The sequence below is a fragment of the Equus caballus genome, chromosome 1, assembly GCF_041296265.1.
Source record: "Equus caballus isolate H_3958 breed thoroughbred chromosome 1, TB-T2T, whole genome shotgun sequence".
NCBI lineage: Eukaryota > Metazoa > Chordata > Mammalia > Perissodactyla > Equidae > Equus > Equus caballus.
Genome location: NC_091684.1, coordinates 192531922 through 192604010, shown reverse-complemented (window position 1 = coordinate 192604010; position 72089 = coordinate 192531922). Strand labels below are relative to the sequence as shown.

The 72089-nt window shown below is 37.1% G+C and overlaps 1 pseudogene; it reads right to left on the bottom strand.

Annotated features, from left to right (window-relative positions):
• Window positions 1–36638: 36638 nt before the first annotated feature.
• Window positions 36639–71710, bottom strand: LOC111768912 (mitochondrial transcription rescue factor 1-like; annotated as a pseudogene).
• Window positions 71711–72089: the final 379 nt, after the last annotated feature.

The window sequence follows — 72089 nt, the reverse complement described above, 5'->3', positions numbered from 1 at the left end:
AGATGATCTTATGTAGATAATTGCTCTACTCTTATACTTCCTTGAAGATTGAAAAATTAAAAACGGCACAGCAGTTTATGCCATTGAAAAGCAGATGATGTCTAAGAGCCACTTAACTGCAGAAGTGCTACCTGTCATTACGTCTCCCACACCACGGAGAGGCATTAGGTGCTGGAAGAGGTGTAATGTGCCTTTTACGTGGAATGCTCAGGCACTAATTTCCTCTCTGTGGAGTAACTCTGATGTGATGGTGCCTGTCTCTGTTTCATCTGAAAGTGATACTCTTTCTTTATAAAAAGTAAAATATAAAACCCTAAGAAATATTTTTTACAATTTGCATTTATATTGTCCATTAAAAATATAGCACTTCCAACCATTTCCATTACATACAAAAATATGCTAGTTTCTTTATAACAGGACATTAGAAAGGACTCATTCTTCCTCATTTTCTATTGAAATGTCAGTGAGACAGAATTAGATATTGAAATGATTGTGAGACCAATAGGCACATGGAGTTTTTCACAGAAAATGATCCACTGCTTTTGAGTTCTAGCAGCTCCCTCAAGAATACAAAGAAGAGAGCAGAATTTGAGAAAGGGGGATTTTGTAAAATAGTTCTATGGGGCTATTACCCTACCGATAAGGGCTTGGAAAACTTAGGATATGTAAATATGTCCACTGCAGTCTACACCAAGTTCTCATACCTGGGCCACATCCTGGAAAGCCATAGTGGAATTGTGGATGGAAGTCTCAGTTGCAAACTCCCACCTGTCTCCTTAGAAATTCTAGGCTGGAAAAGAAACATTACAGGGCTCACCACTTTAGCAACAGTGCACAGATAACTTCCAGGGTCATTGGATTGCTGAAGGTTTCCACTGGATCTTTGGCCATCATGAGTTTGCTACGGACCATTTTCAACAGGGTGCCCTGATGGGGTAAGTGAGTCTAAGTAAAAAGAGGCTGGATTTATTCCACCAAATACCCAGTGGCTGGAAAAGGGGGACAAGTTAGATCTTAGAATAAAGATGTAGGCATTCTCATAAGAACACTGCTAGAGAGCGGATCCAGAAAAGCAACTGCTGAAGAGCCAGCAGATAGTCACCTGGTCTCAAGTATCTCATTAAAATTGTTTCTTCATTACAAACAGGAAAATAGTAACTTTAAAATGGATAAACCTGGTGGACGGAATCATAACTCAATGATCAAAATTGACATCACTAACCCTGGGGCAAACCAACATTCTGGCTCCTGATGTGATGCACCAAGGACATAACATCACTTTTGTAGTATTTCTACCGCAAATTTGTAAGCTGAATCTAATTATGAGGGATAATCTTACAAACTCAAACTGAAAGAAAGTCTACAGAATAACTGGTCTGTATACTCTTCAAAAAATTGCTAAAGTATGAAAAAGACAAAGAAAGTCTTAGTAATTGCTCCAGATTAAATTAAACAAAAGAAACATGAAAATTATAGGCAATTTGTGATCCTGCATTGGAACCTGGACTGGAGAAAAGTTAGTAGAACATTATTAAGACAAATGACAGCATTTGAATATAAATTGTGAACTATATAACAATATTTTGTTAAACAGCGTAATTTTGATGTTTGCACTATATTTATGTAAGAAAATGTCCTTGTTCTTAAGAAAATCACTTTTTTTTTTTTTTTGAGGAAGATTAGCCCTGAGCTAATTGCTGCCAATCCTCCTCTTTTTGCTGAGGAAGACTGGCCCTGAGCTAACATCCGTGCACATCTTCCTCCGCTTTATATGTGAGACGCCTACCACAGCATGGCTTGCCAAGCGGTGCCATGTCCTCACCGGGGATTGGAACCAGTGAACCCCGGGCCACTGAATCGAAATGTGCGCATTTAACCGCTGTGCCACCGGGCAGTTCCAGAAAATCACTTTTGAAGTAGTTAGGAATAAGGAGGCACTTGTCTCCAATTCTTCTCAAATAGATCATAAAAAAATTTACATACATATGTGTAAAGTATCTATAGAGTTATATATATTGTAAATGAAGTATACTATATATACTTTATCAATTACATAGGTACATATTTATACATAATCTGAGAGAGAGAAGAGGAGAGAGAGAGAGAAATTGAGGGGAAATTCTTACAGGAATTTAATCTACAGCTTCCAAGTGAGTAGAGGGATGAAAAGGAGACAAAAAAATTGAGGGGAAGATGAAAATAAAGGGGCAAAGAATGGTAAAAACAAAACATAAAATATGATGATATTAATAAAGAAAATAGAGCAGGAAATTTCATTACATAGATGCTACTCAAACTCTGGATGGTAATCATCTGGCTTGGCCTTAATCACTAATTCAAGTTCCAGGAACTCATACATAGTCTAAGCCATTGGTGTCTTAGTGCAATGTTTCCTTAAGTCTTTAATGAATACTGTCAAAACAAGAACTCCAAAGAAGGCGTGATTTCCAAAAACTTCTGGAATCTGCTGGAGGTAACAGTGCCTCATTTTAGTTATACCTTATTACTTTTTGAGAGCTTAAACTATGGAATATATGCATATAGAAATGATTGAATTATCAAAGCAGGCTCACACAAATTATAGATTTTAACAAACGCTACAAATAATTCAAAGTCAGCAAGCAAGACAGAGACACAAACAGAGCACGTCTTTCTGGAAGGGGCCTCAGTATGTCAGATGCAGCTTCCCCACTGTCACTCTCTCTGCTCTGGGATGTGTTTTGGTCTCCGAGTAACAGAAGAGTGCTGACCAGCATGCGCTGAACACCTCTGAGGAAGTTGCTTTGTGGCTTCTTAGTTTTATCTGTGAGTCACACGTATAAAAAAGGAATGTTTAAATAGTATTCATCCTTCAGCCAGCCATACCCCAAATCATGAACTTCAGCTTAAATTAATTTGGACAGCCTAAAAATATCTTGCTAAAAAGAAAATTTTAAGTTAAGGATCCCCTAATATCTTTATACTAATAAATGTCATTAAAGTGTATATGATGAGGTTGGATGGAGATTACTCATTCCCTTGGGCATTGCAATGTCAATCGTCTCTTTGAACATCTCCAAGTAGGGAGGGAAGATGTCACAGGCCAACTGTTTATGCTTTCCTTCCCACACTGCCAAATATGTATCATTTTATCCATAAAACATTATAAAAAATCTATTATTTAGACTAAGGAAAAGATACCATGTGGAGAATGCATCAAAATTATACTATTTGATGAATGATATTATTTAACTTCACATTTTAGTTTAGATAAATAAAAAATCTAAAGTTTTTTTTAGGAATTCTGTATATATTTTTCTTTCAGTTCTAGATAGGGTCACAATAATACTCTACAGTTCAGGGTATTTTGTTATAAGTCAGAAGGCTATTCTTAGAATTATTATGGTGTACAGAAAGATGAGAAACTGAATAAGAACACACTATAGAATATTATATCCTAAAGCATGTTTCCTCAAGATAAATCTATTATAGACTGATCTCAATTTTTTTAAGTCTGTAATTTGTTAACCTATTTTCTTGTCCTCTACTCAAGAAAATTTTCACCAACATTTAATTTCCTGGTAAGTTAGAATCTACATTTAATATTTTTTTTTGAAAGTAAAGAGTATAGAATTTATGGTTTAGTCACTATCAATAATTCTATTTTTTATTACCTTAAAATAAATCCTACCATTTTCCCTGTATCATCCACCTAAAAATAAAGTACCAAGATGGAACATTCATTAACCTGTTTCTTTAGTGCATTCTATTGTGACAACTATTTGATTTTATAGTCATTGAAACTTATATAGCAATACAAATATTAGTTGTAGAAAATTGCTAGCTGTTTATCTGTTGGGGTTCATTCAGGAAAGCAAACTAACTGTATCATGGGACAAGCAGGTTATTATGGGGATTAGAATTTATACACTTGTGGAAGGAGTGGGGAACTGAAGATCCACAAGAGTTGGAGAATCAGAGTGTCTGTCAGTGGTCATTTTGAGATGTCAAGCAAGTCCAGATTCCTAAGTGTGATGCTGATGAGGAAGTCTATAGGAAGCCCTTGCCACTGTGTAGATTCTGCCTCTGTCTGTCCATAGCCAACACTCTTCTTGTGGGCCTGTGGTACGTGTTCAATGCACACAGTAGGCAGGAAGAAGAGTACACAGAGCAGAGAAGAGTAAAGTCCAAGATGAAATCTACCTGTCTCTGCATCTGTCTGCCACTGCATCATTATACCTAACTGCAATGATCTTTAGAGAGCAATGGCCACTGCTCAATTTCTGCCTTCCAGATCCCATATAAATTCCTCTTTAGGTCAATTTTAACAGAAAGCAGAGAGAAAAGGATTCTGGAAAATGTAATTCCTAGCTTAAGCAAGTAAATTGGTCACATAATCCATTGGCCACAGTCATTTAGTCTCAACCAATAAATAAGCAAGGTTCAACAAGTTAGAATAAAAAATATTTTAACATTAAGAAACAAGAAAGATACCCAATAAACCACCTAAGTTCACACCTCAAGGAACTAGAAAAAGAAGAACAAAGACCAAAGTTAGTAGAAGGAAGGAAATAACAAAGATTATAGTGAAAATAAATGAAATAGAGACTAAAAACACAATAGAAAAGATCAATGAAACTAAAAGCTTTTTTTAAAACATAAACAAAATAGACAAACCACTAGCTAGACTCAGCAAGAAAAAAGAGACAACACAAATAAAATCAGAAATGAAAAGGACATGTTACAACTGATACACAGAAATACAAAGGATCATAGGAGACTACTGTGAACAATTACTTGATCACAAATTGGACTCCTAGAAGAAATGGATAAATTCCTAGAAACTTATAACCTACCAACATTACCAAACAGACCCATCAGTAGCAAAGAGATGGAATTAGTAATCAAAAACTTCCCAATGAATGAAAATCCAGGGCCTGATGGCTTCACTGGTGAATTCTACCAAATGTTTAAAGACTTAATATCAATCCTTCTCTAATTCTTCCAACAAATAGAAGAGGAGGGGAAATTTCCAAACGCATGTTATAAGGTCAGAAGTACCTAGATACCAAAACCAGACAGGGATACTACAAGAAAAGAAAATTACAGACCAATATCCCTGTTGAACATAGATGCAAAAATCCTCGGCAAATATTAGGAAACCAAATTCAACAATACATCAAAATGATCATACATAATGATCAAATCAGATTTATTCCAGGAATGCAAGGATGGTTCAACATCCACAAATCAATCCATGTGATATGCCACATTAACAAAGTGAAGGAGAAAAATCATATGATCATCTCAATGGATGTAGAAAAAGCATTTGACAAAATTCAACATCCATTTATGATAAAAACTCTCAACAAAGTCGGTATGGAGGGAATGCACCTCAACATAATAAAGTCCACATATGACAAGGCCACAGCTAACATCATACTCAACAGTGAAAAGCTGAAAACTTTTTCTCTAACATCAGTAACAAGACAAGACTCCCCACTCTTGCCACTTTTATTCAACATAGTATTGGAAGTTCTAGCCAGAGCAATTAGGCAGGAAAAAGAATTAATAGTCATCTAAATTGGAAAGGAAGAAAGCAAAACTGTCTCTATTTGCCGATGATATGATATTATATATAGAAACCCCTAAAGACTCAACCAAAAATAACTGTTAAGAATTAAAAGAATTCAGAAAAGTTGCAGGATACAAAATTGATACACAAAAATCTGTTGAATTTCTATACACTAATAATGAAGTATCAGAGAAATTAAGAAAACAATCCCATTTACAACTGCGTTAAAAAGAATAAAATATCTAGGAATAAATTTAATCAAGGAGGTGAAAGACCTGTACACTGAAAACTATAAGACACTGATGAAAGAAATTGAAGAATTAATGTTGTTAAAATGTCCACACTACCCAAAGCCATCCACAGATTCAGTGCAATCTCTATCAAAATTCCAATGGCATTTTTCACACAAGCACAACAAACAATCTGAAAATTTGCGTAGAACCACAAAAGCCCTAATAAACCAAAGCAATCTTGATGAAGAACAACAAAGCTGGAGGCATCAGGCTCACTGAATTAAAACTGTATTGCAAAGCTATAGTAAGCAAAATAGTATGATATTGGCATAAAAATAGACACATAGATCAATGGAGCAGAATATATATCCCAGAAATACACCCATGCTTATATGGTCAATTAATTTATGACAAAAGAGCCAAGAATATACAATGGGGAAAGAACAGTCTCCTTACTAAATGATGTTGGGACAACTGGACAGCCACATGCAAAAGAGTGAAACTGGACCCCTATCTTACACCATACTCAAAAACTAACTCAAAATGGATTTAAGACTTGAACATAAGTCCTGAAACCTCAAAACTCCTAGAAGAGAACATAGGCAATAAGCTCCTTGACATAGGTCTTGGGAATGATTTTTTGGATTTGACACCAAAAGCAAAGGAAACAAAAGTAAAAATAAACAAGTGGGACTATACGAAACTAAAAAACTTCTGCACAGCAAAGGAAACCATTAACAAAATGAAAAGGTATCCTACCAAATGGGAGAAAATATTTGCAAATCATATACATTGGGTTAACATCCAAAGAATATAGAGGACTTATACAACTCAATAGCAAGAAATAAAAAAGAACGAACGAAAGAAAGAAAGAAAGAAAGATCAATCAATTGAAAAATGGGTGGAGTATCTGAATAAGCATTTTTCCAAAGAAGACAAATAGATGGTGAACAGGTACCTGAAAAGGTGCTCAATATCACTAACCAGGGAAATTCAAATCAAAACCACAATAAGCTCACACCTGTCAGAATGGCTATTATCAAAAAGACAAGAAATAAGAAGTGTTGGTGAGGAGAGGAGAAAAGGGGACCCTTGCACACTATTGGTGGGAATGTAAGTTAATATATTTGGTATGGTATGAGAAACAGCATGGAGATTCTTCAAAAAGTTATAAATAGGACTACCACATGGTCCAGCAATTCCATTTCTGTGCATTTATCCAAAGGAAATGAAAACACTAACTTGAAAAAATATATGCATCTCTATGTTTATTGTAGTATTGTTTATAAGAGCCAAGACATGAAAGCAACCTAAATGTCCATTAATGGATGAATGGATGAAGAAAACATGATGTATAAGTAAAATGGAATATAACTCACCCATAAAAAATGAAATCTTGCCATTTGCAAGAACATGGATGGACCTTGAGGGCACTATGATAAGTGAAATAAGTCAGACAGAGAAAGACAAATACCATATGCTCTCACTTATACATGAATAAATAGAATAACAAAACAAAACCTAATTCATAGATACAGAGAACAGATTGGTTGATGCCAGAGGTAGGGGGGCAGGAGGTTGGTAAAATGGGTGAAGGAGGTCAAAAGGTACAAATTTCCAGTTATTAAATAAAGTCCTGGGAATGCAACATACAGCATGATACATATAGCTAATAATACCGTATTGTGTATTTGAAAGTCGCCAAGAGAGTACATCTTAAAGTTCTCATCACAAGAAAACAAAATTTGTAACTATGTATGATAATGGATGTTAACTAGGCTTATTGTGGTGATCATTTCACAATATGTAAAAATATCAAATCATTATGTTGTACAGTTGAAAGTAATATAATTTTCTATGTCAATCATATCTCAATTTTAAAAAGATTAATGGGTAAAAAAGTTACAAAGTAAATTACATAATACTATAAAATTTGATATTAAATTAACATTAAAAAATAAAAACATGACCAAAGTATTTGATTCCATATTTTCCTATACAACAGGCAGAATTGCCCTAAGACATATCATGGTCTTTATTCAAAGAAACTACCTTGAGAAACCAGCCTCTAAATAGTGAATTATGTAAACTATATCTACCAGATTATCTCATATTGAAATAGTTATCACCTACTAGTAACTTTATTATTATCGTTACTTTTAAGTTAGCCATTCAACTTGAACAAATGTTTATTGAATCTTTTAGGACTACAACACAGAATAAATGCATGAAGCACACTACACCACCAAGATTTATGAAACACAAGTTTTGATTATGATGGTGTTTTAGATTTTCTATATGATTCTTGGTCCTGCAAAAACAATGCCATAACTCATAGTTTTAAGAGGAAATAATTATTTCCTTCACTAAAGTCCAAAAGCCTTTGTCTCGGACTCCTGATTGGCTCTTTCTTCCTTGCATTCTAATTTACATCGTGTTATTATCTTCCCCAAAAGATGGTAAATTTCTTGATAGCAGGCAGGTTCCTTGTCTTATCCATTAGTTCCTTCTCTCAGTTCCTACCAGAGGGCAGGAGATGTGCTTGGTATTGGTAAAACAATTATTAAAAGATGAGGCTATAAAATGGAGTCACAACCAACAAAACGTTAATAATCATTATTTCAAGGTAATTAATACTATTTGATATGTATACAATAGGACAGACATCTAAACTAGTAGATTTGGAAACAGGAGCCATCATTTAGGCTATTATTCTTCAATGATAGTGATATCATTGAATTTCATAAATTTATTTAAAAAATGTCCTGGTTGAATTGATTTGGATTGTTAATTAGTTTCTCTCTTTTTTTCCTCCAATGATATCTTTTCTGGTGTCTCTTTTTTGGTGTCGTACCTGTAATCAATATTTATTTGTTAGATGTGATAAGCAGAATTGTTTTAGATGTGCATATATTTCTGAACTGTCTTACACAGGAGGACTACTTTAAGGAAGAGAGAACATGTCGTGTAACTCCTATATGGTCTTATGCTTCAAGGTTTACCTCTTTCATACCTGTTTATGTATAGCATTTACAATTATAATTTTCATGGTTTAGTTTATGTGAAAGGACGCAATAGCTGAGTTTAAATAGGCCAAGTTTATTAAAAAAACTGAAGGAAAATAAAATTCTCCAGATCATAAAACAAGACATTACAGAGTGTTCACCTCTTCCTCCAACTTTGTTTATGGAGACGCAGACTTGATTGTGGTTGATCACATTTTTCAGTCTCAACATTCCAAAGAGATTTTAGAGTGGTTTGTGTAATAAAATTAGAAGAAATTGGATTTTAGACCTTTATGTTGACCCACTCTTCAACTGCTAATGAAATCATTTTCCTTCATATTTGAATTCCTCTCTAACCTTATCATTTACTACACAGAGGTGAGACTACTCAATCGCATTCTTCATGACTTCCTGCAGGTTTCCTGGCCTGTCACCTTTAGATCATCGTCTTGGCTAATGGGAATTAGATGAGATCATAGGCTCCCAGGGTGTAATGAAAGTTAATGTGGAGGAGGATGTCTCTAAACTAACTTGAACTCCTTTGGAGAAAGTTTTTTCTCTACCTTACCTCTTCCTTTGTAGACACCGAAAGCTTTTTGCTATTCCTGGTGGAAAAAAATTTGTCTTTGAAGTATTGTTGTACAATGGTGAAACATTTATCTGTGGTTAAAATGTAAAAAGCAAAACACGTCAACAAAAACACCTCAGAGGTATAAAAAAATGATAAGAGAAGATCTGAAAATGAGTTAGAAATAAAATAGCATAGAATATTTTAAATATATATGAGAAGGAATTAGTAAGGCAAAATTAAGTGACACTGTTAAAGGGCAAAAGGACATGTTAATGCAGAAAATCTTGATATCACCCAGGGCAGGAACGATTCTTTAACCTCAGTGCTTATGAGAGAAACTAAAAGGTCACACGGTACTCGCAGACTGTATGATGTATTTGTCCAAAGACAGGCATGTGAAATAATGAAATATATTTTAGCAGAAACAGATATTTAAGAGCTCTTTTAAAAAACATTTGAATGAAATGCATTTTTGCATATTTCAAAGTCAACTTTGTGGATTTTGTTTTTGCACTAGCTTTATTGTGTTTCTAACTGGCCTCAATTACTTTTCCTCATCACGTATATGATTAAAAATTGAGAGGATAGGGGCTGGCCCCGTGGCCGAGTGGTTAAGTTCGCGCGCTCCGCTGCAGGCGGCCCAGTGTTTCGTTGGTTCGAATCCTGGGCGCGGACATAGCACTGCTCGTCAGACCATGCTGAGGCAGCGTCCCACATGCCACAACTAGAAGGACCCACAACGAAGAATACACAACTATGTACCGGGGGGCTTTGGGGAGAAAAAGGAAAAAATAAAATCTTTAAAAAAAAAAAAATTGAGAGGATATTTTTAGTGTGATGCTAGTAAACTAACGTGGTCTGTGACCCAATGTGCCAGTGGAGAAATTTAATATTTCCCACAAAACCTCCCTTTGTATAACAGAAAGAAAAGCTCTGTGACACACTTGACAAGCAGTAAAGCAAAGACTGTAACGGCTTCGGGTAGGTGCTAAGGTCTGACACGGATTCAAATTAGCTGCAAACAGTTTATTCCAACCAGGTGAACACTGCTAAATGAAATAATTTACACTTGAAGTCAATGTGTAGCCGGGTCTGCCAAATTTATTTATGTGCTAAACATGTGAAGAAACAACTCACATAATATTTTCCAGTGTGTGTGTGTATATATATGTGCGTGCATGTGTGTAAAGAGCAATGCAAATCCATAAAGACAAATTGTAAGATATCCAGAAGTTATCAATAGTCATCTATCTAGTTATATAATCTATAGTTACTTTTAAACACTTGCTATGAATAATTGAGGGACTTTTCCCTCTCTCCCTCCCTCTTTATATATATAAATATACTGAAATAAAGAGAAACATATATGTGTGTACATGTATGTTCATGTTTATGATGAAGTACAATTAAGGAATTAACATATCATATTTACAAATAGTGAGAGCATAAGGAAAGTAGTTGAATTAAACACACACACACACACATACACACATGAGAGAAATTGAAGAACTTTCCATGTTCTCTTGCTATTTATAAATGTAATATGATGTTAATGCTTTTATCGTACTTCATCATAAACAGGGACAATCACTTAAATGCTTAAAAATTAAGTTGTTTCAAATGTTTAAATAAATATTATAAATTATGCCCTGATGAACGTAGTTGTATTAACTACTTCAAGTACCTCTTTGTTTATTTCGCGGCACACAATTATAGATGCATTTGACAGTATTCAATGCAGTTTAAATATTCATCACTTTAGAACTAATGCACTATAACAAATAATTTTATTCATTTTTAAATGCATCAATATTTTCCAAGTATTGGTCTAGAAGCAAAGATATAGCAATGAGAAAAGAAAAGCACTCTCCTGCTTTCTTGGACCTTATATTCCAGAGAGGGAGATAAACAAGAAAATAAGCAATAAAAGTACCTGGTGCTTTAGATGTTCAGTTTTCTATGAAGAAAAATAAATCAGAAAAGAATAGGTGGTACTGGAGGAGGACAATTTACAACTGAGAAGTTAATATTTGAATAAAGGCAGAAGGAATACAAGAAAATGTGCCCCGTGGTTAACTAGTAAAAGAGAATTTCAGCAACAGGGAGCAACATGTGCCGAGGCTCTGAAGCAGCAATGAAACCCAGCAAGGAAGCCAATGTGATGGGCACTGGAAGGGATGGGAGAGTGTTAGAAGATAACTTTAGGGAGGTAGGTGGATTGCAGATCACGCAGGGCCTTGTCAGCTTTTAAAACTTGTATTTTCTTTTGAGTGATACTAGAAACTCAGGAGGCTTTTGAGCAGAGTGGTAAAATCTGATTTACTTTTTAACAGGATACCTCTGGCAGCTGAGCTGAAAATCAACAGAAGAGGACCAAGAGTGACACCAGTCTTTAAGAGGTGTTGGCAATATCCCATGTGAGAGATGACTGTGATTTGAGATGGTGGCAGTGGAGACAACAAGAAGAGGTAAGAGTCTAGTTCTGTTTTAAATGTTTAGTCAATAAAATATTGTTGAATGACTGGAGGTCAGATAGGAGAGAAGAAAAAGGTTCTGGATGCCTCCAAAATCAGGACTGAGCAACCAGAAAGATGGAGCAATCATGAGTTAATGGAGAGACGTTGGAAGATGCAGGCAGGGGCCAAGATTAGAGCTCAGTCTTCAAAATGGCGAATTTGAGATGGATGGGAGATATTGAGTGGTCACTTAATATGAGTCTCACATTCATGAGTAGGATCAAGGGAGGGGACAAATATTTGGGATTCACAAGCGGATAAATGATTTCTAATGTCACAAGACTGGATGAGATAAGCAAGAGATTAAATGACATAGACAAGTGAAGAGGGTCAAGATTGGAAATGTGGTGATAGCAGCAATAAATTTTGAGAAGATAGGGAGAAATAAGCAAAGATAATTAAATAAAGGGAGTCAGCAAGGACAGAAGGAAACTTGGGGAAATGAAATGTAGTATTCTAGAAAGCCTTACCAAGTGTCCTCAGGGTGAGAGTGATCAGAGTCTTCAAATTCTACGCGTAGATCAAGAAGAGATTTGCAATATACTTGGATGCAAATGATTCAACAATCATTTGGCTAAATTTTCCATCAAGTATTCACAAAGTTATGCCTAAAGGAAGAATAAATTTTCCAGAGTAGAATTTTTTTTTTTTCCCTGAGGAAGATTAGCCCTGAGCTACATCTGTTGCCACTCTTCCTCTATTTTACATGTGGGTCGCCGCGGCAGCATGGCTGATGAGTGGTGTACGTCTATACCCAGGATCTGAACCTGTGAACCCAGCCACAAAAAGCAGAGTGTGCCAAACTTAACCACTATGCCACAGGGTTGGCCCCAGAGTAGACTTAAATAAAGATTTACAATTTATAAATAATGTGTTAACACATAAAAAAGAAAGACAATGTAGGTTATTTTTTTAAATTATAGGTAAAAAATCATTATCTTGGTCACTATGATAAAAATATAAAAACATATTTCCTCTTGGTTCTTAGCAATAACATCCAATAAGATAAAACCTTATTATCTTTCAATAACAAATGTTAACACAATCGTTTTAAAACAAGATATGAGTACAATTGCATTATGTGCACGTACAAATTATTTGCTGGGATTCATTCTGTGAACTACAGAATTTGAATTAACCCAAATATTAACACATGAATGAAATTCCCAGTCTAGTAAAACAAAACTCATATTCTAAGAGATCACCATGTTTAATCAGTTTAAGTTTCCAATTTGAAACAAGTTTTCTCATCGTTCTGATTATGAAAAGACTGCAGCCATTTTATGGTTACCTTGCAATCTGACTGGACACATCTCCAAGTACAGCTCCCTGTGTCTCTTTGCCTGGTCCCTCTACATTTTACATTAAACTTATTCTCTGTCTTCTGAGTATAAACCCTTTCATAAGTCCATTAAAAACATTGCTTTTGTAACATGGCTAGCTTTAAAAAGCAAGCATCAATTTCCTCAAAAAATTCTAGAACACACAATTACTGATCTGACTCAGACTCCTGTTCCTGTGTCAAGTCTTTTCATTGTCAACACTGTGGACTCCCTTCTGGGTTCACATAGCCCAGGTCCTTTTTGTTTGTCCTCACTGGTCTTAGGTTTTATTGTTTTTTGTTTTTTGTCCGTATTTTATTGATTGAGGACCTGTCCCCTGCCCTCTGCCATGCAGAATCATGTGTGCTGTGAGGGCATGGTGGCATTGGGTGCTAGGTTTGAAGTTTACGGTTTTTGTACAACATGCATGAGATCTTGGTGTATTATCTTAGTTTTGCTGAGCGCCTCATTAACGATCCTCTTGTAACCTCTTCCTGAATTAATGCCTATTTTATGGATTTCCATCACTGTGATGTGTGGTTGGATTACCCCTTGAGGACTTATGAATGAAAGCAAGCATTGAGCAAAATTATCAAATAAAATATTAAAGTAAAACATGTTTAACAAAAATGCTCCACTCAGTTCTCTGTTAGTGGGTCAGTGCACCCATCCGCCAGTTGCCATGAGTGTGGTCACAGCTAATGGTTGCCCTTCTTCCATGATGGACTGCTAGCTGGACTTAACTAACTGGAGTTGCCTCCTCAGGAAGGCTCCTCTCCCCATGGTTGATTGACATTGAGCTAACATCTGTGCCAACTTCCTCTATTTTGTCTGTGGGACACTGCCACAGCATGGCTTGATGAGCAGTGTCTGGGATCCAAACCTGCAAATCCTAGGCCGCTGAAGTGGAGCACATGAACCCAACCACTACACCACTGGGCCGGTCCAAAATTGTGATCTCTTTTGGTCTGGGACAAATAAAAGAAATTGGGAAGGAATAAGCGCTGCTACAATAGGTCTCCTGATGGGGTGGAAGGCATCACCAGTTCAGATGGGGTTTTGGGGAGGTCGAGTGGGGGTCTGGGTGTCCAGTTGCGTACTAAACCCCCAGACTGTAATTGTCTATGAATCTGGGACATTGGAGCCTATCTCCCAAGTGGAACAAGCTTCAGCATCAGGCAAGTAATCAGGGCAGAGCTGTTAGTTTAGCAATGGCTGACTGATGCATTACATATATTTTATGAGCTATGGTATTTTTATTGGACGGTTCACACTTATGCCTATATCATGTCAGAAACAACTAGCAAGTAAGGAAATATATAGGGAAGTTTTTGGGAGGGGAGGAAAGATACATCAGATGAACAGAAAAATATTAAAATATTTTTTGAAAAAATCATGTATTGAAATATAGGCAAAATTAGATTTACTCAACCAAAATATAACGAAAATAAAGATTGTGTAAGTGATTCAATCAGTATCTGCTATGATTTCCAAGATATTTACTGAAACCCAAATGTAGCTATTTTGGAAAGCCAACAAAGTTTAATCATATATATATATATATATATATATATATATATATATATGCTTATTTATCATTTTGCTTTGTTTTATCTTTTGTTGTAAAAGTACTATCCAAGCCCTAATATCCACTGTGTCATTGAGTCACAAGGACTGTGATGAAGAGAGACGAGAAATGACACCTGGAAGGCAATTTGGAAAATAATTTTTAGACACATGACATTAGATTAAACACTATAAAAATATAGTGCTGAACCTTAAACATCCCTGAGAGTAACGATCGGGTTGAGACACTTTCTGTGATAAATATCATACACTATGTATCTATTCCTGTTAATTTCGTAGAATAGTGGCTCTGAATATATGAATGTCCTCCATCTCAAATATTTCGTTAAAGTAGTTTTTAGCTTTTTAACATTCATCTATGTAGCTTTAATTTATGGCTATGTTTTACATGCCAAATATGTGCCTGGCTCTCTGCTAAGACATATAAATGTGTAAACTGTTGTTTTTAACAAAAGAGTTTCATAGCCTAGAAGAGAATGAGACATGCTAATACAAAAAAGCATTATGAAGTCATTATTCTTGATAAAGCATGCAAAACATTTGCATCGTGTTACTTAGAGATTGTGAAAGATAAGACAGGGAGCCCTGGTTACTGTACTTATGAAGAATGTTAATAGTAGTATCATTTCAAGGAAGAGAATTTTAAGAAATGGTTTCTTGCCTGGTGAGCTAAAAAATTCACACAGGATAAAACATGAATGTGTTCTGAAACCACTGTTTTTGCATCATGATTTGATAGCACTTTTTGTTACATATTCCAAGTATTATAAACAGAGAGAAATGTTATTTTATACAGGAGGGAAATAAAAACTGCAAGCATCATCTTCAATGAAAATGAAGAGAACTAAAAACCACAAAACACAATTAGGTGGCGGAGCTGCCAAAACAGAGGAGATAAAGCAAGACAAACGGCGGGGGAAGCACAGAGAGGATTTCTGGACAAGGTTCTCAAAAAGAGCTGGAATGCTACCATTCTCAAAAGCACGGGAATAGCCTATGTTCACAGCAGATGTGGGCATTTTAAGAGATTTTCTTTTTTGAAGAAGAAGATTAGTCCTGAACTAACATCTGTCACCAATCCTCCTCTTTTTGCCGAGGAAAACTGGCCCTAAGCTAAAATCTGTGCTCACTTTCCTCTATTTTATGTAGGATGCCTGCCACAGCATGGATTGACATGCAGTGCGTAGGTCCACACCTGGAATCCAAATCAACAAACCTCAGGCCGCCACAGCAGAACAGTGCAAATTTAATTGCTACACCACCAGGCTGGCCCATGTAAGAGATTTTCTGAACGCTATTTTGGCCTAAGATGGAGCAGAAATGGACCTAAAGGAAAAATAGCATAGGCAGGCTCTATTTGGTTTATAGGACAAATTTGTGCCTGCAGTTGGGAGAAAAAGAGAAACTAAATTTTGAACAGCCCACAGCTACATAACTCAGGTTACTGCGGAGGGTGGGCAGTGAGGGCTAAGCGCACTCTGCAGGCTTCCACGGAAACTCCCCGGCATCGGGAAGACACGCGTTCTCCAGCTTGGAAACCAGCCCCCCAGCCTCTTCCCACCTCTCACACACACACCTTAACCATACACAGACACTTGTTTCCTACAAACAGCTAGTCCTGGAAAATGCTCATCTATTTCAAAGAAGATAAATAATCCAACAAGGAGGCAGGATAGGTACTAGACTAATATACTAGAAAGAGGAAGGAAGGAAGGGAGGGAGGTCAGGCAGGTAGGCAGGAAAGGAAAAAGTACTCTCTAGAAAAGAAGACAGAAGGAAAATATTGCCAAGAAGAGAAGTGTAAACAAAGAAAAACAAAGAGCAATAGCATAGTGGCCCCTATGGGACAAGAATACAAAGTAGAAATAAGTGACAAGGAAGAAATATTGAGGTAACAAAAGGAGATGTATGTGCTCGCAAGCCATAAAACAGTGGAGAGAAAACATTAAAAAATCATAGAAAACTTTAGAAAATGCACCCAGCGGTTGTGACGCCTCTGTAATCACTGGCAATGAAGTCTAGAGAGGACAAAAATGAAAAAGTAGAGTAAAATGATATGGCGAGAAGTAAGCATTAAAATGATTAATGAGATAATTATAGAGGCCATCAATTAAGATTTAGTATAAACACGATGGGCCTCTCCAAAAAAAGCTAAATAAAAAAATATCAATTATTGAAAAATGAAATTTAGGAAAACTTTCCAGATATTAGGTGACATACCTTTGGATGGAATAGACGTACCTTGTCCCAGGGAAAACTAACAGTACATTCAACATCAAAACATATGTTAATAAATTACTGGACTTCTCTTAATTTACTTAATTGAATATATGATTAATGAAACCTTATATAAAACAAAAAGCATCCCCTGTTATTTTCTACTCAAATACCTCCCGTCTCGCTTTCCGTATATACCCACCAGCATCTCTGCTCTCTCACCTGGTTTCTCTGCCTCCAGTCTTGATCCTGTCACATTCACCCTCCAGAATTCAGTTATAAAAATCTCTCTAAACTAAAATATTTGATCTGATCTTTCAAAAACTTCAGTGGCCTTCCTTTGCTCCCACAAAGAAGTACTACTTTTAAATGGTAGGTTACCGGGCTCATTATAATCTCAAACGTCAGCTCCCTCCGCCACCTCCTTCCACAGCCCTGCCCTCAGCATCTAAGCTCTGACTCTGCTGATCGTTTCTCAGTACTTTTAACTCACTGTCTTCATTTTCCTCATTGTTCTTTCCTCTGCCTGGAAGAGATCACACTCTCTTTACTTTGCCTTATTCAATCACCATAAAAATGTCTGACCCTCATTACATAGATGAGGAGACTGAGGAAGAAAGAAATTAATAACTTACCAAAATCACAAAGGCAAGTGAGGATCAGGACCTGAGACTGAGGAATTCGGCTTCAGAGCCCACACCAGGACTGTGAAAGGAGGTTTCCAGGAAATTTTCAGAGGCGGTGTCTCAGCTAAATAAGTGTAATAAGAAAACACTCCACACTTATAAAATTTAACACTACCCAATGCATCATTTGTTTGCATTTGCCATTTAGATTGTATCTTTCTCGTGCACGTGTGTGAAATTGATCTCCGCACTCTTCTACACTAGTCTGACTGCAATGTGTTCTAAAACCTGTGTTCCTTACGTCACCGACTTTCACTCTTTCCATAAACTGTGCCTTTGGGCTAACAGTTTTGACCCATAATAACTATAAAAGACTTGCACGTGATCGTGCTGGACTTGTTTTAGAGAAATAAGGGGTGTCCTGCTGGATATTGCAGTGTAAGGTTTACAATAGTTTGGAACACCTTCAAGGAAATGCTAAAGAGGACGCAGAATAGTTATCAGCTGGTAATAAGGGATTGGCGGATATGCTTTGCGGTTGTGGAGGGATCAGAAACAGTCATGACAGTCTGGAGGGTTGATCAAAAATGGCTTGAAGGGGCTGGCCCGGTGGCACAGTGGTTACGTTCACACACTCCGCTTCACACGCTCCACTTCAGCAGTCCAGGGGTTGTGGGTTCGGATCCCAGGCGCAGATCTACACACCACTCATTAAGCCACGCTGCGGTGGCATCCTACGTACAAAATAGAGGAAGATGGGCACAGATGTTAGCTCAGGGCCAATCTTCCTCAAAAAAATCCAAAAAAAATGAAAAATAATATGAAGATTAGCATGGCCAAAGGCTTGCCTTCATTTCTGGGGACAGGAAGAGAAGTGAAAAGAGATTTTTACATAAAATGTGATCTTTTAATACTAGAAAATTAAAAGAAAAAACATTCTTTGAATGGCCTAGCTTTTTGTTTTTATTTTTTTTAAGTGAGATCCCCTTAGTTACTTTAACTTATTATTAAAAGTAAAGTAACATCATAGAATCACCTCAAAAGCTGACAGCAGGGACTACTGGTTTCCAGTCAGGCATAGAAGAAGCCTGGAAATCACCTCTCTGTCCTAACAAGTAAAAAGCTAAACAAACTGAAAAATCAACGACTCTTCTTAGAGCCAAGAGAGAAGTAAGGTTACAGGCAAACGCTGCCCCCCAAAGTGGAGTGACTGACAAGCGGGTACAGAGGCTCACAGCTCACCTGAGCAGACGCCCACAGGCCGAAGCCCCCATGGGACCCAGCGTCAGGAGAGAGAAGCCTGAACTGCAATCACGAATTTCTGGAGGCTCAGTGGGGACAGCTCAGAGAATTAAAAATTCCAGGGGGGTCAAGCCATGGGGGGGGGCTCACACATTTTTGAGTTTCACCTCCTGCAGTTTTCTCAGGTTCTCACAGTGAACAGTGGAGAAAAATTCCTTCCTGCTGCCACCAGGAAGAGGGGAAAACGAACCATTTTGAAGTTTGCTAGAGCAAGCTGTTCTCCTTAACAAGGCATGTCCTCAGGAGAAAGCGTTTAACTACATCCTGACTACTGTGGATTTTATCAGAACCTAACTGACTTGAGGAAAGAGAAATAACCAATTCCAGAGGCTCTAGCCTTCCACATGGAGGAAGGGACATGCGCAAATCCAGCCCACCCTGGACACCCTGTCTCCCTCGGGGGAGGGTGCACTCAGAGGCACAGTTAAGTTCATAGTCCAGAGGCACGAGTTCACTGAAGACTGAGAGAAAATAAGACATGGACAGAATGCTTCCCCTCCCCTCACACCTTACCCCTGCAACACTAAAGGCTTGTTTACAGCAGCTCATTTTACCCAGTACGTCATGTTCAGCTCGCAAGAAAAAAATTAGAAGATTTGCTAAAGGAGAAACACAGTCTGAACAGACATAGCATACATTTTCGCATGTGTGATGAGAATGCTTAAGATTTACTCTCTTAGCACGTCAAGTATACAATATGATAGTATTAACTGTAGTCACTATGCTATATATTAGATCCTCAGAACTTCTGTGTCTCATAACTGAAAATGTGTACCCTGTGATCATCTTCCATTCCCCCAGCCTCCAACACCTGGCAACCACCATTCTCCTCTCTGCTTTCGTGAGTTTGTTTTAATTTTTTTTAGATTCCACATGTAAGTGAAACCATATGTATTTATCTTTCTCCTTCTGGCTCATTTCACTTAGCATAATTCCCTACAGGTTCGTCCATGCTGCACCAAATGGCAGGATTTCCTTTTTCCTTAAGACTGAATAACACTTCATTGTATATATTTTTACCACATTTTCTTTATCTATTCAATTTATAGTCCAATAACAGTGTACAAATGTTCCCTTTTCTCAACACTCTTGTCAACACTTGTTCTCTCTCATTTTTTTGATAATCACCATTCTAACAGGAATGATGATATCTCATCCTGGCTTTGATTTGCATTTCTCTGATAATTAGTGATGTCAAGCACCTTTTAATGTGTCTGATAGCCATTTGTATGTCTCTATTCAGGTCCTTTGCCTATTTTTCAACTGGATTATTTGTGTTTTTGTTTTTATTTTCCTATTGAATTGTTTGAGTTCCTTATATGTTTTAGATATTAACTTTTTATCAGATATATGGTTTGCAAATACTGTCTCCCATTTTATTGGTTGTCTTTTCATTTTGTTGATTGTTTCCTTTGCTATGCAGAAACATTTTTAATTAAATGTAGTCCCACTTGTTTATTTTTGCATTTTTCAGTTTTCCTCCTGTTATTAATATCTGGTTTTATATCGTTGTATTCAGAAAAGATATTTGATATGCTTTCAATCTTCTTAAATTTAAGACTTGTTTTGTGACCTAACATATGATCTACCTGGGAGAATGTTCCATGTGCACTTGAAAAGAATGTGTATTCTGGCGCTATTGAATGAAATATTCTTTATATGTTTCTTGGGTCCATTCAGCCTATAGTGTCATTTGTTTCCTTATTAATATTCTCTCTGGATGATCCACCCAGTGAGAGAGTGGGTACTGAAGTCCTCTCCTATTCTTGTATTGCTGTCTATTTCTAGGTCTGTAAATATTTACTTTAAATATTTAAGTGTTTTGATGTTAGGTGTGTATATATTTACAGTTGTTACATCCTCTTGATAAATTGACCCCTTTATCACTATGTGATGACCTTCTTTGTCTCTTATGACCAATTTTACTGAATGTCTATTTTATCTAATGTAAGTATACCCCTTCCTGCTCTCTTTTCATCACCGTTTGCTTGGAATTTCTTTTTCCACCCCTTCACTTTCAACCTGTGTGTGTCCTTAAAGATAAAGTGAGCCTCTTGTAAGCAGCATATTGTTGGATCTTGTTTTTTTATCCATTCAACCACTTTGTGTCTTTTGATTGGATAATTTAGTCTATTTATGTTTAAAGTAATTATTGATAGGGAAGGACTTACTATTGCCATTTTAATTGTTTTCTGCCTTTAAAAAAATTTTCCTTTGTTTATTCTTTTCTCTCTTACTGTCTTCCCTTGTAATTTATTTTTTGTCTGGTATGCTTTAGCTCCTCTCTGTTTATCTTTTGTTTAACTATTACAGATTTTTTCTTTGCAGTTACCATAAGGCTTACACAAAACATTTTATATATATGACAGTCTATTTTAACATGATAACAGCTTACCTGCAATTGAATACAAAACTCTACACTTTTACTTCTCCTCCCCCAACATTTTATGCTATTTATATCACTCTTTACATCTTTTTATATTGTGTCCATTAACAAATTAGTGTCGCTATATTTATTTCTACTATTATTGATTTTTAATTTTTATACTAGAGATAAAAGTGATTTACACATTACCATTACAGTCTTAGGGTGTTCTGAATTTGACTATATATTTACCTTTACCAGTGAGTTTTATACTTTTACATGTTTTCACGTTGTTACTTAGTGTTCTCTTATGTCAACTAGAAGAACTATCTTCCACGTTTCTTGTAAAGCAGGTCTAGTGGTGACAAACTCCCTTAGCTTTTGTTTGTCTGGGAAGGTCTTTTTCTCTCCCTCATTTCTGAAAGACAGTTTGGCTGGGTGTAGTATTGTTGGTTGGTGATTGTTTTCCTTCAGTACTTTGAAAATATGACCCACTCATTTCTTGTTCATTGTAGCACCTGCCACAAAGTATGGTACTTGGTAGGCATTCAATAAATATTTGTTGAATGGATACTGAAGGAGTGATCAATGAAGTTTGACATTTTCAATTATCCCTGGGAAAAGCAAGAGCTCTTTCCATGGGATCCACATTCAAAGCCAGAGAGGGGCAGAAGGAGCTTCTAAGATTTTGTGGACAAAAAAAAATCCTTATCCCCCACTCCCGTCTGTTTCCCAACCTGCAAAAAATGGCTGCAAATGATGCAAGAAGAAAAACAAAGGAGACACAAAGATTAGAGTTATCCGCTACATTTCAGAAATATATATGCCATCAAAGATCTTTGAGCAACTCTTCCTAAACATTTTCATTGATTTGTTCACTAGAAATGGGATAGCATGCTCCTGACTTTAGTGTAGCTTTCTAGTGTATAGGATAATTTGTTTGCTGATCCCTTGGCTCACACTTAACCATGATTTTCTTAGGAAGAGTGTAGGCCTCTTTAAAACTCTCTTCTTCTAAATAAATAAGCAAAAAAGGAAACCTCTTACATAACAATCAAAAAAGAAAGGAGAATATTCAAAGGAGAAAACAGGTAACAGTTATATGGTGCTTACCATGTACTCAGTTACTAAGTGCTGCAGTCCTCTCCCGTCAGCTACTCTACTAAGTGCTCATTTAATCCTCACAGCAATACCTTAATTAATAAGGTGATAGCATTATTATTATTATTCTCATTCCTCAGATAAGAAAACTGAGTTAAAGAGAAATGAAGTAACTTGATCAAGTTTACATAGCAGAGACAGGATTAGATCCTAAGATGTATGGCTCCCAAATGCATGCTCTTTAGTCACTTGCCACTATCGCCTCCAACACAAGAAAATAAGATGAATTATGACCAAAGATAAGGAAAGAAAACAATTGAACCATTACAAAAATGAGATTTACATTAAAAACAGCAAGAACTATAAAGAAGGTCACTAAACATGTACCCAATGCCATGAATAAGGCTGGTGAAAGTCACACAAAGAAACAAATGTGTTCTACATATGGAAGAGAAACAACAAAGATCCAGAATATTTACAGAGGATTTCCTTGAAAAAATTAGCAGAAAAGTGGAACAGAAATCTATTAAAGATATAACAAAAGAAAACTTCACCTAAGTAAAGACATGAATCTACATAGTGGTAGTAAATATCATGTTTCAAGAAAAATTCCTCCACAGTGTTGCACATAGAGATATATTCTAAGTGAGTGTATTGATATTTTTTTGCTTTTTTAGTTTTTCCTCAGTACATATAAATTCTATAATGTGAGAAGCTACTACAAATCAAAGCATAAATATACAAAGTATAATCCAAAACACATGTACAGTGCTCACATACGAAGCAAAAGGGAGCGTTGATGCACGCTCACAGTAGCTTGAGATCTGTTCGATCTGGTTATCTCTGAGGAGCTTTCTAAAGGTGGCAAAAATTTGACGTTGGTTGTTAAGACTACTGTGGCCATATTGGATACTACAATATCTAAGCATCAGCATGTGACCATTTACACTACCCAAAACTCATGGAATGTCTATGTCTCAAAAAGTTTCTGGGTATTGAGGAAGTTACAAAAAAATTACTTTCCATATCAAGCCCACTTTACCCTTAGGACTAAGTTCTAACTAAACCTATTGACCATTAGAGGGAGCATTCTAACTATGGCTATCGTGATTCATGAATTTAAAAAGGAGGATAAAAGTTTGTGTGTGTGTGAAATTAATGTATTTGAGCTTCTCGTCTTCACTTCCCAAATACCAGATTTACATTATTTTTGCCTTCTTAAAATGCTTATCTCTTAATTCAAGATTTGTCAAATATAGCTTCAAAACACATAATTTTTTAAATTGAAAGATTATTGGACAAATTCAGGAATAAAAAGTATTTTAAAATTTAGTTGCGGTTAGTGTGTGATGGGAAAAGTCTACCCGTTGACTTTACCAGTGTATAAGCAAGATTTACTCACTGCCTTTGGATTTGAAATAGATTGCAATCCATTATTGACCTAGCACATGCCAATTACCACATAGAAAGTCAAATCCAAACAGTGAGAACATAACAAAGTAAAACATTTTTAGAGTATACCAGCATTAAATTAGCATTGCTCACATCATACAAAAGATTTACAGTAACACCTGGAGATTCTTTCCAATGTACGAAAGAGAATCATGGAAGTGTTTTATATTACAGAATTTATTTTTACAGAATTATTTTATAGCCTTATAAATGTAATGAACCAAAAAGAAAACTAAATATCCGTTATACATCCCGTCCTTTTTTCTTTTCTTGATCAAGGTGAAATCTTCTCATTTTCAAGGTAGAGTTCTCCATCTCCATATTTCTTAAGCCACATCTAATAAACTCATGTCTTATACTATTTAGATATTTCTCTCTTCCCTCTGGTATGTGAAATTCCAGAAGATTAAATATTTGCATGTACTATCTAGGAAAATCCTTCTTATGCTCTTAAAACCAGTCAAATTTGGGGTTTTCAACATTTTCTGTGCCCATAATATAAGCAATGGAATTAGCAGACGTGATAAAGGCCTATTTTTCACCCTGCCACACGGGACTTCTAAATGTCTTATGGATTGAGATTTAGAAGATGAGATGGGAAAGTGGAGATGTTTCTTGGCTTGGCTCTCTCAACAGCAGAAATGTAGAGGTAGAAGAGAAGTGAGCAAGACCAGGAGGGAACTAGCCATGGCCTCCAGAGCACTGCCAGCCCTCCTCCTTCCTGGTGGGCTGTGGCTTTGAGGCTGTGGTGGCAGCTGTTTTTGGAGCTAATGTGAAGATTACTGGATTCTGTCATCCTGTGGGTAGAAGCAGTAGCAGGAGGAGCAGCCCTAACCTGAAGGCAATCACGATAGCCACAGTAGCTCTCTCTCTGCCTTCTCCTGTCCCTCCCTGACTCCCACCCCTACCGTAGAGGACCCCCAGGACCTCTATGCTGCCACCCTGTCAGGGAGACCTCCTCCCACTTGAAGACCCTTAGGTGTCCAGGATCTTGGCACCGGTCAGGGGCGAAAATATTGAATTTTAAATGTGAAGAAAGAATCAACGAAGCTTTCAGGCAGAAAAAACATTTAAGTAAGCCAACTAATAAAAAGGAAAAAATCAGGTTTGGCTTAGAAGTCTCAATAGATACAGTCAATTTCAATTTACAGTTATGTAGTGGCAACTGAATGCTAAGTGATGCAAAGGGTGAATTAAATATTAAACGCAAGCAAGCTGTCACTCATGTAGAGAGGCAGAAGAAAGACCTTTACAAATAATGCCAGAGCTCAGAGAGCATAGCGCCCATAGACTCTGAAAAGGTATGACTTGAAGATGAAATTCTACCCACAAATAGATGCAGGGAAATAAAAAATTCAGAAATACAGAAACCATGTCATGGAATAGCTGCTGTTGAGCAATGAACCCATTTAAATGTGGAAAAGTCCTACAACTGCGAGAGTCATGGCATACAAGGGAATAAATTGTTACAACCCATGACAATACAATGTTATGTTGTTATGTAATAACAAAAATAGATAAAATGGGATAAAGTAGTGTGCAAATTAAATTGTATGATTTATGTTATGAATATAACTTAAAAAAGGACTAAGAGACATCTGTATACTTTACAGATGGCAAAACACATCCACATATGTCCCCAAAACAAAACAAAGAAAATGGATTATATAACCAAAGAAACAAAGGAAATATCAGGAAGAGTTTATACTGGCATTTCTCCTACTGTAAAATCTGTGTATGTGCTTTGGATGTAAACATATAGCATAGGCCATGGTTTAATAAATGGGTTGGACTTCGTATGGTATTGTTGGAAAACAGACGAACCCTTTCCCTCCTCTCAGACGTTTTGTTGGATTTCTTTCTGCCAACATTCGTAACTCCCTTTCACCTAATTCTTGGCAAGATTTTATGGCTTTCTAGCCATTTTGAGGCATGAAAACATTTCACAAAATTTATATCAGTCTTTAATCTTATGTCCAATTCAACATTCCCCTCCTTCCCTCAGACAGTGGATAGAAGAGCAGGAAGAAGGAAGGAGATGATGGTTTTCACCTCCTTTGCTCTGTCTCCTTCTTCCCTTGCTTCTGCCACTCAACTCCCAGGATGAAAATGGGAGGGATCAAACTTCCACAGGGAAAGGTTTTTTTGCGTAGTTTGTTAGTTTTTTATTTAGCTGTTAGTAATTTTATCTTGCGTTTGAATTCTCTCTTTTGTGAGAGGCATCTAAATGCAAGCTTTTCAATGAGGTGCGCCAATGGGTTCTTTGGAGGACTCCACCAACACTCACTCTCCAAGCTGCACCATCCCTGAGTGCTGCCTCCTCCGCTGGACCACTTCAGAGGTCTCTCTTCTGGCTCACTTGGTTGTTACCTGCCCGGCATCTACTTTTCCTAGCATTTAGCATTTCACAATGGCATCCACGTGAAAACATGCATTATACCACTATAGCCCTGTGTGTTTTTACATTGTCATTGAAGATTGCTCTCTCCACCCTCCTGCCTTTGGATTTTTCTAAGTGAGAGTCCAGCACCTTGTCTCTCAAGATACGAAAGTCAAGAAATCTCTGGTGCTCTGCTTCCAGACCAGTATGGTGCTGGCCTACCAATTTTTGAGATTCGGTAAGAGTTCGCCCTCAGATTCTGATGCCAGCTGTAAGGGTAAATACAAATTAAAACTAAAAGGCCTTTTCAACCAGTTGAAAATAAGGCAAAGTAATGGACAAGATTTCCCCCTCCCCTTTTTAGAGCATTTACTTTAGAAGAGGTGCAATTGTAAGTTCTTTATCTCAAGCTTTGAAATGTGCGTAAAACTTTTAAAAATGTAAATAAGCCTCTCGCCAGCTTTATGACCTGGGGATGCCCTTCTCAAGGACCGGGTTACCATCTCTTTTAAATGTAAACATCAAAGGAGACAGTGCTGTATCTTCCAGTTGCTGTGAGAAAGTAGAAGCCTAACTTCCTCAGGGTGTGGAGCTCCAAGTTGCAGAACTACCCTCTATGGGAAAAGCCTGCCTTTGCCATCTCTTGGCAGATGCCTGTGATGCTCATGACGGTCTGGTTTAACGCATATTCAATACAGAATTGTGTTCTTTGTCTTCTACCTCTCTGGAGAGGTTGGCTGAATTTGGAGGAGATTTTGTTTTAAACTATATTTCCCCACACTGTCCTCCTGCAAATACCCATTCGTTTAAGGTCATTTTATAGGAGATATCACAGCACTCTCCAGGATCCTGAGACTCTCCTCAATGAACTTCTCGTGTAGACTGGACTTTGGTGTTGAGAATGGATATTTGAAGGGCTGATTTTGATGTCCTCCCTTACTCAGGGAGGGAGATTCACTCTTTGGAATTCGATAATTGTCACTCATTGTCTCTTAAATACACACAGAAATAGACACACAGAAAAGATGTCTGAAAAATCATCCAAGAAAAGGTTATCAGTAGTTACCTCAGAAGAAAGAAGTTGGATTGGGTATTAAAAACAGAGGATTTAGGGGGCCAGCCCCATGGCATGGGGCTTGATTCAGCACACTCCACTTCAGTGGCCTGGGTTTGGTTCCCAGGCACGGACCTACACCACTCATCAGCAGCCATGCTGTGGTGGCAACCCACACGCAAAATAGAGGAAGACCAGCACAGATGTTAGTTTAGAGTGAATCTTCCTCAGCAAAAGCAAACAAACAAACCAAAAAAAAAAAAAAAAACCCAGTATTGAGAAGGCTTCATAGATTTTTTTCCTTTCTTAAATGTAAATTTTATTTATTATTTGTTTATTTTGTGGCAAAATAGCATAAATTTTAGCATTTTAACCATTTTTAAGTATGCATTGTTGAGTAACCATCATCACTATTCATCTCCAGAACTTTTAACATCCTAAGTGAACCTCTATACCCATTAAGCAATGACTACCCATTCTTACCTTCCAAAATCCCCTGGTAACCATAACTCTATGGTTTCAACTTTCTTTCTCTATAAATTTGACTCTTCTAAGTCCCTCGATAAGTGAAATCATACAATATTTGCCCTTTTGTGATTGGATTATTTCACTTAGCATAATGTTTTAAGATTCATCCATGTTGCAGCACGTCAGAATTTCCTTCCTTTTTACGGTTGAACAATATTTCATCATCTGTAAATACCACATTTTGTTTATCCATTCATCCTTCAATGGACACTTCAGTTGTTTCCATCTTTTGGCTATTGTGAATAAATACTGCTACGAACATGGATGTACAAATATCTGTTCGAGTTTCTGATTTCAATTCTATTGTGCATATAAAAGCAGAATTGCTGGATCATGTGGTAATTCTATGCTTAATTTTTTGAGTATTATTTTCCATACTATTTTCCACAGCAACGGTACCATTTCACAATCCCACTAGAAATACACAAGGGTTCATATTTCTCCATATCCTCGCCAACCTTTGATGTTTTCCCTTTTTGTGATAATAGCCATCCTAATGGGTGTGAAGTGGTATCTTGTTTTGGTTTTGACTTGTATTTCCCTAATGATTAGTGATCTTGAGCTTCTTCTCTTCTGCTTATTGGCCACTGTTTTTGGCGGAATATCTATTCAAGTTCCTTACAAATTTACTAATTGAGTTGTTTGTATTTTTGAGGTTGAGTTTTGGGATTTCTTTATATATGTTGGATACTACTTCTTTTTCAGATGTTTGATGTGAAGTATTTTATCCTAGGCTGCCTTTTCACTCTGTTGTTAGTGTTCTTTGATGCATAGAAGTTTCCAGTTTTGACGAAGCCCAATTTATCTATTTTTTCTTTTGTTGCCTGTCCTTTTGGTGCCATATCTAAGAAGTTATTGCCAAACTCAATGTCATGAAGCTTTTCCGCTGTTTTTTCTAAGAGTTTTATAGTTTTAGCTCTTATGTTTAGGTATTTGATCTATTTTGAGTTAATTTTCATAGATGGTGATAGGTAAAGGATCCACTGCATTTTTCTGCATGTGGCTATCCAATTTTACTGACATTGTTTTTTGAAAAGACTGTCCTTTCCCCATTGAATGATCTTAACACTCTTGTCAAAATACACATATACACAATACACAAGCTTTTATTTCTGGGATCTCTATTGCACTCGTTTGGGCTGTGCATCTTTATGCCAGTACCACACTGTTTTGATTAATGTCTCTTTGTAGCAAGTTTTGAAATCAGAAAGTGTGAGTCCTTAAACTTTGTTACTCTCTTTCAAGATTGTTTTGGCTACTCAGATTCTCTTGATATTCCAAATACATTTTAGGATGTATTTTTCTATTTCTTTAAAAAACATCATTGGAACTTTGGTAGAGATTGAATCGAATCTGTAGATTACTTTGAATAGTACTTAGATCTTAACAATATTAATCTTACAATGTATGAACACAGGATATCTTCATTTATTTGCATGTTTTTTAATTTCTCTCAGCAATATTTTGTAGTTTTCAGTACATGTGTATTTTACCTCCTTAGCTAAGTTTATTCCTAAATATTTTATCCTTCTTGATATTATTGGAAGTGGAATAGATTTCTTAATTTCCTTTTCAGATTATTCATTGTTAGCGTATGAAAATGCAACCGTCTTTTGGGTGTTGATTTTGGATCTCGCAAATTTGCTAAGTTTGTTTATTAATTCTAACAGATTTTTGCATGGGTTCTTTAGGGTATTTATTTATTTTCAATAAACATTCTTATGTAAAGCAAAGGGTACAAAAGTATACACAGTGAAAAGACTCATTCCTTTCCTTTTCCTTCAGGCATTCATTTTCCTTGTCTAGGTTATCAATTTCTTGTGCACTGCCCCAAAGATATTTCTTAAATATATGAGCAATTGATATATCGGGCTACTATTCACACTCCTGTATACTTTTCTTTTGTCCACTTTCATTATATCATAGCAGTATTTAAAACACTTCTTTATTTTATGAAATGCAAAAAGCTGCATTTCTATTAGTGACTTCTCTTTTGGCAGCAGTGTGGTATATGTGTCATATTTTACTTCTTTCTACAGTTCATTCATGCATTTCAGAAAGACTTCCTGAATAGCAGTTTAATACATTTCTTAATTTTGTCCTTTACCTTCCATGACATATATAAAGCTAGTAACATTTACAAAATGATTTTCTATTTTACTTTTCCTTTTCTTACTGACCTATACCACTAACATAACATCCTAGATTTTGTCTCAGGGGATCTGCACAAAATAGTTACTACTGACAATGAATCTTATCTACTTTCAGTTTCATGAGGGGAGAAATCTCAACGAGCATTGAATTGAGATCTAGACTCAATATATTAAGATACTTCCTTATTCTCCTTTCATGGGCTTCCCCTTCGTTCTTTTCTTTTAGAGTATTAATTTCAGGAATTACGCTTATGGTTTTTCTTAGGGAACAAGAAATTGCTGTACTCATTTAAAATACCTGTGTGGCCCTGGAACTTGCTGTTCAATTCTTTGAATTGAATTTCTTTTGACTTTTGAGCATGCAGGTAAGCTACATGTTCAAAAATCCTGCATGGCTTAAATGGAGAATGGATTTTGGAGACAACCAATGTATAAATGCTTAGCAAGGCATGATATTAACCATTAAAAGCTAGGATCTCTTAGGTATTCTATAGTGCACTCCGAACTTAGGTGCCTTAAAGATTTAAAGCAGCAAGTATGTTTAGCTCCCAGTATATGAAAGGCTTCTATGCAGAAGATTCTGTTCCTTATGACTGCAACAGGAAAAGCTGTAACTGTGTAATTCATTTATGATCAAGCACCAGTCGTCTGTACCCTGAAGCTATTTAACCTGCTAAAGGCCACCCCTCAGCTGAGGCCCGCCTAGATGCCAGTAAATTGCCAAGCCTCCTGGGGTGGCACTTGTTGAGGTCACACTTGCTCTTCAGATTTGATTGAACCAACCCCTACCCACATTCAAACAGCCTGTACGCTTTTGCCTCTGTGGAAGTCTATAGGTCTCTCCAGTTGCTGAGACCCATGGCCATTTATATCGGGTCTGACATGTTCAGCCTACATATGAAGAAACTCTTGATGACCCTAGAAATAGCCACTCATTTGGGGATAAAGCTGCAAAAAAACATGAAGAAGCCTAAGGCTTCATACCTCCTGCCCAGGCTAACATGTAAAAGCCAAATTGTAACAACTCTACATTTATACAATTGTGAAAAACAGCCTCATGGCTCAAAAGAGGCATCTTCAAACAGCAAGTTGAAAATGGCTTGCCCAAATAAAAAGCTCTAGGCACCACACACGTGCCCTAATCCCAACAATAATCTCTCTACAATCTTCATTTTGCTCCTCCTTGTTCAACTCCCTATACACAGCGTTTCTCAAAGTTGGCAGCCATACGCCGCTTGCTGGGGTGTGAGAGGCTCAATTCAGAGCACTACTCTCCCGCATTCAAGTGCTCAACTAGTTGAAACATAACGACAAAAAATGCATGTTAAAGACAAACCAGATATTAGCAACTGGTTTCCCCATACTGAGTCCTCGGTTGAGACTTGCACTTCCTCCAGGGTCAGACTGGTACAGGCATCTCCTTTTAAGGACAGAGCCTAATCCGGAGGAGAAGAGCAGAAGCATGTTCCATGTGGGTGACCCCACTACTTAGAGCGATGAGGAAGTGTCTAGTCAATAGATGCCCTTCCTTTCCTTTTAAACTCACCAACAACATGAGCCGTTTTATTTTTCCTGCTGTGCTGCAGGTGAAAGGAGGGACCTGAGTCAGTATTGTTACACTAAGGCAGCTTCCTCTCCTTAGAGAATCTCAGGAGTGTGGTAGAGGCATTACTCATATCTCCTCCAATCCCTGCATTTCTCTCCCACCCGCCCGCCGACATTCATCGTCTACAATACTGCAAGCTGTATCCTTCAGCTGAGTTCAACATGTTTCTCTTCATTTATGTTTCTAAAACTTCAGTATGTCCAGGCCTATATTCATTTTGAATAAAAATAGTATTGAAAGGGAAAAAAAAGGAAGATGTGTTTTAAATCAGAAGAAGAGATCTTGGACCCCTTCTGTGGCTCCAATCCAGGCCCCACCTTCATCGTCTAATGACCGTCATCACTGACAATATTGGAGGATGTAAAGTGACCTGGCTCATTGTTGTGTCATTCTTCTTCAGCCAAATCACTTGTGGAAATAGGCATTATTTTTGTTACTGTATTCCTCAAGGAGAACTCTACAGCATCTGGAGGCTTTCATTCTCAACAATCTATTGTTTATTAATATGGAAAGTGTTTTATTTGATCATAACACATTGTTAAAGAACGAACAGCGAGTACCGCTAATCAGAACCAGAACACCATCCATTTAGAGTGCTGGAGGGATGCAGAGAAGCTCCATTTGGCCTGGGTGAGGAATCTGAAAAAGTGGTACGTGGGGCCGGCCCTGTGGCTGGGTGGTTAAAGTTCATGCACTCTGCTTTGGATGCTTGGGTTCATGGGTTTGGATCCCAGGTGTGGACCTGCTCCACTCATTAGCCATGCTGTGGAGTCATCCCACAGAGAAAGTAGAGGAAGACTGGCACAGATGTTAGCTCAGGGCGAATCTTCCTCAAGCAAAAAATAGAAAAAACAATAAAAGAGGAAGATTGGCAATGGAGGTTAGCTTAGTATGAATCTTCTTCACAAAATAAATAAATAAATAAAAATTGTAGAAACTTTTGTTTTATCTGCTGGATGAATCAAAAATATACCACATTTAAACTTGTTTCAAAGAAGAAACTTTTAACTCACTTTTTAAGAATGAATGCTCGGCCGTCATTACACCATCTCCCATCTCTTCCCAATCTCCTTCCATCATATCACAAACAACCTAGACCCCACAGTGAACAATCCAACTGTCATTTCACAAAATTTTTGTCTTTACAAGTATCTTCTTATTTTTAATATTCCTTGAAGTGTAGCACCGCCAATAAAGAAATCAGGATGATGACATGAATGCATAACGCTTTCTAGCATCTAATATAATATTTTAAATCTAACATTAGTATGTCAAACTGCCTACATTTTATGTCCTCTGTGTGTGTGTGTGTGTGTGTGTGTGTGTGTGTACGTGTTTGTATATATATATGTATGACAAGGGAAAAACACGTTCTTATCAAAGATCATTAAACTTCAAAAATATCAGAGAATGTATATTTTATCAATTTTAGCTGGCAGGATGAATTATTCTACCTTGCAAAAAATTCCCAGGTGGTACCAAATTCCCCTGCTCCCTCGGCAGAGCTCTCCGTTTTTGCCTGTAAATAAGTGGGGGTGGAGCAGAACAAAATAAAGTCACATTGAGGGCGTACTAGTCAGGGCTCTTCAGAGAAACAGAAACAACAGGATATAGGCTATAGGAGATACATATATAGAGAGAGATATAACATATCTACTTATCTATCTATAGACATAAAATAAGAATTGGCTCCTGCAATTATAGAGGTCAAGAGGTTTCACAACCTTCTGTCTGTGATCTGGAGACCAGGAAAGCTGGTGGTGTAATTCAGCCTGATTCCGAAGGCCTAAGATCTAGGGAAGCCAAAGGTGTGAGTCCAAGTGTAAAGGCCCACGAATGGGGCACCAATGGTGTCAATCCTGGTCTATATCAGAAGGTCCAAGAACCAGGGGTGCCAATGTCCCAGGTCAGGAGAAAATGGATGACTCAGCTCAAAGGGAGAGAGTGAATTTGCCCTTCCTGCAGCTGTTCGTTTTATTCAGGCCCTCTGTGGATAGAATGACGCCCACTCGCATAGTTGAAGGTGATCTCCTTTGCTCAGTCTACAAACGTAAATGTTCATCTCTTCCAGAGACATTCTCACAGACAAACCCGGAAATGCTTTCTGGGCTCTCTGGGCATCCCTCAGCCTAGTCCAGCTGACACACAAAATTAAGAGTCACAGAGGGGAAGACAGGATGTGAGGAGGCAGTGCCTTTTCTAGTTCTTGTCCAGATCGTGTTTTCTCCAAATGTGAGTTTCTCTTTATCTCCTTGTCTGCAAACCACGAGTCCCTCCTAGACCCCAGGAGCTGACTGGATAGATAGAGAGATCTCTTTATATTTTTAAAAACACGCCAAGTACGTCATTCCTGTCATTGACAGAGACCCTGCTTTCCTATCTCCAAACTAGTAAAGTGATAAAAAAGCATGAATGACGTTTTAGCTAAGAGTCTTTCATAAAATTCCTCTAAAAGTTCTGCCCATCATGAAAGTGGGTAAAGGGGAGAAATTTTTTTATATAAAAAGAAAAAGATGACGAATGACGTGCTGGACAGCCTCTGGCAGGACTCTTGCTGGGGCTCTCCAGAAGGGAATTAAGAAGCACAAGTAAGGTTAGGAGGCAAGAATTGCTTGATCCTTTGCCCTTGGAGTGCAAATAATGCCCCATTTCATAATTTAGTGTAAGGCTCTAGCACTAACACCCAGATGGGTTGAAAGTCCATTCTTCATCTCTCGGATCTTGGAGTAAAAGCTGGGCAGGGCAGGTGATTAGAAATCATAGAAAGAGGCCTCCAGAGCTCCAGCTGCTGATGAAGACCTTGTGATGAATGCACCCCTTCCCCGTCACCCATGACCATAGGGTCGTGAGGTCTCCTGGTTCAGGTTCCTGTCTAGACAAGCAAGGCCTTTCCACACAGAGTGTGTCTGTGTTGACTCCAGTGTTCTCTCCTAAGTGTGAGCACTAGGGCTCCTTCTAACCATGTTTCTTCCTGATGTTTGTGTCATAGGGGAAACAAATCCACCATACACATACACACACAAAAACTTTCCAATAGGCTACATTAGATCCACAGTAAATCAATGCAGTGACTCAGCTTGTTTTCATATATTGAAACTAAAACTATTTTGTGTGCCACAAGTTGTATATTAATAAGTCCAAGTAGATTTGATTTTCTGAAATGTGGGAAGCCATAGTTGAGAAGGCATTATTGTGTGTGTTTATTTATTTGTTTGCTTTTTCATATACTCATCATTATCATCAAAATATTTGCCTTCCTCTCAAATTTGCTGTGAACCTAAAACTGCTCCAAACATATAAAGCCTTTAAAACTATATATTTGGTAGGCCTTTTCCCCATCTTTATTTCATGCAAGCTCTCTGTAGACAAAAGGAACAAATAATTCCATTGGATCATTTTCCTTAGCAATCTACATATCTGTGTTTTTATCCATTGATACATGTATCATTTTAATATTAAATAATTAGGTTTTATTTATTTTTGTGCTAAGTTTGGCTAAAACTTAGATAGATTAGGAAAATAAACTGAAACGCAATAATGTTTTCTACTAACATTGATTAATGAAAAAAAGTATCGAAGAGAATGATTGCTTACATATGTGCATACAAAGATAGCCTGGCCTTTGGTTGCATCATTAGCTAAAGATCAATTTCCTATGAAATGATATATTTTCTTTCATGTTGTGAGTTGCTTTCTGCAATAATTCACTGGTGTTGGGCATTGCAGTATAACTGTGTATATATTTTATTTTCAGCAGGTTACAGATTTCATGTTTGTCTAATTGCACTAGTGAAAAATGATTACTAATAGATGTTTAATTCCACTGCATCTTGAAGGCTAACCCTTCCTCATTAAATAATGTATCTCTAAATTGTAATCTTATTTTGAGGGAATTCTATTATATACCTTCCCGGTGAATGTGTCAACAAATTTTTCATTTCCTACTCACCCGAAACAAAATTTTCAGATAAGAAGGAATTACCCCCATTGGTACAGAGTAATAACTGTTATGTTGACACGAGCTTTGATATGAAGAGTGCATAGATTGGTGAACCCCTGGGGCCACTTAGAAAGGCTGCTGAGCTAACAGAGTCTGCAAGGTTACATCTTCCTCACATGAAATTGGAATTGGTCTTCAGGGCCCCATGTGGACTCATAAATGGTATAGAATGAATATCTAAACTTAAGCCATTATCTAGCATTAACTTCAAAGAATAAAGGATATGTGTTCTTACGTGAGGGGGATTAGCAATATGAGTTTTCCCCAGGGGAGGAATACTTCTATTTCCCCCTTGCAAAGAAAAACATTTCTATGACCCTCTTTCTCTATTTTTGAAAAAGTAGTTCAACTGTGTCTTGCTGGAGAGGATCAGCAGAGTGAAACTCTCAACATGGAGTGGCCCTTTGCAGCCCTTAAGGATGTGACTCCATCAGCCACCAAGTTTGATTAAAGTGAAACATCAAATGGATTTCGGTAAGGTAAATGTTAAAACATTTTTCATAGAAAAATGAAATAAGAGGAAAATTGTGTATAGTGCATTATAAATTTTCCATCATGTATGTGATAGAATTATATCACAGACTTTTTCTCCCATCACAGAATTTTTTTTTTCTTATTAAGCATCAGTTTATAGGCAAGTACATTTGGACCTAAGCAAATATTTCTCACTCTTCTGGCTCATCCCTCTGGGATGTGCTGTGCTGTATATAAAGGGGCCTGTGCCAGGAGCTGCATGGAATCATTCTCCATCTGCTGCCCCGCGGCTCTGCTCCAAGTGGAACTTTCTTTATTACCTTTAGCCCTCTGCCAGTATTAGCACCTGGATGTGGTTTAATGTCAGCCACTCAGCTGTATTTCAGGCAGAAACCTGACAAGAGGGAAAAATGTATTGCAGGAAGTGCAGAGTATTTCCCTTTTTTCACGCTCAGGAAGGTGGTAACTAAAAGCTTTACTTGCTGAGAATTTGACCTCCAATATAAACACAGGATTTCTGTAGTTCTTGTCCATGTAATAGGCACCCTCTAGAACAAAATCTCCTCATTATCTGGCATTTACGGGATATCGCTCAGCTCTCTGCAGTCGATGGTTGAACGATCCAATGGCTCCCCAGGGCTTGCTTGCAGATTTGACTGGGGTCAGTCCTGCCATGGACCTGGCGAGCTGAGTCAGGCTGAGCGCTCTCCTGGGCTCCATTACACGCGGCCTCGGCTTCGGGAGGTTTAACCTGCCAGTGCAGCTCCCTCCAGGACACATCATACGCATGCAGCCTTTCATTTGCTGTCGACAATTTTTTTCTCTCTGTTAGATCCACACACACCTTTAACCTAAACATCTGAGTTGATGGTCCTAAGGCGGTGTATTCATATGACTTTACATTAAGTGAGGCTTTTACATGTGGCTGCCTCTTTTTGATGAGAATTTGTAAAACAGGTGTGAGTTTCGCTCCATGATGCTTACACACATGTAATACTACTTCTCTTATTTTTATGACTCAAATTAAATTGGATAGTGAAGGCTAACAGTAAATTGTCAGCATTCTCTTTTCCATTTTGAGGTGTTAGTTTTCTATTTCTGCTGTAATAATTTACCACAAACTTAGTCATTTAAAACAAGAAATAAAATGTCATCTCACCGTTTTGTAGGTCAGATGTCCCATGCAGGTTTATGGGTCTAAAATCAGGTTGCTGACAGGGCTGCTCTCCTTTCTGGAGGCTGCTGGGAGGGTCCGTTTCCTTGCCTTTTCCAGCTTCTGGAGGCTGCTGGCAGTCTTTGGCTCATAAACATTTTCTTCCATTTTCAAGATCAATGGCAGGTTGAGTTCTTTTTCACATCCCATCACCCTGACCTCTTCTGTCTTCTACTTTTAAGAAGCCTTGTGATTATACTGGACCCAGCTGGATAATCCAGGATAATCTCCTTATTATAAATTCAACTGATTAATAACCTTTAATTCTATCCGCAACCTTAACTCCCCTGTGCCACGTACATATTCATAGGTCCTAGGAATCTGCATAGGGGCATTTTGGGGAAGGGTATATGGATCTCACTCAGACTAGAAGGGTTTAGTATTTAGGTACAGCAGTTGCTGGTATTAACCAGCATTGCTTCTGCCATTTGAGAATGTTTTCCATCTGTTGGACTCTGTGCTCTCCACTTACTCCCTCACAGACTTGCCCACGTACCCACGGTCATTGGGCTTTAGGACCTGCTTCAGCGTGCGTGCACACATCTTCTCCCTGTGTGAGAGGCCCCACCTTTGGGGCACTTTGTGCTAGTGTCTCAGTTCCTACCAAGGGCAGAATCATGGGAGGCTCATCCTAGTCTTGGAATTGTCTGGTCCTCTAGTGTCCATTCTAAGGAATCTTCCCCGAGGGCTGACCACTCCTCCTCTTCCAGTCAAGTTCCCGGCCTCTCTTCTCCTTCCCCTGTCCTGCTAACGTCAGCTTAATTCTTCAACAGAGTTAATCTTAAAACTCAAAGACCAAATGTGGTGTTGGGTGTGTCCTCCATGGTCCCTTAACCCAGGGTGGTTAGAAGCACTTGGCTTTAGAACAACAAGACAGTTGTTGTTCTGGGAAGGAAGACATCTGAAAGGAAGATTTCCAATATTTCTTTCCTTGAGTTTCCTCTTCTTTTCTTACTTTCCATTTTTCTCCTTTCTTCTGATGCCTTTCAAAATTTCTTGCCCTTGACTGTTTTCTACTATGTATGGAAGAGGAGGAGAAATCCTAGAATAGATGATTTATTTCTATTGCCTTTATTCTTATATCATATTCATGACATGCATGCTTCTGAAACTAAGTCTGCACCTGCACATGCTAGTTCTTTTCTCTGGGACTGAATATTTTATTTATTGCAGGGAATAGTGGAGGCATAAAGGATGCTTTGAAGGGCCAGCCTGGTGGCATAGTGGTTGGGTTTGCGTGCTCCTCTTCGGCAGCCCCAGGTTTGCGGGTTCGGATCCCGGGCATGGACCTACATACCACTTGTCAAGCCGTGCTGTGGAGACATCCCATGTAAAACAGAGGAAGACTGGCACAGATGTTAGTTTCGTGACCATCTTCCTTGAGCAAAAAGAAGATTAGCAACAGATGTTAGCTCAGGGCCAATCTTCCTCACACACACACAAAGATGCTTTGTTTGTTGTAGTAAACAGAGTGAAAAATTAAAGTGAAAAGTTACCAGGTATACACATAGAAAAGGTGTATTGTAATACAGCAGTAGACAAAGTAAGAGCAGAAAATCTTTGAGGGGTATGATAATAAAGCTAAACCACAAGTGAGATGGTAAAGTCAAGATAGAGTGATCAATAAGAATGGCATTGAAAATGCTAAGGAAAAAAAGAAAAGAAGAGGGAAGAAGCCAAGAAGGACAGAGAGATAGAAGATAAAAGGAGGGAGAAAGAGAGAGAAAAGAAAGAAGAAAGGAAAGAGGTGAAAGGAAAAGAGAAATGTACTAAAGTCAAATATTTTCCGAAGAATATGTTTGCCTTTAAAAGGGACACATATTTTTTTAAATAATGAAATAAATTCCTTGTGCCATCAAATATTACTGACATGACCGCATTCCAGAATAAGCTTAAGAAGTAATACCAAGCAGGAAACTGACAAAATGAAGAAAAGTAGTGGCATTCAGATGAAATCGATTAGCACGTTATTTAGTGCACAGCCCGGGCAATCACTACACCACACAGCACAGGGAAATCCATTGTGCAGCCACTGCACTACATATAAATTTAAAACTGGGCTGAGATTCGATTTTGTGATACCAAAGATGCTTTTAGCAGTGATTTGCTTTAGCAGTATTGCCTGAGGATACTATATTTTAAATACGATAATTACTCTGCAAAATTGAGAGCAATAACCAAATTATTTTTCTTGTCTTGCCTTTTTCCTTTCTTAGTGATCTGTAATTGTTTTTGCAGTGGTTCAACCTGAAATATTAGACCATATAATGAAAAAGGTCTTGATGTTTTCATTGCTTCCCGCCATCAAAGTAGCCTAGTGACCTCGCTTCCTGTCTCCTGGGTACCTTCCCAAACCTCTTGAATTAAACCCTTTTTAAGTCACTTAAAAATCATGACCTTGTTCTCTGAAAATCCTGTTAGTTTAAGTACTATGCCACTTGCAAAAAGCAAAAATTGTTGAAAGCACTTGAAATTTTTTCTTTTATTCTATACATAGTGAAAATAAATTTTAAAGTCTGTAATTATAGGACATTACAAACAGTATCTCTCAATCTAAGCAAAAATATAATAGTCTGCTAAATGTCTACCTTTTTATTTTCTCTACAGAGGAGCAACTTAGCCTTTCATTGCTGTATACCCAAAGCTCCTAGAAGATTACCTGGCACATAATATGCTGTCAAAAAATAACTTTTTGGTTGTGTGAATATGTAATATTTCATAGTGGCTCCAAGTTAATAAATCAATGGCATATATTTCCCTTTATCTACATGTAAAAATCATGGGGGAAAGATGAGGAGTTTATGTCTCACTAATTCAATTAGATTCACTCTCAGCTTTACTTATTTTTTATTGTAAACAAGTTCAGTTATAAGTCCTGGAAAGTTACAGATTGAATATGTTATAACACAATTTCTGAAATTCTGAAAGGGAAGCCTTCCACATTTGAGTGTGCTGTGAACAGAGGACTAGTCCAAAAGAGCGAACGCCCCTCAGAGCCACCAGTTTACAGGGCAGATGTGAACAGACATCTGGGAGCAATGATTTTGTATGCAGGAAATCCGATGTGGACCCACACTCTCTGGGCAGGGTCTGTCTCACAGTCAAGGCGAAATCTTCAGCTCCAGGACCTAATGGGGTTTCCCCTCTTCCGTTCCTCAGTTCCGAGGCTCCAAGGATCTAATGGTGAATAAGCCACAGTCCTCGGTCTGGAGTAGCGGAAGGTAAAGTGGAGAACAGAGAAAAGAAAGCACATGGACAGTTGTGTTGAGCATGTGTGTTGAGCTGGAGTGGATGTAAAGACACAATTTTGAGGAGCACTGACAAAGGGCACCAGCTTTTATAGACGTCGATTTCCTTGGCCAGTGAAACAAGGCAGCAAATCTGTTTCACTCTGAAAGGCTAAGGCAGAATGCTGTGTTTCCAAAATCAAACATTACACCTTTATGTGTAAATACTGGACAGAAATTCAGTTTTTCTGGCTTCCATCACACCTTCCCATCAGGCAGGGTGATTGGAAATGATTAGAGATAGTAAAACATTGTACATGACTTCTGTCATTGTGTTTACCACTTCTAAAATTTTGTTTCCTGAAAATTCCCCATGCAATTTAGATCAATTACCCTTATCATCAAAAAACAAATCTTTTTTTGTTTGTCCTTCTTTTTAATCTGAAAAGTCATGATAATAAAAATGAATTTCCTGAAGTTAGATTTCTCTTCTAGTTCCTATCTTCTTTTACCATAAAACATGCCTCTTTTCTGCTCTCACCTTATTTCTTCTCACCTTTTTCCTGTGCACATGCGCTTTCTGACATCTGCAGCCTGATTCTTCTGTGCACTTCTCTGTCATACCCTAATTCCCTCTGACATACCATTACTTGCCACTCACGTTGTCTCAGAGAGACGTTATCTTTTTAACTAGCCTGTCTCTTATGGTTCCCACCTTCTCCATGTTCCTTCTCTGTTGCTGCATACCTATCCTCACTTATTATCTGCCTCTCTTACGTATTCCCAGGCTAATGTCTCAATCTTCAAGGCCAAATATGCTCACGCTCAAAAAGTCAGCAGTGCCAATGCACCACACCCAAGTGCACAGCTACCTCACCAAGTAGGGACCTAGAAACACTCAATGAATCTCAACATTGATCCCCTGTCTATAACATAAATGCGTACACATGCACACACACACGCACACACACATGAACACACCCCACTCAGTGCTGCTTATCTCTATTGTTGTCTCCAGGATCAACGTCTCTCAGTTATTTCAGGAAGGAAAGGAACAATGCTGGGACCCCCATTAGTTTGTGAGCCAAATATCCTTGGAGAGAAGTTGAGTGAATACAATGCCTATGTGATAATGGAATCAAGGGCTCAGGGGAAGTGGAACAGAAAGTGTCTATGCATATATTTTATATCACTATTTCTTTTAAAAAGTCAAGAGGGTACCATCAAACTTTATCTGGAATTATTCTTATTCAAGAGAGATTACAAGAAATTTTTTGCAGGCAAAAGTTCAAAGTGCAATCTGTAATTTACAACAAATTAACACATATTTCCACACCTCAGGACAAATGTTAAAGTAATATAGTCATTGGTATTTTTGCGTTAGGGAATATGGTGCTTTTTATCATGTTTCCTTATAAATAAAATGTTTGGGAGAAAATGCATATTTCACCATGTTCTACATGGGCCACAAAATTGGCTGTAAGAAAAAGCGAGGCAGGAGCTCGGTGCACCCCATTCAGCCGACTGACATGATGAAAGTGAAACCGCATGAGTCTAAAGGAAAAGAGAGTTGTCTAAACCCAAATTACATAAATTGAAACAAAAACTGATCTTTCTGGTTCATACTTGAAATATCTGAGCAGAAACTCTTTAAATTTTTTCTAATTTTCAAAAATTTTGAGTTAAGTATTATACCAAGGTGTATACTACACATCAAACACACACTACCAACATCAAACTCAGATTACCAAAAGCATCTTATCTTGTTCAAAAATAGCTCAGAAGTATAATCAAACAGATTTTGTATCTTCAGGCCTGAAAATGCATTAGATCTCTTCATGTATATTTTCCAATATATGTAATTGGAATTCTTTGTCTTGCCTTTCATTGATACAAATGATAGTTTTTTCTAAGTAGGACTTTTGGTTGGCCCACGTGCTGAAGACATTACATGCAATATTTTATTAAAAATGTATTATATTGCACATATCTGGAATTAATAAAGCTGCATTGTTTTAAACTATTTTACATGTAGATGCTACAGTTATATTTCAATATCTCTGAATTATAGGGTTTTCCCTCTATTAAAAATTTCTTTACTTAAATTATGTTCTGACTTTTGAAAATTACATCGTCATTTCTAGGTACAAATACATTTTTCAAACACTTTCTTTTTCAGGATAATCCTTATCACTCTGTTCCTGCTTCTTTGTCTTCTCCGGTGAGAAGATCCAGCGTAGCTCCCGTTTTTGCCCTTTTGCTTTTCTTCCATAGTTTTGCCGGTTCAGCCTGAGTTCGTCTCTGTAGAATGCATCTTCCGCTCTGCCTCTCACCTTGTAGCATTTGTGAAATCAGGTGCATTTTACACTTGCTATAGCCATCTAATATAGTGATTCCTTTTCTCCTTAAGAAGCTGTGATTGAATCCATGGTTCATCTTATATTACTGGGTCTTAGAATCAAGAAAATATGATACATGGGGTTTGTAGGCAGTCGCTTGACTTTTTTGGGAATTGCTTTTCTCGTTTTCTCCCAACATCTAGGCCCGTCTTCAGGGCGACATCCCACAGGAAAGGCTGCACTGCTGTTTCCACGTCTTCATATCTCCGCCTACGCTGGGTGGTACTGCGTCTCCTCCTCCTGCTCGCTCGTCTCCTTTCGATCACTCTTCATCAGAGTCCTCTTCATCTTCTCCCTCTTGCAGAATCCTTTTAGTGGATAATTTTAGAGCTTATAGTACTTTTGAGTCTTCTGGAAAATGGAAAAATATATTCTGGAGATATTAAAAGCCCTAGGAGGTTCAACAAGAAAATATTATAGCGTTTTATAATTTGATGCAATTAACATGATAGTAGAAAAATGTAAGTGTGGATTCCAGGCGGCACAGAGTGTGTGGGAAGGAAGTGTCCCTCAGAGCACTCCCCAGAGTCCGATCCAGAGTCTGGCTTTCTTAAAACCAGGCAGCCTGACACTAGCCAAAGACAATGCATATAATAAGCTTGAGGACAGGGCCTCCTGCCCCTCCCCGCCTTCACCCCTGAGCACTGCTGACCTCAGGGCCACACCTGTCCCTCAGATACAATTTTGAAAGGTTCGGGTATATGCAAGGGAAGGAGTTGGAACTGAGAACTTTTAAAGATCTGGGGCTTTAAGAGGGCCCCAGGGTGATCATATATAGTGGTTTTCCCAGGACAGGTTCCAATTTACACCTATTATCCAAGCATAATTGTCCCTATTTTTAAAATTAATTGTATCTTCATCCACATAACAAGGGGATAGAAAAGCTGTGCTCACTGGTCCAGCAGAGCAGCACATGATCTTTTCTCTTCCTGGAGCTCAGAGAAGGAGACAGAATCCACCCAACGCCCCAACACTCTAAGTGTGCAGGTTTGGAGTGATACTGATGCTTCTCTGGGCCCCGTAGTAGTAGAAAAACCCTACCACCTTCAGAGACACTTCTAGAACAGGGGGTGCCAGACACCTCCACAGAAGGGGAAAATTTTTGTTAAAGATGAGAACACACTAAAAATAATTGTCACAGGAGAGAATGATACAATGAAGGAGATTAAGCTGATGCAGAAAAAAGACAAAACAAAAAACACTAGGAACTTGAGATAATTGAAGATTCTGCAGAGACTACGGCTCTGGGAATCACCTCCTTCCCCATTCTTTCTCCCCTCTCCTTTCTAATGACAGTCACACATGCATACATGCACGCACAAGCACACACACACACACACACACAATGAGTTTTAGTTGGGAAAATAGCTCTGGCAATGTGTCTATGGTTTTGAATGGGTGTGTTTGTGTATCTTCCATATGACTTCCTTGAAAGGAATGTACTTATTCTCCAGCACTTTCTTGCCTCTTCCCATAAGCCAGAACAAAGACACGGTGCTGATGAGCCAGCACTGACCCTCCAGACATGCTAACAAGAATAACGTGGTAGTCAGTGGCAGAGAGCAAGAGGAAGAAAACAGCGTCATCTGTGACAACCTTGTGGATACAGCTGCCTACGCTCCCTGCCTGACCTATTATGTGAGAAGGAAATACAGCTTTATGTTATATGAAAAGCTGTAATTGTGAGTCTCTTTTTAAAAGCAGCTCAAACTATTTCTTACCCAACAGAAATAGCATAACATAAATACAGTGAAAATAAATGAGATAAAAGAAGGAACATAAGCCAGAACAAAAGAGTAAGACACCCCTCAAAACAGATAACAAATTTGAAGAGATCCAAATAAAATAGAAAAAAAATAACAACTTGAATAGAAATAAAAATAGAAACATTACAAGGTTACCTTGTATCCATATGTATATATGAAAGAGAATGCTAGGGTCAACATTGTCTGAATAGCAATTCCAGAAGGGGAAAGAATAGATAAGAGAAAAGAGGCAATACTTTAAAGGATAACGAGTGATATTTTTCCAGGATTGAAGAAAGTGAGAATCCTCAGATTGCAAAACCCACCTCAACCCAAGAAGTCTACTCATAGACCCTGCGATAAATTTGCGGAAGTCCTCAGGAAAGGAGAAATTAATATAGGCAACTAGAATGATAGCTGACTTCAAAACAGTAATTGCAAATGCAAGAAGTTAATGAAATGACATTTCAAATAACCAAGGAAAATAATCGTCAACTTAGAATTCTACACCATCTTAAATTGTCTATTAGGATTGGAGATAAAATAGGGTTGTTTTCAAATAAGAAAGAATGACAGATTTTATGTTTAATTGTCCTGAAAATTATTTTTAAAATGTATCTTAAGTAAATAGACAATTGAACTCTAGAAGATGAAATGCAAAGCAAAAAGCAACATAAAGGAAAATAAATATAATTAACTAGTAGGTACACAGTCATATACGGATTAATTTAAACAATTAAGAAAGTGGAGCATAGACAGTGGAAAGAATGATTGGTTAAATGTTTAAGAGACTCTAAGGTTCTTACATTTGGAAGAGAATAGATACATTGATAACTTTTAAACTTTATGAATTCAGTTAGAATAATTGAGTATACCCATTGTCTCCAATTTCCCCCTTCTCTACTTTCTTACATTCGTTAAAATCATTCAGTCAACTTCACCATTCTCTGAAACTTCTCTCATCCAAGACAATGACCTCCGTGTTTCTTAATCTAATACACAATTCCCAGTCCACATCTTACTTTATGAATTGGGAACACTTGACAGAGTTAGTCACTCTCTCCTAAATGTCTCCTTTCTCATCTACTAAGACTCCGTACTCATTTATTTTTCATTCTACCTGCTATATATCCTGAGTTTTCTTTGTATATGCCCCCTCATCTCTCCAACGTCTAAATAGTGCACGGCCCCAGGGTTCAATTTTTGGATCTCTACTCTTTCCTATCTACACTAATCCCCTTGGTAATATTATCAAGTATGATGACTCTTAATAATAGTCTATATACTGATGTTTCTAAAAATATGTATTACTAGCCTGGATTCCTCTCCTCAATCTCAGAAACATATAGCCATGTATTTACTTGACATGCCCATTTCAGTATTTAATCGACATCTCAAACTTAGCATTCTTTCCTATATCAGTTAATGACAATTTTATTTTTACAGTTGCTCAGACCATAATTCTTAAAACCTGGATTATCTTTTCTCTTTTTCTCACAACCTGCTCTCAATCTCTTGGCCTCGTCTCTGCTTTACCATCAAAGTGTATCCACAATCCTATCATTTCTTAGATCTGCGCTGCTCTGGCCCTGGACCAATGGCAGATACACACACACCACTGACACGTCATATCACTATTTTCTGCCTTGTTTTTCTCTCCTTAGCACCTATCCCTCTCGTAGTAAATGATCTTTGCATTTTTTTTCTAAGAAATGGTCTGTTTTGTACTGATATTTGTTTCTGCTTTATTTACTACTGCATACTCAGCACCTATAAAGGTGCCACCAAATGCTAAGAGCTCAATAAATATTTCTGGATAATGTTATAGAATGATTGATGCATGGAGGTTTAAAGGTAAGTATTGAAAGTAGAAATACAATGCATAATTTCAAACCAATAGAGAAAAAATCCCTGCTTAAAATTAGAGGAATTTAATAGATTGAATATAAAAAATGCAAACCAGGGGCTGGTCCCGTGGCCAAGTGGTTAAGTTCGCGCACTCTGCTGCAGGCGGCCCGGTGTTTCATTGGTTCAATCCTGGGCGCGGACATGGCACTCCTCATCAAACCATGCTGAGGCAGCGTCCCACATGCCCCAACTAGAAGGACCCACAACAAAGAATATACAACTATGTACTAGGGGGCTTTGGGGAGAAACAGGAAAAAAAATAAAATCTTTAAAAAAAATGCAAACCAAAAATATGGACTAAAATCCAGACAACTTTAGTTTTTCTTGTAAAAAATATAAAAATTGCAACACAGAAGAGTTAAAATTAATAAAGTGGAAAATATTTATCAAGCAAATACAACTTAAAGAGGGATGTTGTATCATTATTGACAATAGATTCAATTAATTCTAATGGCAAGAAGCACTACAAGATATTTAAAAGATTATTAAATAATGAGAAATTAAAAATTCAAAATGTTACAATACTTAACGACCTAAACTTTAGAGCTAAAACCATAAAACTCAGAAGAAAATATAGGAGGAAAGCTCCACGACATTGGATTTGGCAATGATTACTGGATATGACACCAATAGCAGAGGTAACAAAAGAAAAAAATAGATAAATTGGACTTCATCAAAATTGAAAACTTTTGTGCATCAAAGGATACTATCAACAGAGTAAAAAAGCAGCTCACGGAATAGGAGACAATACTTGCAAATCATATATCTAATAAGGAACTCATCTCCAGAAAAGTAAAGAACTCCTAGCACACAAGAACAAAAAAGAACAACACAATTAAAAAATGGGCAAAGGATACAAACAGCCATTTCTCCACAGAGGTATACAAATAGCCAATAAGCACAAGAAAAGATGGCCAACGTCACTAATCATTAAAGAAATGCAAATCAAAAGCACACTGAGATACTACTTTATACCCCTTATGATGGCTATTATCAAAACCCAGAAAATAGCAAGTGCTGACAAGGATGTGGAGAAATTGGAACCCTTATGCATTGCTAGTAGGAATGTATAATAATAGTGCAGTTACTCTGGAAAACAATACAGTGGTTTCTCAAAAAATTAAACATATTATCAAATGATCCAGAAATTCCATTCTAGTTATATGTAAACAGCCATTGGATTTGGTGAAATGAAGAAATTTGGGATTCTGACAATATCATGTTCAGTAATATTTTCATGGCATTGGATTTAAACATGTAAATTTATCTTTAAATTCCTGAATTTGTGCAATTCTTGGCTACCTCAGATGTTTTCATTCGATAGATAGTTTATCCAATTCCTTGGGCCCCTGATAATTTCTACACAATGCAGTGTACTTAGTTGGAGCTCAAAATTAGCTATGGAAGTGATACTCACCAGAAGAGAAAAATCAGTTTTAAAATTCATAAAAATATACTAATACAAAAGTTCTGAAATGATATGCCTCTGAAATGGAGCCTGACATTGAGTAGTCCATGTTTTTACTCACAAATCAAGTAGTCACTTTTCTCATTTTAAAATCCTGTAGGGGATTCTGGGGCAATTCTACTTTCTGCGTTTGTTCCATTGAACTGTCAGGTTATGTGACCACGCCACAGTTTTGTTTATTTCAGCTCCACAGCATAGCTCCAGCATGCTTTGTTATCTTGGTTATTCTATCACTCTTCTTTTTCAGATTTTTGTTCTAGCTATACTTGCTTGCTTATTTTTCCATAGAAATTTATCTAGTTGTAAAGATATCCTATAGTTAATTATCTTGATATTATGTTTATTTATTAGTATTAGTTAGGTGGAAATTGGTATCTTTTCAATGTTTATTTGTCCAGAACATGGTACACTTTCCCATTTACTCACATCTTCTTATAGATTTAGGAACATATAGCTATCTTTATATAGAATTCACTTAGTTCTTGTTAATATGAAGATACTTTATTTTGGGGTTCCTGTTGTAAAGGGAATCTTTCTTTTAAAATATATGTCTTTTTTATATGCAAAATTTATTGTTTTAACTAGCTAGTTTTATAAACAACCACATTACTGTTTTTTCCTATAAGTGTTTTTGTGACAATTGGGTAGCCTTGTGGAAGAGTAAATGTGGTTGGACCCATAGCTCTCATCTTATATTGGAATATACACCATATCAATCAAATATAAATGTGAAAACTAAAACCAGGAACGCACTAAGAAAATCTGTAAGAAAATTATTTTTTAATTCTTTTAAATATTATGGTGTGCAAAGTCTTTATAACTAATGAAATCCCAGAAGACATAAAAATTAATATCTTAAACTACATCAACACACATTCTGAAAAGCAAAAGCTATTGCAAGTAAATATGAATGACTATAGGAGAATAGATTTTGAAATTTATATCACAGAAAAAAGGCCAGTTTTCTCAATCCATAAAGCATTTCTTCAAGTAAATAAAGATTAAAAAATATAACCACCAAAGATGACCACATCAAAGAATATTAATAAAGAATTCACAGAAAATATTATAAATATGATAAGACACTCAATATCACTTTAATTTAAGAAAATGCATATCAAAATTTCATTGAAATATCATGTTTTAACTTATCAGATTGGCAGGGATCAAGAAGTTTGATAACACTCCTCTTTGTTGAGTTTGTGGGAGAAAAGTCACTCTCAAATGTCATTGGTGGGAGTATAAATTAATATTATTTCTTTGTAGGACATTTTGGAAAATCAACTCAAATTATAACTGTGCATTTCTTTAATCAGAGCTTCTACTTCTTGGAATTTTTATGCAGTCACCTGCCACACAATGACATTTCAGTTGACAGTCCACATATCTGACGGCGCTCCTGTAAGGTTAGTGCCATCTAGCCTAAGTGTGTAGTAGGCTATACCATCTCGGCTTGTGTAAGTGGACTCTATCATACTTTTTTTGTTGTTGGCACAACAACAAAATCACCTAACAATGCATGTCTCAGAACATATCCTCATTGTTAAGCAACACAAGACTATATTCTCTATTCATTATAACATTGTTTGTAACACCTGAAGATTGAAAACAGCATAAACGTGTCCCAGTAGGGGTTTAGTTAAAGAACTTAGAGACCAAAAGTATAACATAATGTTATGCAACATGAGAAAGAGTTTTATATATTTGTTGGACATTATCCCCAATATGTATCTTTATATATTGCAGAAGACAGTGTACGCTATGCCACCACATCTGCAAAAAGAGGGGAAATGATATCTTTGAAGTCAGATTTATTTGTGTTGTCTTTACCTGTTAGATCTTTGAAAGCACAAGTATGAAGATTTCCTACTTAACCATAAGTTGTTTATTTTGAAGAGGCTTATGTAATTCACTGTGACTCCTTTCCCTCATTGTAGCGTTTCATTCTCTTTCCAGTTTGTCTCTCCAAATACCATGACAATCAGACTATTATCAGGAAACAGTCAGTTTATCACTACAAACTGGGCCCTTGTTTCAAAGATATTTGTCCTGGTATGTCTCTAGATTTCTTATTGTGAAGAATGTTTAGATTCTGTGATATTTAGAATGACGATTTGATGTTTACATCCTTCACCCCTGCCAAACTTCAGATAAAACCCTGAAATCTTATCATTCTTAAATATCAACTGCAAGAAAGGTCAAAAGTATTCATATAACGTACAATTGTGAAGGTCTGTACTCCATGGCTGAGTGTAGGACATTACTTAATTTGGTAAAATAAGAAGACCATTAACCAGGGCGTATTTACCTCTAGACAACTGCTACTTAAGGGGGAGTGCAAGACAGATTACAGTTTTTGCTCAATATACCCTTAACACATTCTTCCTTACGAGTTTTCACGGAATTTGACTTAAACAAATACACAATAAGAAATATTTATTGTCCTCTGCCCTTCCTCCCCCCTTGCTTGAAATGATAATGATGATGGTAGATCCATTCCTTTCATTATGAATAGCCAAGTATTTCCCTTCACAAAGTGGAAAGGTGATCATCTCTCATCGGGACTTTGTTGAGCAACTAAACTGATGGGATAGGTATAATAACGCCAGGATGTGGAAATACGGCAGAAATAGCAAAACTGATAGAGAGCAGTGGGGGCAGCCTCTGCTTTCCCTCTTTGAGCTGAAAGAACGAGAGGGTTTCCTCCGGGTTGCACAAACTCCAAAGAAGGGGGTTGAACTTCTGTCATCTTGCTTGCATGCCCAGCGCTGAGCATGTTATATCAAATAAACAAATGGCCCAAAGTAGCAAGAGGATATGATATAGACTCTCCCTGTTGTGATGAGGGCTATGAAAGGGACATGTTGTGTCAAGATGATTCAATCAAATTGAATTGTGGAGACATATCCCTGGTCACCCAAAAATCACCTAATGTGCCACAAAGGAGTATAAAATCAAGTGACATGTGAATTCTAAAGAGGGGGGTCATGGAGCAAACCTGATCTCGGAGATTTATACACAATTTCCTGCATTTGGAGAAGCCTTTAAGTCACTTTCAATGTAATGTGGAATTTTTGATATTGAGATTATAAACTAGATGGTTAGTGATATTTTAGTAAGTGCTAGTCTATAAAAATTTCTGAATGAGAATGACCAGGGCAAAATTACGATCTCTCTTCTAGGGTATAGACAGACTAGTGGAATTCGGGTTCAAGAAGAAAGAGTTTAGGCAGTTTTGAAACTGTGTGGTAACTATTTAGTACAGCTGATATAATTACATTTCCTAAAATTAGATATTTGTTATTTTTGCTGTTTTTTGTTAAGGATTTCTGTGGCTATGGGGGGTAATTAGTGAGTAACCTTGGCAAGTCTCATGCTTTCTAAACAGTGTTGCTGCTCTGAAAGAGAATGCTTAGAGCTACAATCGCAACTCTTCTGTGTGGGTGCAGGTGCTGTCCCAGAGCGTGCTCTGAAGAAGATATTGATCTGACCATAAATTTTGTCTATGGACATCAACATGGAATGTTGAGTGTCTTCTTTTCACAAAAGACTTTCACCAAAATCAATTTCACATAGTCCAAAACAGCAGTCTGCTTGTAAATAGCAGATTTTTAAAATAATTTACAACAATAATTGATCGAATACAGTGGAAATGGTAGAAGATTGGGAGGGGAGCAAGTTTTTTGGAAAAGATCTTTAAGTACATGTGTAGTGTAATTGAAGTTATTACAATCTGCCTTTATATGCCATTTAAAAAAATCAAGAATAAAGGAAATGGGAAAGGAAAAAGATTATTAAGAGAAACGAGAAGTTGTATTCAGTGAAAATCACTCAAGGGGCAATAATTAATGTTTTCCACATTTATATAGGCATGATTCTTCATCAAGATTTAATTATCAGGCTATCAAGTCTAACCATGCTATCAAGTACTGTCTGACTTTATTTAAATTGATAAAATGAACACTAATAACTGCACTGCCAAATAAAAACAAACAAATGTAATTTCAAAACAAGAAATCCATTTCAACTTGTGCTAGATGGAAGATAGAAGGAACGTGATCTCAATGGAGCATCACCAGGAGAAAACATCTGAACTAACAAGTATAATGTCTTGGTTTAGAGACAGATCCACTAGCGCCTAGTGTCCTGTGGACATTTCAATATAGACATTTGGGTTCTCATGATCTATTTTATTTATTTTTTATTTTATTTTATTTTATTTTTTGTGCAAGATTAGCCCTGAGCTAACTGCTGCCAATCCTCCTCTTTTTGCTTGAGGAAGACTGGCCCTGAGCCAACATCCATGCCCATCTTCTTCCACTTTATATATGAGACGCCTACCACAGCATGGCTTGCCAAGCAGTGCCATGTCCACACCCAGGATCCAAACTGGCGAATGCCGGGCCTCTGAGAAGCAGAACGTGCGAACTTAACTGCTGCACCACCAGGATTGTCATGTGCTAGCTAAGAAGGTAACAAATGAGAGTCCAGAAGCAAAGAAAAAAATTAGTTGCCTTGAAGGAATCAAATTTACTGAAAATAAAGCCAGTTCAGACTGAACCAGGTATTATGTAAGGCATCAAAGATTCTTTTGATTCTTTGATTTATTTATTTTTCCCTCATTTTGAAATAATTCGGTGACTGGAAAATTTATTTTTAGAGGAGATGGGGAAAATGCGAGAAAATGTAGGGCCATTTGTACTAATTTAGCAAATCATTGCCAATGATTAAGTTTCAGTGGCAACCATAAGAACAAGCTTAACACAATTAAAATATTTTTTATTTTTACTTGTTTATCCTGAGGTGTCAAACTATAACAACCATATTTATTTTTGAAACAAAGAAACTTAAGAAGAAAGAGTCTTAGTGACTCAGACCTAATTGTGAATTATCAACTTGGTTAATGCTAAATTCTAACCACTATTTGAATTATGTGGTGACCTCTCGTGAGTAGAGCAACACAATGGCAAAGATGTATTTGCTCATTTTTATTGAAATATTGGAAATAATTGTATGGTCTGTTCTCCCATTTTAAAATGTACCATTATTTTAATTCTTAACCTTTCTTTGAAGACCTATTACCACACATAAGCCATATCCATCAGCCCTAATTATGTGGGTCGTAAATTCTCTGACAGAGAACTAAGAGAATGTAACGAACCCTGCTGACGATGTCCGCAATCTCACACTTTCACAGTGTCACACAGGATAAGGAAAATCCTGAAAGTGTGGGATAGAAATTAAATGCATAAATCAGCCCAAAGTTATTTTCAAAGCTGCTTATAAAAGAAAATAAATTTAGCCGATCTCACTGATGAACATAGATACAAAAATCCTCAACAAAATTTTGGCAAACCGAATACAGCAACACATCAAAAAGATTATACACCATGATCAAGTGGGATTTATACCAGGGACACAGGGATGGTTCAACATCCGCAAGTCAATCAACGTGATACACTACATCAACAAAATGAAAAACAAAAACCACATAATCATCTCAATAGATGCAGAGAAAGCATTTGACAAGATCCAACACCCATTTATGATAAAAACCCTCAATAAAATGGGTATAGAAGGAAAGTACCTCAACATAATAAAGGCCATATATGACAGACCCACAGCCAACATCATACTCAATGGACAAAAACTGAAAGCCATCCCTCTGAGGACAGGAACAAGACAAGGGTGCCCACTTTCACCACTCCTATTCAACATAGTACTGGAGGTGTTGGCCAGAGCAATTCAGCAGGAAAAAGAAATAATAGGAATCCAAATAGGTAACGAAGAAGTAAAACTCTCGCTGTTTGCAGACGACATGATCTTATATATAGAAAACCCCAAAGAATCCACAGAAAAACTATTAGAAATAATCAACAACTACAGCAAAGTAGCAGGGTATAAAATTAACGTGCATAAATCAGTAGCATTTCTATACACTAACAATGAACTAACAGAAAAAGAACTCAAGAACTCAATCCCATTCACAATTGCAACGAAAAGAATAAAATACCTTGGGATAAACTTAACCAAGGAAGTGAAGGATCTATACAATGAAAACTACAAGACTTTCTTGAAAGAAATTGATGATGACATAAAGAGATGGAAAGACATTCCATGCACATGGATTGGAAGAATAAACATAGTTAAAATGTCCATACTACCTAAAGCAATCTACAGGTTCAACGCTATCCCAATCAGAATCCCAATGACATTCTTTACAGAAATAGACCAAAGAATCCTAAAATTCATATGGGGCAACAAAAGACCGCGAATTGCTAAAGCAATCCTGAGCAAGAAAAACAAAGCCAGCGGAATCACAATCCCCGATTTCAAAACATATTACAAAGCTACAGTGATCAAAACAGCATGGTACTGGTACAAAAACAGGTCCACAGATCAATGGAACAGAATTGAAAGCCCAGAGATAAAACCACACATCTATGGATAGCTAATCTTCGACAAAGGAGCAGAGGGCCTACAATGGAGAAAAGAAAGTCTCTTCAACAAATGGTGCTGGGAAAACTGGACAGCCACATGCAAAAGATTGAAAATTGACCATTCTTTTTCACCACACACCAAAATAAACTCAAAATGGATCAAAGACCTAAAGATTACACGTGAGACAATAAGTCTTTTGGAAGAGAATATAGGCAGTACACTCTTTGACATCAGTTTCAGAAGAATCTTTTCGGACACTATAACTCCTCAGTTGAGGGAAACAATAGAAAGAATAAACAAATGGGACTTCATCAGACTAAAGAGCTTCTTCAAGGCAAGGGAAAACAGGATTGAAACAAAAAAAAAGCTCACTAATTGGGAAAAAATATTTACAAGCCACTTATCTGACAAAGGGTTAATCTCCATAACATACAAAGAACTCACACGGCTTAACAACAAAAAAACAAACAACCCGATCAAAAAATGGGCAGAGGACATGAACAGACATTTCTCAAAAGAAGATATGACTATGGCCAATAGACACATGAAAAGATGTTCATCATCGCTAATCATCAGGGAAATGCAAATCAAAACTACACTAAGATATCACCTTACACCCGTTAGATTGGCAAAAACATCCAAAACCAAGAGCGACAAATGTTGGAGAGGATGTGGAGAAAAAGGAACCCTCATACACTGTTGGTGGGAATGCAAACTGGTACAGCCACTATGGAAAACAGTATGGAGATTTCTCAAAAAGTTAAAAATAGAAATACCCTATGACCCAGCCATCCCATTACTGGGTATCTATCCTAAGAACCTGAAATCAGAAATCTCAAGAGTCCGTTGCACCCCTATGTTCATCGCAGCATTATTTACAATAGCCAAGATGTGGAACCAACTTACATGCCCAGAAACTGATGCTTGGATAAAGAAGATGTGGTATATATACACAATGGAATACTACTCAGCCATAAAAAAAGACAAAATTGGCCCATTCACAGCAACGTAGATGGACCTCGAGGGTATTATGTTAAGCGAAATAAGCCAGTCAGAGAAAGATGAACTCTATATGACTCCACTCATAGGTGGAAGTTAGTATATTGGTAAGGAGATCAGATTGGTGGTTACCAGGGAAAAGGGGGGGTGGGGGGAGGGCACAGAGGGGGAAGTGGTGTACCCACAACATGACTAACAAAAATATACAACTGAAATCTCACAAGGTTGTAATCTATCATAACATTAATAAAAAAAAAGAAAATAAATTTAATGATTATAATTACAGATATTGAAGAGCTTCAGGTTCTTTGATTTTTGGGTCTGGGCATAGTGGAAAGTTCTCTATTGCCAAAATTATCATAAAGGAGAAAATAACATCCCTGTTATAAATGGAATGAAATGTGCTTCCACACTGGGTAGAATGGCTTTACATACATCAGCAATATTTTTAATATCTTCTTTGGGTTTTTTTTCCTGAGGTTAAAAATAGTTATTATGTTATGTGTTTTCTGTTATTTGAACAGTACACTAATGTCTTTATTTCTCTTCAACAAACAATGTATCATATCTTAGCAATTGTTGGGAAAATATTCATCGCTTTTAACAGTCCCTTATGTGACCTATTTTACAGACCTTTTCAACATTTAATGATCCCAGGAGACTCCTGAGTTTGTCAATGTTACAGTCGATGTTAATAATTTCTACTTTCCCTACATGAGAAAAGCATTGGAGAAAAGCTTTGGAAATAAGGAAAAGTAAGAATAAAGGTGCTATAAGTTTGAAGAAAGTTCAGAAATTTAAAGTAAGAAAGCATTGTGTGTGGGGGGGGTGATAAAATAAGGGAAAACAAAAAAGAGAATGATTAATTTATGGTTTTGAGTTTTCAATATTAAGAAGCATAACAATTATTTAGGTCAGACAAACATTATTAGACCATAAACTCCCAGAGTGATGTTTTCTATGACTGTATTAGCTCTTAAATTTGTTCTTTATACTGCAAATATTGATTAAATATTTTTACTGTATTGGGGGGTCCTGTGATAGTGTCAGAGGCGTCTCCATCTTTAAAGAACTGTAAGTTTATTAGAAGTAACCAGGTAATTTAATCAAAAAGTGGTACAACACAATTTCCTAAGTATTGCTTGGATATCCATGTGGGGTTCTGTAGAAGGAAGAGCAAAGGAGAGATGTGCCATGCTACTTGGAGTTAGGCCATGATGAACTTCAGTGAATAGGAGTTGAGGACTTAGACTAAGATCCCCAGAAAACAAAGACAGAAGGGCAAACGCTTATTGATAAACCATTTTTAGGGAGCAAAGTCCCTGGGAAGGAGCTAAGGGAGAGTGAAGCAAGGCAGGAGAATGAGGAAAAGCTGACCATGCCTTCCCGACAAGCCATTTTCTCTCTCTCCCAGGACATCTTCACAAAGGCCGTATGAAAGGTCAGTGGAACAGGGGGAGAAGAAAGGAACACATATTTTTCTACTGCTCTTAGCTCCCAATGGTCAAAATTTGCCACCGTGAGTAATAACTCTGAATCATTTCCAGATGCGCATACTGAGCACCTGTTGGGTCTTGCTACTTTTCATGTTAGAGCAGTAGGAGGGATGCACCAGATCTGGAGGCAAGAGGTGGCAGGAGCATTTGTGTGAGGTGTGGCTCTGTAGGGTGTGCATAAAAAGCAAGGAGAGGGATCAGGAGCAGTGGCCTCAGAGACTCCTCAGCTGGTAGCAGAAGCAGCAATAACTCACATGACCTTGGGAATCACACCATCCTATGCTAGGGCAGATCTAAGCAGACAAGAATGTGAGTGTGCAGATCTGGAATAATGCGTAAACTGAATCTTGTGCATGCTGCTTGAAGTTGGTCTTGAAAAATAAGTAGATGTTCACCAAACTGACATGGGAAAATGCAACCAGAGGGAATGTCATAAGAAAACACATGGTCTACATGACTATATTACTCTTGAATCCATCCATGTCTCTCCATTGATACAGCCACAATGCTGCACCAGCTCTTTAAACTAATAGCCTCTTAATTAAGAGCCTTTTAAAAATCACCATTTAATTAATCTGTCCATAATCGAGCTTTCCCCTTCCCTTTCTTAAATCCAATTTTCATCATCCAATGCAAATCTGATTGTAGTATTTCAAATCTTGAAAACTTCAAGAAATTTCCATTCACCTAGGATAAAATTCCCAATCCTCAACATAGCCTACCATGATTTTCCAGCACCAACCTATGTATTCTCTTTTCCGCTAGCTTAATGGCTTACTCTTTGCCTCATGTGCCAAGATCTTTCCCATTCCTGTGTCCTCTGTGCCGAGCAGAGTGTCTGATACCTACCTACGCAAATAGCCAGACTACAATATTGCTCCATTGAGCAGGAGAGGCAGACTTATGGATGTATCAAAGATTGGAATAGAATCTACATAACATCCCCTGGAAGGTGGTTGTTTGTTTTGTTTTGAGGAGGAAAAGTGCCTTAGAGAACCTTCAGAGCGTTAGCTCCCAAATGTAAAAGAGGAATGGACATCTAGTTGTTGACTGTAGTGCATTCTAGAAGAAAAATACAATGGCAATGCTTGACACTGTGAAACCCTATGGCATGATCAGAGGACAGGGAGTGGTCCTGGTCACTGGCCCATGGGGTGTCGGGGGTAGGATTGGAAGGTGCTGGAGATAGGATTGGAAGGCAGGCTTTGCTTCAGCGTATTTTACTCGCTGCAATCTCAGATTTATGTTTTTTCCATAAAAGTAGTACCTTCATAGCAAGTTACTCCTCATTTGTCCATTTGTTGTTATAATGTTTGGACTTACTATGGGATTCTTCAATTATAAATCCCATCCTATCATACTTAGTATAACTGTAAGGTTATATTTACCTTCTTGTGTTAAAATGTCCAGTCTGCCTCATTTTTTTATTCAAATCCAGTTTTTGGCCTACAGCTACGTAAGTTCGAAACTACTGCTTTTTGCTTCCCTGTGATTTGTCTTGATTTTTTTTTTCAATGCACTCACTATTATACTTTCTATGTCAAAGCAGCAGTTCTCCAAAATATTTTCTTTCACGGTTTTCTTAGCATCATGAATCAGTCAAATTGAGTTGAGTCTCTTGCCAAACGTGCCGCATTTCCCTAGAGATACGGTTTTTTGTTTTTTTCCTTCTCGACAGCTATTTTTTTCTGGGATCATAGGCAATGACCAGAAAGAAGAGAAGCTGTTCTTTGACTCTTTCTATAAATACAAGTTCTTCCTTGCTCTACTGTCCTTTTCATCCAAAAACATAGACTTCAAATAAAAATAAAGATGTATTGATGATCTTAAGAAAAATAATAATGCCTTAAATATATATTTTCTATTATTCATATAAAACACATTTCTATTATCTCAAAACATGGGTAATGTCCAAGATCAACGTAATAATAAATAATAACTGTCTTCCTTAGGTAGTAATATATGCAACATGAGCCCAAATTAAATAAAAGTAATAATGATTATATAATAGTAATAGTAGTAACAGTGAGCTCTTTTCCAAACTCTGTTCTAAGCACTTTATGTAGATTAATTCAAATCTCCAAAACTCCCTATGATGTTGATAATAATATAATATATTCTGTTTAAACTAGTGGTCATAAAGTAGAGAGATCTTTAGGAAAAAAAATAAGTAAATTTTAGTACACAATTATGTAACCGCAATCTGCAGGTAGTAACAATGTTCTATGAACACGAATTGCCAGAGTTTACCTGCTTATTTAGCCCCACCTATCAGTAGGATCTCAATAATCAGCCCCACCATCAAATTGTCCTAGTTGACTTTGGCATCCAAAGACGTTTTTAAACATGTGTTTGGGAGAAGAGCCACTGAGGTTGCGTCTCTGAGTGCAGGTGCGGTGCTGGGGGATGGTGGTGGTGGTGTGGACATCAGCTCTGTGTACATCGTCAAACAGTTCCCCCCATTGTGTAGGCGGATATAAACCGAAAGGGGAAACAATTGTGTATGGGAATTAAAGCTTTAGCAAATGTGAAGATCCGGAAGTAATCTTGTCTGTGACTTTAAATTCTTTACATTTGTTCATTTCTTATCTTTGAGAATTGAGAAAGTCAAACGAGAAGCTATGGGCATAATAACATTTTCTGCATAAAACAATAATAAAAGCATTATTTCTGGAGAATTAAACTAAGCGTTCCCCCTCTATAAAGCACCCCTTAAAATCTACAAGAAATTTAAATTTAATTTTAAAAAATCACAAGCTTTTAAAATGTGTGCTCACAATAATAGCTTTTGAAGTATATGATTTCAAATCACAGTTCAAAAGCAATAATTAATGTGTTACTTATGAAGCATTTTGCATTAGCAAAATTGTATTTGGTAATCACTTTTGTTATATTCCCTCAGAACAAATTAATGAAAATGAAAAATATTGTATTTTAGCCTGAAGTAAAAAATAAATAAAAATAAGAAAAAATAAGTGGTCTGCGAGACATTACCCTGTAACACAATGGCACTGCCAGTAATAAAACTCAGGTCACTCATCTCCCAGTTGTCTGCTCAGTCTGGTGATCTGGTATCCTTCAGCTAGATTATTTCACAGATGCCAGTTGGAATATTTGCACAAAATAGACCTTGGTATTTGATTTTCCTAGGAAAATGTCATATCGCTTATCCTCCCTCTTGTCTGACTTTCTTTTTTTTTTTTTGAGGAAGATTAGCCATGAGCTAACATCTGCTGCCAATCCTCCTGTTTTTGCTAAGGAGCATTGGCCCTGAGCTAACATCTGTGCCCATCTTCTTCTACTTTATATGCGGGGCTCAATGAGTGGTGTGTAGGTCCGTGCCCAGGATCTGAACCTGTAAACCCCAGACCACTGAAGCAGAGCTGGTGAACTTGACTACTATGCCACCAGACTGGTGCCCCCTTTTGTCTGATTTTACATATTTTAAAAAAGAAAGAAAGAGAAATAAAATGGCAACTGTTTTAGTGACTATGTATATTAATTTCCCATGAAAAACTATTTCTCAATTAAAAACCATTCATATCACTAGATATTTGTTGAGTTCTAAGTATATGGTATTTCTGAAATAATTTTATGTATTTTTTAACCACGGATTCTTTTACATTGTTGCCAGATTTGCATATTCTATTTCCTGGATAGTGTTTGATTCAGATAAAAATTCCCAATCAGTTTTTCAGTTTCTTAGCAACCATGAAAACTATCAGTTAATAATTGATAGCCATGGAAATTTATATCAATGACACAATATTTCCTAAGATAAAGGTAACCATCAGGATGAAACCTAAAGATGAAAAACAGCGTTTCTCATGTAGTTGTAAATGAATAAGTGCTGATTTAATTAAATTTGATTCAATCCATGTCTGCCACGTTGCATACCTGCAATGAATGTAAAGATTTAGGGGAACTATTAAGCACCTCAGTTTTGTGGTGGTTGGTAAAGGAGTAAAAATTCACTGATACAATCGCCGTGTCTGTTTCACTCACTGCTCCGTGTCCTGGACGTCTCCTAATTTACAACCCTTACTAGATACAATTGTTGAGTGAATGTGCAAACACATGAATGAAGGGCTGGCACTAATCTTCTTCTTAAATTTTTATTTTCTTTACATTTTCCAGTCCAATATAAACTCATAGTTGAAAAATCCAGTATCTTTTTTCTTCTAATCTCAAATGACTTTTTAATCTAGTCAATTTGGTAATACACATTTACACCATAAATGAGGAAATATAATAATTTGTTGAACAGTCTCACCACTGTATTTGCCATCTTATGTGTTTATGTACCAAATTGATTAATTTAGCTGTTTTCCTTTGATACAAAACAGGTAGAGTTTGAAGCCATTGTAAGCCATTATTAGTGATTAGGTCCTTAATAAATTATTTCTCAAAGAAACCAATTCAACTCTGAAAACTAAAGAGAGGGGAAAGCCGCGGTGACTCCTGTTGAAGCTATTCATTTAAACGTATTCATTGCAGGTACACAAATGTTCCCATGACATATCCAACCAGCAGACCTTAACTTTGGATTTAAATTTTAGTTATTCTGGCTCTTTACTCCTTTCTGTACACGATGTTAATTACATACCTCGTTATTAATATTTTATGCATTTATGTATCCTCTTGTACTGATCTGGATTTCTTGTCTTGATGTTTATACAACCTAACTTTTGGGAAAATATGCATATTTTAAATCAATTGATAGCCTCCACTTAAACACTAGTTGACAATTTTGATGTTTTACTGCGCATTTGTCTTTTCCTGGAAAGTTCAATACAACTTAATGATAAAAGTCACCTTAAGTATGTGAGGTCGTATTAGTATTGATAACTAGATTCCTTAATGATCATTGCTTAATTTATGTATGTTTAGTTTGCAGGGAACAGTGAAAAAAATCCAATTGCTCTTTCTTGGGAGTAAGCGTAGAACTAGATTTATTAACTTTTCTTATGTCCAGGCAGTTTGACTCTATTTACCTATGTTCACTCACTTGAATTCTCCCTCAAAGTCTATGAGATTATAGTAAGTACCAAATAACTGTTGCCAGTTATCACAGGCCACTCTCTAGTATTCTAATTGCTTTTGAATATATAGTCTCATTTATACTCACCACAATACTATGAGGTAGGTACTACCGCAATTTCCATTTTTCCAGATGAGAAAATTGAAAGAAAAAGTTGGGGTAAGTTACCTTCTCAGGGTCATACAGCTTGAGACTTCACTCCCAAACCTGCTTGCCTGAACGACGAGCTCTTACCGTCTCAGCCAGGTACAGGCAGGGAAAGCTCTGTCTTCACGTCGCTGAAACAATGTGGCAGACATGGATTTGAGCCCTGATCCTGGACAGTGTGTTAACCTCTCCGAGCCTCAGTTTCCTCCTCTGCAAGTTACAGAATTATTCTGAGGACCAGGGAAACCACCTGTGGGTTTTGTAAATTGTAATTCTTAGATTATTAATTTTTAAAACAATATTGTTGTAATAAACAGTTGACGGATTTGGAATATTAGGATAAAGAATAAGTCATTTTGGGGCCGGCTCCGTGGCCGAGTGGTTAAGGTTGCGCGCTCCGCTGCGGGCAACCCAGGGTTCGGATCCCGGGTGCAGACATGGCACCGCTCGTCAGGCCACATTGAGGCGGCGTCCCACATCCCACAACTAGAGGGACCTGCAACTAAGATATACAACTGTGTACAGGGGGGGTTTGGGGAGATAAAGCTGGGGAAAAAAAAAAGATTGGCAACAGTTGTTAGCCCAGGTGTCAATCCTTAAAGAAAAAAAGGAAGAATGGCAACAGTTGTTAGCCCAGGCGCCAATCTAAAAAAAGAAAAAAGAAAAAGAATAAGTCATTTCAGTGAAAACAAAAGATTGGATGTGACTTAAGAAAATACCATTTTCATCGCACAGGAAAAGCCATTTCATTTTGTAATTCATATAAAACCTAAGGTTTCTAAGAGCACATTTGAGTACAGCTAAAGCAGTACCTGCCTCGGTTGCCCAGATCATGTTTGACAAAGCTGATGGGTAAACCCCTGAAAGCTGAAAAAAGACACAGTGTTCACAACCCAAATAAGCAATTTGCTTTTCTTTACTGTCCACAGAGTAAGAACTGTTTGACTGTGTTGTTTGTGTCCGGATCATTTAAACACAGATGTCTCTACTATTCAAAACACCAAATCATCCTGACATAAGAAGGACTTTTCATTGTCCTAAAGGCCGAGATGAAAAACCTACATTCAGTGGGGAGAATTAGGCTAGTGTAGCTTTATTACGATCAACACCCCCCATGTTTTAGGTACCTAGGATTAGATAGTCTTCAATACTTGCAGAATTGCCATCCAGGATACTTCACACTTGAGAGCTTGACCCTTAAATATGTATCCCCAACATGATACTTTTTTTCCAGAAAGAATGAAAAGGGTAGCAGCCGGCCCAGTGGCACAGTGTTAAGGTTTGTGCACTCTGCTTTGGTGGCCCAGCGTTCTCTGGTTCGGATTCCAGGTGTGCACCTACACACCACTGGTCAAGCCATGCTGTGGCAGTGTCCCACATGCAAAATAGAAGATTACCGCAGATGTTGGCTCAGTGACAATCTTCCTCAAGTAAAAAGAGGAGGACTGGCAAAAGACGTTGGCTCAGGGCCAATCTTCTTCCTGCCCCCACCCCCCAAAAGAGTGAAAAGGGTAGAACAATGTCTCTCTTTACATTAATGAATCACCAGAATCCAGCAAAGCACCAGGCACATGGTATCATACTCCCAAATTCACTGATATTTTATGTCAGTTACTTTAACCTCACTTCCTGCTTTCCCTTTTCATAACTTGCTATCTTTGTACACATCTTCGTAAGCCCATACTCATGAATGTTTCTATGAAACTGGCCAATAAACCACAATTAAGTGGTGGATTAAAATAATTATGTGAAAAAGTTATAGTACTTTCTTTGAAGGAACCAAAAGGTCAGTAGGTAATTATGTCAAAATCATTTTTCTTCATCTTAACTTATGTAGATAATTTTCCCAGATTGTTTTTTATCTGAAATATAGAAATTGATATGTTGCTTTCAGAATACAAAGAATAGATATTAATCTTTGCAAAGCATTTGCATAGCTTAAATCTCATTTTGATAGGAAACTATCAACATGATTAATGTTTTACTAACCATGTCTATGAAAATAATACAATCTACAGTATATGATTTATTTTAAAAATTCTTATTGTTTTAATATATTTTGAATATATTAAAGGTTCTAAGTTGACTCCATCTAGATTTTGCATATTTTTTATTTTGGGAGATACAATAGAAAATTCTATCCCATAAAAAATTATTATATAAAACCATTATCAAATTATCATTTTTTATTTAAAATGAGACTTCATGAGAACTCTCTTACAAATATTTGAAAAATAGTTGACTTTAATAAGATTTCATGACAACATGAGTGAAGTGTACCACAGACCAATAGTTTGAAACAGGGCAGCACGTCAGAATCACATGAGGATCTGTTGAAAATGCACACACCTGAGTCCTCTAACACCTGTTAAGTAAAAATCCCCAAGGGAAAGGTGTGCACATCAATATTTTATGTAACGTGGCTTCCCGTGATTCTGACACGAACTAATTTGGAAATTGCTATTATAGATTATCCTGTATGGGGTTTAGGATTACACCGAAGCTTCAACTAGCTAACTGGTAGTGTTTTATAAATATCTAAAGTGTATATATCTTTTTCCACTATCATTCAGTCTTTAAATTTTGTGCTTTCTCCCTCACTAAATTGAGCTGCTTCAGAGAATGCTCTAGGCAGAGACAGTGTACACCACCTTGATCTGTACATTGTTCCAGCAGAGTGTGGTAGATGGTGTTGTCGTCCCCATCTCTCTGCCTCTCTCTGCACCTACAGTATTTGTCTTGTGACTTTTGTGGTTCCTTTCACAAGGGGTAATGTTCACGCCACCGCCCTCTGATGGTGGGCTTGGCCGTGTGATTTACCTGGGCCTACAGAATGTAGGCAGAAGTGATGGCGGGCCAATTCCCAGCCTGGGTCTTCGGCGACATCGTGTGTTCTACCTGTTACATGCGCACGGCAGCCTCCTGCACGAGAAGACTTTAACCCTAGTTGTTCCTGCCCCCAGTCCAGGCCCTAGAAGGAGACGTACAGAGCAGACTCACCCTGGTCAATGCACGGAGCCATAAGTGTACAGAAAACTTATACAGCGCTGAGATTTTGTGGCTGTTCATAACCGCCAAAAGCAACCAATATCTATACCTGGGGCGGCATATTCAAGGGCTAATATCCACTACCTTAAGCAAGAATCAAACAGTCCCACTAAGACAATTTAATACACATTTATTTAAACTTTTCTAAGTGCACTAATATTGGCAAATGTTTTAATGTAAAAAGGGTTAAAAATTTTTGTAATTTACAAAAATCCATCTTTACTATTCTTTATTCTTACATGTCTGGCAATTAGGATAAGATCAGGAACAGGGTTAGCACTTACATATGTATAGAATTGTTGTGTGAAATACAGACGGATTGACTTGAACTGATGAATTTGCCTTTGATTCCTAGAAAGGTAATATCTTATTACTGAAAGATACTGAATGTATGTTTTCAATAAAATATAAGTTTACACCTTTTATGATCGTTCTTTTTAGTTCTTATAAGTAAATATGCAATCAGGCTGCTTCAGATTCTCATATTTTTAACTTATTAACCTTGCAATATATAATCTACTACTTCCAGAACAAGAGGATAAATGCTATTTGTAATTAAACCTATTTTCTAGCATACTAAGCATTGTATTATGATTCATTCATTAGCAATCACAGTAATACTTTATTTTTGTCATTTTGACAGTCAGTGAACCACAAGATGCGGGTGAATGGCATTTGAAGTTTATATAACAGTACACTGAATGAGACTACTTCTGTTAATGACTTACATGGACTTGAATGTAAATATCTCATAACAACAAGACTTAGATCATTGTGATTCCAAGCAGGTTTAATCCACAAACCTCAAAAACAATCATGTGTTATTTTTTGTGGACCCTTGAATTTATTTGAGTGTATTTAAATTTTTACTTTGCCAGTGGCAAAGTTCAAATGATTGATAGACATTACAAATAGCATGGCAGAATACTATGCCCTTATTATCTTTGAATAAAAAATAAATATATTGTTGTCATGCACAGCAAGTTGCTACATTTTAATGGCTTTTCCTTTGTTTTGATGTGCTAAATCGAAGTATAAATATACAGTGCCTCAGAATGTGATTGTCTCATGCTTAAGTTTTGGAATCACTCCTTGATAATACCTTTATTTTGAACGAATTCCTTTATCATTTTGACTTTTTTATTCCCATACAATCTCTTAGCAGTTGTAATTTCTTCTAGTCTTATTTTATCTTTTGAGATGCTCTCCAGAGAAAGCTGCTCTTCCTCCAATCTCTTTAACACTCACGGCTTTCGCAAAGGGACTGAAAAGTGCTGGCTCTCTCTCCCACCGGAACCTCTGTCTCCCAATAACCACTTTGCATGTGATTTGCTTCCTGACCCCACTTTTACAATCTTTCTCGTTGGGGCCATCTGCCAAACTCCAGGACACTCATCCGCTTCCTTCAATGATTTCAGTTCAAGGATCACAATTTTCTTATCAACTCATCCTCTAACAGCATTTTTGAAATCTTAAAAAGGCACAGTGAGGACTCTTCTAAAATTCGGGTCTTTCTTAAATTTTTTAATTACCATAAACTTCACTGTACTTTAGGCAACCAGCAAATAACTAACATTAAAATGTCTTTATGAGAAATGTTCTATTTCTTATATTTTCAATTCTGAAATAATTTTTCTCACGATATACTCATGTCTTTCTGCCACTCTCATTCCCAATAATTTTGTTCATGGTGGCTCTTATTTACTTGCCTGTCACCGACATTAGTAGTCCTTAATCTCATTGTGGCTTCCATTCTTCTTCACCAAACCTAATCTCCATAGTCTTTCACGGCAAGGTACACATAATCCTAGATATTTTTCATCTCTTTTTCTTGTAGTTTATGTTTTCCAGTTGCTAGACTTGGGTGAGTCCACTGTCTGTTCCATCCACTCTTTGTTTCATCATGCAAAATCACAGCATTTTCTCTGGAATTAGAGAGATGCGATACAATTTCATCTAATCTCTCACCACGATTTGACAAATTTTATTTGCCGCTGACGCCGAGTACCCTTTTCCTCACTAGTCACCCTCAGTAGAGTAATGCTCATCCTCTCACCTCCCCTTTTGTGACTTTTTTGAATGTTCACGTTTCCCATAGGTCACCTGAGCAGCATCTCATGTGTCTGAAGAAGGGCCCCAGTAGAACGTCAGACCTCTGTGACTCTCACCCCACACTTTCACCCTCGCTCTTGTTTGTCTCCAAACTCTGAGAAGATATTTTGCTTTATATTTTCTAACACTATTCCATTGCCTCGAAGTCCGTCATTTCCAACCCCTCCCTAGACTTTGTTCTATGATAATTGTTAGAGATGATCTTAGGTAGTCCCAAACTCATAAGTCTGGATATAGACATGATGAAGATACCTTTATTTCTAAACCATATAATACAGGATGAAAGTAACCAGGATAGCACTCTCTTCTAGAGTAGAAGCGCTAGAATCTGTAAGACAAGCTCAGGTGTTTTTTAAATGATTGGATCAACAGGCGCTGACAAATCAGAAAAGACTCTTAGTTTACCAGTTCCAGAGACAGCTTTGCCATTGGGACTTATCTTATAAGATGTTTATTTCTAAAATACTTTATAAAATATTCGACTCTGTTAGCCCATTCTATATCTGAGGCAGGGACACTGTGTCGTATGCATTGCTGAATCAGTAGTGTATGGTGGCCTTTAGGATCAGTTTCAGACGTGTAGTGTTGCTGAAAGAATGAATGAGTGACAAAGGTAATAATGGCAACAGTTTGGGTATTATCTCTGTTTGTTCACCTTGTAGCATCTGAATTTCATAGCATATCTCAAAACCTTGATCTCTTGAACTGAGAAAGTGGTGAAACTAATATAGATTACTTGATGGCATACTTGGGAGGATAAATGAGTTAGTATCTACAGCAAACTTATAATAGTGCCTGCCACCTTGCATGCCACACGCATAAAATGTCAACAGTATTATTACTCACTAAATATTTCCTTGCAATATTACCTCTGCACTCTACTGACATTTCTCTCCAAACCTCCTAATCAATTGGCTACTGATGACATAATCCAAAGATCTCACTTTAGTCCTTTCTCACTTATTTTCTGAAGCCTTTGTTGCTCTGTATCAGTTCGTCCCATTTGCGAGACCTGGGGTTTCTACGTTACTGCACTGTAACTGGTGGGTGTTCCACCTCTCTGACTGTTACAGTTTACTGATGCTCATTCTATCTCAGGAGTTTCTCCCTAAATTTCCCCTCCATTTACAAGCTCTCCTCCATGATTTCGAGCCCAGTGTCTCTGTAGGTCTGATTGGCCTGGAACAAGCTTTATTTTGGCCTGGGAAAGGGTGTTCCTGATTTGTACTCTTTACAGGCAGCTCATCCCACACCAGAATGTGGTGTTGGACTTTTCCCCAAACCTTGAGAACCTCTCATAATCCTCACTATATTCCTCTTTTTTTTTTTGCCAGTTCTTTCTTTAGCGTTTTATACCTCCTTGTTTGTTTGTTTCTTTCTTTCTCTCTCCCTCCTTTCCTCTCTTTCTTCCTCCATCCCTCCCTCCCTTCCTTCCTTCTTTCTTTTTCTGTTCCTTTTAATAAATATTGTCTCTCAATACATTGAATTTCATTTATCTTATCAAAGTTATACATGCATGTAATTTAAAACATCAGTTGGCTTTACATAGTATGTTATGGGATGGACTAAGGCCCTGAGGACATCTCTAACTTCTTCAGCTATCCTCTGTGCTACGTTATATCATCGCTCCTGAGATAGCCTTATTTCATTATGGACTTACCTATAGATTTAAAAGGAGTTTTTATTACATCCAGCATTTCTAGGTATTTGGTAACAAAAGTTTTCCTTTAATGTGTACTATTCCATATTGCTAGCATTTGAATTAAATTGCCTTTCTAGAAATTCTAAGTTTAAATATGATTTTAATTTCTTTGGAGTTCATATTCTAGAAGTTGGACAAGATATTAAAGTCGATTGTTTTGACTATAAATATAAACATTCATTCATTTATTCAGGGATTCATTTACACATTAATCCAGCAAATACATATCAGGTGTCTACCATGTACCAAGCCTGATTCCAATTGTGGGATATGCAGTAATGTATAAAACTGATGAGCAACGAAGACAAAAATATCCCATTTAGCAGACGTGCTAGTGATAGTGTCTGCACATCTGACTATCTGGTGTTTGGAATCTCATATTTATAATTCAAAAATAAGACATTTTAAGGTTTGATTTAGAAACATGCAGAAGATATTTATAATAATTCCAAATGATAAACATTAAAAGTGTTCCTATTTGTTCCTATTTTTCCTTCCATGTTGATGATAGGTTATTAGGTTATATGATCCATTTATAGATATTTCAATAGATATTGGTATTCTAATATGAAAATCAATGTTGAATAGAGTTTCCTCCAAAAATTAAATTTACATAATAAAACATGGAAATGATAAATGTATTTACCGCTCTATTTTTAGCAATTTAAAATATAGCATTTTCAATATTGGCTTAACAGTCTGGCTTTATGTTGACATGTTCTAAATGTTACTTTAGCCTGGGATATTCACTTGTATAAATTTTGAAATAGAGCTGCCTGAGTCTTCAAAAAGAAAGACTTGATTCTTAAAATAATTTAATTAATCAGGCTGGAATATATGTTTGAAATTTGATTTTATTATCTGCAACCTTATAAAACTTAATTCTCAGATGCTAACATCTAATAAGTGTGGGTAACATCCTATATAATTTCATATTCCAGTAAGAACAAATGCTGAATATTAATTGTGTTTCTTTGGTTCACAGCTAATACGTTGTGAAATTTAAGAATGCATGCAGTCATAAGAGAAATATATATTAATTAATCCAACATATTTCATATACCTGAATGCCTTATTAAGTCAGAAAATTGTTAATTGAAAAATACTTATATTGCTAATTATGTGCTCACACTCAAAAGTCTCTTATTTTAAATCTAATAAACAAGATTTAGTATTTGACTTGGATGAATTTTGTAAATTAGTTTTTTTCCTTTTAAATAGACTATTTTTTTTAGAGCAGCTTTAGGTTTCCAGCAAAGTTGAGCAGCCAGTGGCATACTCCCCTGCCTCACACGTGCACAGCCCCCACCACTATCAACATGTGCACCAGAGCAGTGGTCCATTTGTTACAACCGATGAATGTAATGGACACAGTGTCATCACCCACAGACCACACTTTACCCTGACATTCCCTCTTGCTGTGGCGCATCCCATGGATTTGGACAAATGTACAATGACACGCATCCACCATTACAGTCTGATATGCAGCAGATTCACTGACCTATGAATCCTCTGTGCTCCGCCTGTTCATGCCTCCCTTCCCTCAACCCCTGGCACCCACTGATCTTTTTACTGTCTCCACAGCTTTGCCTTTTCCAGAACATCATACAGTTGGAATCATACAGTATGTAGCCTTTTCAGATTGGCTTCTTTCAGTTAGTGCTATGCATTTACGTTTCCTCCAGGTCTTTTTATGGCTTGATAGCTCATTTCTTTTTAGTGCTGAATAATATTCCATTGTCTGGATAGATCACAGTTTACTTATCATTCACCTACTGGAGGACATCTGGGTTGCTTCCAAGTTTTGGCAATTATGAATGAAGCTGCTGTAAACCCGCAGGTGCAAATTTTTGTATGGACATAAGTTTTCTACCCATTTGAGTAAGTAAATAGCAATGAGTGCAACTGCTGGATCACATGAAAAGAGTGTTTAGTTTTGTAAGAAACTGCTAGACAGTCTTCCGAAACAGCTGTTCCATTTTGTGAGTTCCTCCTGCTCTGCATCCTCAGCAGCATTTGATGTTGTCAGTGTTTTGGATTTTGGCTTTTCTAAAAGATATGTACAGGCCGGCTCTGTGGCCCAGTGGTTGGGTTTATGCGCTCCACTTCGGCAGCCCAGGGTTTCACAGGTTTGGATCCTGGGCATGGACATGGCACTACCCGTCAGGCCATGCTGAGGTGGCATCCCACATAGCACAACCAGAGGCACTCACAACTGGAATATACACCTATGTAATGGGGGGCTTTGGGGAAAAGGAATTAACAACAACAAAAAAGATTAGTGACAGATGTTAGCTTAGGTGTTAATCTTTAAAAAAAAAAAGGAGTGTAGTGGTGTCCAAGTTTTGTTTTAATTTGCATTTTCCTAACGACATATGATGCAGACCATCTTTCACATGGTTACTTACTATCTACATGTCTTCTTTGGTGAGGTGTTTAGTCAAGTTTTTGCCCATTTTTAAATGGGTTTTAATCAAGTTTTTTGTTTTCTTATTTTTGTATTTTGAGTTTTTTGTCTATTTTGTATGAGTCCTTTATTGCGTGTATTGTTTCAAGTATTTTCTCTCATCTGTGGCTTGGCTTATTCTCTTGACAGTATCTTTTGCAGGGCAGCACGTTTTCAATTTTAATGAAGCCTGGCTTATCAATTATTTCTTTCATGAATCGTACCTTTGGTGTCTTACCTAAAAAGTCATTGCCATATTTATTCAAGGTCATCTCGATTTTTCCTACGTTATCTCCTAGGAGTTTTATAGTGCTATGTTTTACATTTATATCTGATCCGTTATTAGTTAATATTTGTGAAAGGTGTAAGAACTGTATCTAGATTCATTATTTTGCATTTCAATGTCCAGTTCTTCCAGTGTTCTTTGTTGGAAAGACTGGTTTTTTCTCCAATTGTAACTGCCTTTGCTCTTTTGTCAAAGATCAGTTGATTATATTTATGTGAATCTATATAAGTCATTTTTAAAATCTGGTATGTAACTTTTCCTGTACTTTCTTGTAAACATTATTGGTATTCACACTCCTATCACATTGCCTGAAAAAATATATCTTTCTTTTCCATATTACCATTCCTATTTCAAATGACACTCTA